At 39.9% G+C, this 65,474-nt stretch overlaps 1 pseudogene; it reads left to right on the top strand.

Annotated features, from left to right (window-relative positions):
• The first annotated feature begins 8,171 nt into the window (after positions 1-8,171).
• LOC139043622 (sodium/hydrogen exchanger 9B2-like) lies at positions 8,172-50,265 on the top strand (annotated as a pseudogene).
• The last annotated feature ends 15,209 nt before the right edge of the window (positions 50,266-65,474 follow it).

The raw sequence follows: 65,474 nt of genomic DNA, 5'->3' as shown, positions 1-65,474 counted from the left end.
TTGTAAGTTAAATGTTGAATGACTGATAGAATTTTACCAAGTAGAGAGAGCAAAAAGGAAGTGCAGGCAGGGATGGTAGTGGTGTTGTGTTACTGTTTTGTTTGTTTCATGGGTAGAAATTTAGAAAACAATCACATGTTTATAAGCCCAATTTTTTTTAATTCGATATTCAAATATTACAAATGAACTTCAGGGATGGGGAGGGAAAATATACAACTTTACAATGTATATGATCTCTATTGACTAAAAGGGTGGTCCTAAAAACCTTGGTATTGGTCTTTAGCTACTAAAATTGTTATTTTCGGTTTATTTGTTGAGATATATCAATACAAAGGCAGTGTTCTGGTTGTGTGTCCTCTGAAGATTTTGCACCATGTCAAGAAGCTAGGGAGATAGATATGTGTGAGCCAAAGGTCCCTCATCACTGCTCCTCATCAGAACTTCTCAGAGCTGGCTCTGCGTCAGAATCACCTGTTGGATTGGTTAGGGTGCTTTTGGCTGCAAGTAACAGGATATTTGGCCAAAATTACTTTCAAAAATACAGGTTTAATTTTTCCCACACAACAAGATGTCTGAAGGTAAGCGCGTCCAGGGTTTGTTCAGTCCCCAGTGATATCAGGCTCTAGGTCACTTTCTATGAGCCAATCTTGCCTTTTTCTTCATGGGTGAATGATGGCTGCTAGAGTTCCAAGAAACATAGTGCCCCTCCACAGCTCCATTTCCACACACACACACACACACACACAATTTAAAGGCACAAAGAGGAGAGGGTTCTCTTGCTTCCCTGTCTTTTTATTAGGAGTCTTACCCAGTGGCCTCCAATAGCCTTGCTCACAAACTTCATTGGACAGAGTGAATTACGCTCAGCTCTGAACCACCAGCCGGCAGAGAGGAATGGTGTTAGAGAGATTGATTTAGCCCAGTTGTGATTTACCCCTTGGGGTGGAGGAGGGCCCCACCGGCATGCCTGAGCAGTGGTTTTAGGTAGTTAGTAAGTCCTGTCTGCCACACTTGGGGGGTTCAGTCTCTGGAGATTCTGATTGTAGTAGGCCTAGAAATAATATTTTAAACTTTCAATTAAATGCTTTTTTCCTAGGTGAGGAGAGAGATTACAAAGGAGAAAAGCAAGTACTGGGTCCTTTCTTACCTAGGGATAATTTCCTTTCATTCATATCTCATTATACAGTGTTTTACTTTACGTGTCTGTATCAGTTAACCAAACAGCAGAGCAGTTGTTTTTCTCTGATAACTTGGTCCCATGTGGTTGGCACGCTAACACTTTCAGATGAGGTCGTTCTTGTTCAGGAAAACATTCTCAGTCGTTTCAGTACTTATTTATCAAGGACATTTTAAGCCCTACTCTTCACTTGATCTGAATTCGTCACGGCTGGGCAGTGCTCCTTTTGGAAAAATGAGCCTTAGATCAGAGTTGGTTAGCAGGACCCAGGAACTGGAAGGTTTCTGTATGTTCTATATAGAAGTACTGCGTGAGACTGAGAACCCCCCCTTTCAACACGTGAATGGATAAACCCCGAAGGTAGGTGATGTTTATCATTGTAATCATTATAGAAGGCTTCATGAACAGTCCTGGAGATGCTCCTTCAAATGTACGAATACAGCACATATTGTACTCCAACAATATATGTAAATTCTCAATAAGAACATCCCAGTAAATGTTGGACAGTCCATATCACAGACAACAAACAACAGGAATAATCAGCCTTTATCCATGTAATGATCTTTTAGCAGTAATTCAGTCGATAGCAGTAAGCCTTTGGACATTTGCAAATCATAGTTCTTTTATTTCCTCTGAAATATTACTGAAAGCACTTTTTTTTTTTTAAGGAAGATCAGCCCTGAGCTAACATCTGCCTCCAGTCCTCCTCTTTTTGCTGAGGAAGGCTGGCCCTGAGCTAACATCCATGCCCATCTTCCTCTACTTTATATGTGGGACGCCTGCCACAGCATGGCTTGACAAGTGGCATGTCGGTCCGCACCTGGGATCCGAACTGGGGAACTTTAGGCCACCGAAGTGGAACGTGTGAACTTAACCACTGTGCCACCAGGCCAGCCCGCAGAAAGCACCTTTAAACATTTAGATTAATAAGATAACCCGAAAAAGAGAAGGCTGATTTAACAAACATCTCCTCTATGTGAAAGCGTGTTTACAAAAGGGTTTTAATTGTGCTTCACTTGCCAGAAGGAGCAGGGCAAGTGATAGGCTCCTTCAGCTCCACCTTTTCTCTGTCCCATTTGTTGGGTTTCAGGAAAAGGTTTCATTTGGTGAAAGATTTTTGGCTTAAGAAATATTTGAAAACTGCTGTAGAAGATTCTAGGCAGTTCTCCATTTTCTTAACCACAAAAACAAAAATGACCTTAAATTGTAGCGGGTGGGATTAAGTTACCTAAAGTCAAATGACGAGATTCTATCTCTGAAAAATAGTGTTACCAAGGAAAGCTGTATTCCTTTTCTCTAAAGCTTTAAGAATTGCATAAATTTTTTCAATGTATTTTAAATTGCGTAAGAAAGTCTTCTTGTAAAAATCCTAACAGTACAGAAATATAGAGAATGAAAATGAAATTTCAACCTCTTCAATTCCATTTTCCACCCCAAAGGCAACTACTATTAACAGACCTTTTTTCTCTATTTACATCCATACTCATATACAGAACTGCTCATCTTCTTGATGTGCAGTTTTCTCTCAGGTTTGGAGGAAAGACTAAGGAAACTGTTCAGGTCCACAGCTCTATGATTTTGGTGGCATATATCCATAATACTGGAAAGCAAAGCTCAAATTGAGCCAAGATTGTTTCTAAGTGTTTGGGTCAGTCCTGTAGGAAATTCTGTATATTAAGAATGCTAGAGAGTCAGCAGCCGTTGGCGTGTGTATGCAGGTGACACCTGACCTACTGACCTACATGCAAGTGGACAGGCAGATGGTCTTAGCAGCCACGTCCCTGGGCTCAGGTCAAACCTCCTTCTTCTATTGAAATCTGTATTTGAGTCACAGAATTTGATTAAATTCATGTTATTTACTGAATTTATGAAATCTATAAAATTTCACCATTTGACGCAGGATAGGTTTTTTTTCCTAATATAGTGTACAGGTTGTGATATCAGTCTGAATAAGGCACTACCTTGATGGAGAAGCAGAAAAAAACTTGTTTCTGTGTATAGGCGCTTTTATCTAAAATATCTTCCGAGTTCTCAGTGTAATTTTCTGATAAACAAAAATCTCTCAAAGCCTCTCAGCTTAACTGGATTTTTTTAAAAGAAAACCTCCTTAATTCTTAGAATCTTAAGACATGGTTAAGTGGCAAGGTGTCAGCCAGTTAACTATTAATTGAGAATATGTAAATAATATTTGTCATGAGAATAGGACAAAAGTTCTTGTTCCATTCATTTTGTCACCAATGTTGTACAACCATTTAGGTTAGTACAATTTTTTATTCATAATAAACTCTATTAACATTTCTAACAATGGGAAAGAGTAAAGCTGAACATAATACAAGGTAGAAAATAAAAATATTTGTATTTGCTTGTAGAAGATGTTTTCAAACTTCTTGTGGAATGTGTTTTCAAACTTAGAATTAACTATGAGTATATATGAGTGGGATTTTAAATAAAATATTATAGCAAAAATGTAAAAATATAATATAGTGATTTGGTAGCGATGCATGAAGTCAATGATACAGATTAAAGAACCAACTCATTTCACAAGTTTTTACACGGTTTTACTGTGAGGCTTGGCTGACATTGGCTATTAGTTGAAAAAGTTACTTAGCTTCTCTAGGCAGTAGTTTTCTCATTTGAATGTTAAAGAGATTAGACTAGGATATTTCTAAAGACCTTTCCAACTTTTTTTATTCCATTACCCTGTGATTCTTAATTTCTTGGAAACCACCTAGTTTCTCTGAATTTCCCCACTTTTTCATTTTTCCATCCCAGATACTCAGCATCTCAGATGCTTAACAGCTCTTAAAACTTCCCTGGGACTGAGGACTTCAAAAGTCTTCCGTGAACACAATGAAAAAATAATTAAGGTCCATTAACTAGAGTATTTTATTTAACCAACATTGTTTAAAGAAAGAGCATTTCACTTAAATTTATTTTTTGGATAACTGACACCTATTTTATTGAATACCAGATTTTTGCTTATTTTAACATTCTCTTTAAAGAAAATCTCTAAATTGTATTATATATTTTAATGCCTTTAATAACAGAAAATATCTCCACATCATTTTCTTTTCTTTTCTTTTCTTTTTCTTGGAGATGTAGAATCACCTTTCTAAACATCTCTTATAATACTGGGGATCTTTCAGGGCAGTTCAGGTATGAAGGTTCTTATGAAGGATGCATTTGGTGGCAAGTGACAGGAACCCAGCTCGAACTGGTGAGGAATTAATTGGCTCACCTAACTGAAAGGAGCTGCTTCTAGGTGTACCAACAATATGAGTATTAATCTGGAGCTCTCTCTCTCTCTCTCTCTTTGCATATTCAGAATCTGCTTTGCTCTATGATCATTCTTTGGAAGGCTTTTCTTATATGTCACAAAGATTGTCAACAGCAAGTCTGGGCTTAGCAACTCTAAAAGAAAGCAAGCTCTTTCCCAGTGATTCCAGGAAACACCATAAAGCTGACTCTCATTAGCCAGGTATGAGTCACTTGCTCATGCCTAGAACAGTCAGTGTGACCAGGGAAGGAGCTCCTCATTGTCTAGGCCTGTCCCCCTCTCTGGAACATTGGTGCAGTAGGGGGTTGGGGAGGTGAGGATGACGTGAGCCTCACATGAACCATGGATGGAGACTAGGGGAGCTGTGGATTCCACAAGAGAAAATTAGTGTGCTGTTGCCAAAAAAGGAGGGGAAGAGACACTTGGCAGGACAAAACTGTAAATACTCCTGTGGAAAAGACATTTATCCCCACGTTTTGTACACCTAGATTGCTCTTTTCCATCTCTTTCACTGTCAGCTGTCACTCGTGCTGTTGTCAGTTTGCTTCTTTACAATCTCTTCATTCGTTTGTTTTAATTTATAACGTCTTATCTTCTGAGGGTTTGGAAACCAGATGAGCAGAGTCATTAGAGTTGTTTTCAAAATAAGAGTTAATGGGCTCTGAATGAGGACTGGAGAGCCTCTCTCTGAGTAAGGGGTATAAACTTTCTACTTTTTAATGGATTTCATCACATTTCTTTTGGCCCTTCAAAAGTCATTTCTGGGGGCCAGCCCTGTGGCCAAGTGGTTAAGTTCACACGCTCTGCTTCGGCGGCCCAGGGTTTCGCTGGTTCAGATCCTGGGTGCAGACATGGCACCGCTCATCAGGCCACGCTGAGGCAGCGTCCCACATGCTGCAACTAGAAGGACCCACAACTAAAATATACAACTGTATACTGGGGGGAATCTGGGGAGTTAAAAAGCAGAAAAAAAAAAAAAGATTGGCAACAGTTGGTAGCTCAGGTGCCAGTCTTTAAAAAAAAGTCATTTCTGCATATTTTCTGATTTCTTTGCCAAAACTGCTTTCTTAATAGGTGATATACTATTGTAATTTTAAGATCCAATGACTATGAACAGTAAATGCCATGAACACAGTTGCTTTAAGTAAAAGTTACATTTTTGTGATTTTTCTAAATTTAAGTGGGTTTCTGACGATAGCTTACGTGTTCTTTTGGAAATGAAAACAGCAGAGAATAAACAAAGCTGAGCAGCTGTAAGTTGCTTTACTGGACTTACTAAAAGACTGGCATTTTATTTTACCTTTCCTCTTTGTAATACTGCTCTGATTGCAGATAAGTAGTTTAGCATTCATGGTGGAGTTTAGGGGAGAATAGGGAAATTTTTTTGAAACACAAAACTATGTATTTCCACAAATATCATATACTGTGCAACACACCAAGTTTTGATCATTTATGTTAAAAAGGACCAGAATAACATTAATAAAATAAATTCTCAAAGGCTTCATTTTAGTTAATAGTTTATCTCTACTAGAAATAATCAGTTGTACTTGTTGGCTGTTTAAAAATACTCTTCGTAAGTAGCATAATTGGCTGATTTTGAGAATTTGGTGGAGGTAGTTCTAGTGGCGCTGCCCAAGAGTTTCTATGTAATTCTACTAAAGAAAAAGGTGAAGAAATGACAGTGGTGAGTGTTACATCCACCTAATCAAGAAGCTGGCCTTGACAGAAAGAAGTAAAAAATATGGTCAAAGAAAATCAATGGGCTTAAGTAATAAATTCTTCAAGGTTAATAGGAAAAGCAGAAGGATTCTTAGAGATTTATGATAATTAGAGAGAAGGAATATGAGTGGCTTATAACCAACACTGTTGGATGCTTATCGTGTGCATGGTTGGAACTACTCGTCTCCATTTTGTAGATAAGGAATTAGTTAGAAAGAGGCTAAGCGATTTGGTATATGATGGAGCTGAACTTCAGACCCAGGTTTGTCCAACTCCAGAGCCAGCAGACCTGGTCACTTACTCTGAGATGAAGGGTCATTCTCTACAGAGGGTAAAGGCCAAGCCCCATGGTTTTGGACGTGATATTCCAAATCTCTACCCTCCTCCCCCGTTACTCTCAGCCTCCTCCTACATGCAAAGTGGGAGCAGCAAAGTTTCCCTCACACCCCACTGGCTTTCATGCTTCTATGCCCTTAAGACAAGGGTTTTCTGAGCCCAACATTTTCCTGTCAAAATGCTGTTCTTTCTCATTATGAGTCTAAATTTTGGAGTAAGTTTTTTAATTCAAAAAATTATATATACATATATATAATATGTCATCATATATGCATATGTTTATTATACATAATAAAAATCAAGCTGAAGGTTCTTTGAGATGCCTTTCTGGCTAACACTGTGTTTTGTAAGGAAGAAAAATGGTGGTGGTGATGGTGGTCGTGGTGGAAAGGATATAATTTTCTTTGAAATTTTAAATTCAAACATCTTGGCACTTTGTTAAACAGAAAATGATTCCTTGAGGCAGGAGTCCTGTCTAATTAATCTTTGTCTTTATGGCCTAGCATAGTGCCTGGCACATATTAGGCACTTAAATATGTGTTGAATTAGATTTTCCCTTATCTTACATAATTTTTCCTTTGGTCCTACCTAGGTTTGTAGTTTGTACCTCTACTATAATATTCATCATACATGTTGCATTAGGAATAACTTTGGTTACTAGTAAAAAGAAAACTTGACTAATAGTGGTTTAAACCATTACCTCAAAGCTTGGCAGCCCAAGACTGATGCAGCAACTCAAGGATGTCATCAGGGAACCCACTCCACTTCTGTACTCTCTTTGGTATAAGGCTTTTTATTCTCTTGGTGGAAAGAGGGCTGCTGTCCCCCAGGTAGTGTATCTACATCCAAGGAAGGAGAAAGGGAAATGTTAGAGGTGAAAAGTAAACAGTATGATTCTCAAAAGTCCTTCCCTTATTATTTGGGAATGAAAGCCCTTCCCAGGGACTCCCACTTATGTCTCATTACATAGAGCTGGGACACATGGCTACCTCTAGCTGCAAACATGGCTAAGAATTGGATTATGTGGCTTTTCAGCCTCTATAGCCTGGGCAGCCAGGGGAGAAAAGGTTGAAGTGGGTGTTTACGAAGCCAACCTTGTAGGTCTGCCCTACAAGTTTTTAGTTACTTGGTATAAGTTTATGTTTCCTGGCATACCATAAGCCTATGGAAAACAAAGAATGTGTTTTGGCAATCTTTGAGTTACCCATAATAACCAGCAGGAGACTACCATAGCACTTATAGTGTCTAAGACATTGTGGCTACTCAATCAATGTTGTATTTTTTTACTTTAATTCAGAAGTAAGAGCCAGGCAGGAATTAGTGACTCTGGTTTCTCTGAAAATGATGGAGTCCATAGATTTCTCTTTGGTGACTCATTTCCTCTATCAACATTGGAAAATTACCTGGAGCTTTCCTGCTTCATCAAGTTGGCCCATTACAGAGGACAATTTAACAGTAATATTGCCTGGAATGTGTAAAGTATAACTCAAAAAACAGGATGGGAGAGAAATCATGAACATATGATGGTCAACAAGGGCTTTTTTAAGAGAGATAAAAAGGTAGATAAGCAATAGGATAATATATTGTAATCAAAGAAAAGATTAGCAATTGAAAGTTAAGAATAATCTAAAATATCTTAGCCATTCAGAGTTCTAAGGGGAAAAATAAGTACAATTCATTCCTTTAAATGGCTCAAATTGCTGTCTGATTCATTTATTTAAATCCCAAATTGCTATTCTATATCTATACTGTTTCTCCTTCAGAACAGATCTTGTTCCTTTTCCCTCTATCATCTTACTCTTAATTATCAATCATGGAGAATGAAGATAAGACAATTGAACATGAAGATTTGGCACCATCCACAGAGATGAATAACATAGCCTCTACGGATCAAGAAACCCAGGTAAATCTGTGATCAAGTGTAGACCGTCTCAACCATTTCCTTAAGGAAGGGACTTCCAAATCTATGATAGCAACGTGTCCTCTTCGTTCTCTGTCACTCAGTTAACAATTCTCCCATTCTTAATCCCCAAGCTTGTACAGTAGGTGTGACTACCAATTTTCCCAGTCATTTTAGCAGCTAGCCCTACATAAAACTGCAGAAATAGAGAGCCTGTGAAATGCTTTGTGTTCGCAGCCTAAACCCTAGAATGCTTCTGGTTTCTTCCCTCTCTGTTTTTATTGCTTAAATTTAAGTAGATGAATGAATGTGAATTGTTTTTCATCACAGATAGTTATTTTTTTTCTGAACCACTTTGATATATTTACCAACTATTGCTTTGAATCATATCTTAAATAGGCTAATTTTTAAACAGTATTGCAAATGTAATGACATTGTATGTGACTCAGGCATTTATAATGCTACAATAGTGACTCAGTGGTAAACACCCCTAAGAGAGTTCTTGTTCCAAGCAGTAGCTGATTAGCTAGAAATGAAGCTGTATATTTCCCCTATGAACTGTTACCCTTAATTCTAATAATGGAAATTTTATTCGTGATGTGGTGGCTCAGTGAGTATAAAAATGGACAGCAAATGTACAGTTTTAAGTATTTTTTTAATTGCTTTAAACACAGGAGGAGACAGTTATGAACCTCAAAGGTACAGAGGGAAATGAACCAACAGAAGGAAGTAACCTATTGAGTAGCAGTGAAAAAAGGCTGCAGGAAACACCAACTGAATCAACTCATTTGCAAAGACTGAGACAAACATTTGCTTGCCTCCACATGGTTTACTGGATAGAGTGATAACAAATGGTATGTAAATGGTACGGGTGAATTCAGAAAGATGGTAAAAGATGAAGTTGTCATATAATGAAAGATTTCAAATAATATGGTTTAAAGGACAAAAAGAAGTTTATTTCTCTCACACATAAAAACTACTAGGTGGGGTCAGCCAGGTGGTGTACTGGTTAAGTTCACATGCTCCCTTTCAGCAGCCCAGGGTTTCACCATTCGGATCGTGGGTGCAGACGTAGCACCCCTCATCCAGCCATGCTGAGGCAGCGTCCCACACAGCAGAACTAGAAAGATCTTCAACTAGGATATACAACTACGTACTGGGGCTTTGAGGAGGAAAAAAACAAGAAAAAAGAGGAAGATTGGCAACAGATGGTAGCTCAGGGCCAATCTTTCTCACCAAAAAAAGGATACCTTAAAACCATATTTAAAAAAAAAAGAGGGGTCGGCCCCATGGCCGAGAGGTTAAGTTGGCAAGCCCCACTTTGGTGGCCCAGGGTTTCACCAGTTCAGATCCTGGGCGCAGACATGGCACCACTCATCAAGCCACACTGAGCGGCGTCCCACATGCCACAATTAGAAGGACCTACAACTAAAAATACACAACTATGTACCAGGAGGCTTTGGGGAGAAAAAGGAAAAATAAAATCTTAAAGAAAAAAAGGGGAGAGTAGAAACGGGTGGGCTTCCCTTCTGAAAAGAAAAAAAAAAGTTACTGGGTGAACAATTCACAATGGTATGTGTCTTTATTCCACACAGTCACTAGGGGCCCAGGCTGAAAAGCTCCACCATCTTCAACATGGAGGGCTTCCAAGAGCACTGTGGTCACCACCATTCCAGCTGTCAGAAAGAGGAAAAGAGCAGAGATCAAGGACCTTTTCCTCTTCTGCGTCAGAGTAATCTCACAGGATTATGTTAGACCTCCAATGAGAAAAGTGATTGAGAAATCAGTTGTAAACAGAAAAGCATTACATAAATGTTGGTTGTTATTACTGTTAAGTAATGCAACTAAGGTTTAAGCCAACACAGCTACACTTCCAAATGTCACATCATTTTATAAGGAAGAATCCTCGTTTGCAATTCAATTTATTCCCATAGAGCTGCTATTACTTAAAACATTTGGGAGGAGTGACGTCAGCAATATGGCTGAGTGAGCTAGTCCCTTCCTCGCTCTCCCTTTTGAGTTATAACTAAATGGACACTTACTGACCAACAGAGGAAACCCACACAGCACAACAGGATGCCTGAGAGACACACGCAGCTATAAATCTGAGGGTGGGTGGACTGGCCCCCCAGGAAGTGATGGAGACAGGTGAGCACACCCTGTTCTCCCCGCTAACCCTGTGCATGCAACACGAACACTCCAACCTGGTGCAAGCACCTGGAAAGTGGGAACACGCAGCAGGGCAACCATAAGAGGAGGCGGCGGTAACCCTTAGCCTGCACTCGTGGTTGATCTCCCAGTGGAGAGAGGGAGCCCACCACACCCCTGTGCGGTAAAGGAGCAGCCATAGCCCAGGTCCCAGCAGGGAAGCCCTGACCACCAAGCTCAGCAGCCCCACGGACTGCAGATCGTAAACAGGGACCTCAGCAGATTTCCAAGCTGGGGCAAATACTTCGCAGGTGTGCATGAATGCTCACAGTGCAGCTGTGCTCCCAAAGAGGTAACCAGTCCAGGCAACTGTGGGAATAGGTGTGGCAGCTTTGAACCCACATGCACTTACTTTCCTGGCGGGGAGGGGGAGCCCACCATGCCCCAGGGCTGTCAAGGAGCAGCCATAGCTCAGGTCTCTGCCTGGAAGCCCTGCCCACCAAGCTCAGTAGCACCACGGACTGTGGATCATAAGGGACCTCAGCAGATTTTTGTGCTGGGACAAACACTTCCAGGCACACATGAGTGCTCCCAAAGAGGGAACATGTCCCAGGCAGCTGTGGGAATAGGTGAGGTAGCTTTGAGCCCACTGGTGATCACTTTCCGGTGGAGAGGGGGAGCTCAGAGTGCCCCTGAGGCACCAAAGAGTGGCCCTAGCCTAGTGAGGAAGCCCCGCCTGACAAGGACAGTCCACACAAGTGCCTGAATGCATCCCAGGCTGGGGCAAGCACCCATAATACCCCCACAGCTTCCAGCAGATGGGGTACGGCCAGAAACACTACTCCTGCTCCCCGCTAGCGGTAACAGGGGGAATCTGCATCCTAAGAATACCACAAATGCCACAACAAAAGATTAGTTCATCAAACACCATGAGAAACTGCAGCAACAATTCAGACCAGGAGGAAAATGACAATTCTCCAGAAACCAACATGGAAGATACAGAAATATACAAGCTAAATGACCGAGAATTCAAAATAGCCATCATAAGGAAACTCAACGATTTACAAGAAAACACAGAAAGACAGTTCAAGGAGCCCAGCAACAAAATGGATCTCTTCACCAAAGAGATTAAAACTATAAAAAAAATCAAGCAGAAATTCTGGATATGAAAAACACAAATAATAATCTAGAATCATTAAGAAATAGAATTGATCTTATGGAGGAAAGAATTAGTCTTCTTGAGGATAAAAATGTAAAAATTCTACAGGTGGAGGAGGAGACAGAACTAAGATTTTTTCAAAATGAAGGAATTCTTCAAGAAATATCTGACTCAATTAGGAAAAGCAACATAAGGATTATAGGTATCCCAGAGGGAGAAGGGAGGGAGAAAGAAGCAGAGAGCTTATTCAAAGAAATAATTGCTGAGAACTTCCCAAACATGGGGATGGTTTCAGATTTACAGATAAATGAAGTTAATCGTATGCGCAACTTTATCAATGTGAAAAGACCCTCTCCAAGGCATATAATAGTAAAAACGGCAAAAGTTTGGGATAAACAAAGAATATTAGGAGCAGCAAGGTACAAGAAGATAACCTACAGAGGAAGCCCCGTCAGGCTTTCAGCAGATTTCTCAGCAGAAACCTCACAGGCTAGGAGAGAATGGAATAATATATTCAAAATACTGAAAGACAAAAACTTTCAGCCAAGAATACTCTATCCAGCAAAACTTTTCCTCAGATACAATAGAGAAGTGAAAGCTTTCCTGGATGAACAAAAGCTGAGGGAGTTCACTGCCACCAGACCTCCCCTACAAGAAATAATTAAAGATGCCCTCACACTGGCAACAAAAAGGCAAAGGTCTACAAAGCTCTGAGCAAGAAGGTAAATAGACAGACATGATCAGAAACCTGCAGCTCTCTACCAGAATAGGAAGGTAAAGACTCAATTACAACTTAAAAGAGAAAGGGAAAGAAAGCATCAGAAGCAATGATAAACACTTCAACTTAGCCACAAACTCAGGAAATTAAAAACAGAACATTGTGTAACAGCAATTACCCAGAAGGGGAGAGGAAATGGAAGGAACTTGCTTAGGTTAATGGCGATAAGAGGCTATGAGAAAATGGACTGTCTCATCTCCAATATCTTTCATACAATCCTCACGGTAACCACTAAACAAAAAAATCAGAGCAAAACCACAATTCACAAAGAGAGAGAACTGAGAAATCCCTCTTGGAAAACCAACAAAATGAAATGGCAGTCAGAAATGGAAAGGAAGAGAAACAGTGGAATCATAGAACAACTAGAAAACGAGATAAAATGGCAGCATTAAGCCCTCATATAACAATAATCTCTCTAAATGTAAATAGACTGAACTCTCCAATCAAAAGACATAGAGTAGCTGGATGGATTAAAAAACAAGACCCAACAATATGCTGCCTCCAGGAAACGCACCTCAGCTACAAAGACAAACATAGGCTTAGAGTGAAGGGATGGAAGACAATACTTCAAGCTAATGGCCAACAAAAGAAAGCAGGGGTTGCCATACTTTTTATCAGACAAGGCAGACTTCAAGTTAAAAAAGACAATGAGAGACAAGGAGGGGCAGTATTTAACGATAAAAGGGAAATTCCATCGAGAGGACATAACACTTATTAATATATATGCACCTAGCACAGGGTCACCAAAGTACATAAAGCGATTATTAACAGACCTACAGGGAGAAATTAAGAGCAACACAATCACAGTAGGGGACCGCAGCACCACACTTACTTCAAGGGACAGATCATCCAGACAGAAATTCAACAAGGAAATTGCAGATTTAAATGAAACACTTGACCAGATGGAGTTAATGGACATATATAGAGCATTCCATCCAAAAACAGCGGAATATACGTTCTTCTCAAGTGCCCATGGAACATTCTCAAAGATAGACCATATGTTGGATAGCAAGGCAGCCTCAATAAATTCAAGAAGATTGAAATCATCCCAACCATCTTTTCTGACCACAATGCTAGGAAGCTAGAAATCAACCACAAGAACAAAACTGGGAAAGTCGGAAATATGTGGACATGCTATTGAACAACCATTGGATCATTGAAGAAATCAAAGAGGAAATTAAAAAATAACTGGAGACAAATGAAAATGAAAATACAACATACCAATTCTTATGGGATGCAGCAAAAGCAGTCATGAGAGGGAAATTCATAGCAACACAGGCCCACTTCAACAAGCAAGAAAAATCTCAAATAAGTAATCTTAACATACAGCTAACAGAGCTAGAAAAAGAAGAACAGATAAAGCCCAAAGTCGGCAGAAGGAGGGAAATAATAAACATCAAAGCAGAAATAAATGAAATATAGACTAAAAAAGCAGTAAAAAGGATTGATGAATCTAACAGCTGGTTCTTTGAGCAGATAAACAAAATTGACAGAACCTTAGCCAGACTCAACAAGAAAAAAAGAGAGAAGGCTCAAATAAATAAAATTAGAAATGAAAGAGACATTACAACAGATACGGAAGAAATACAAAGGATTATAAGAGACTATTGTGAAAAACTGTATGCCCACAAATTTGATAACCTAGAAGAAATGGATGGATTCCTATACTCATATAACCTCCCAAAACTGAATCAATAAGAAACAGAATCTGAACAGACCAATCACAAGTACAGAGCTTGAAAGAGTAATCATAAACTTCCCAAAAAACAAAAGTCCAAGACCAGATGGCTTCTCTGGAGAATTGTACCAAACATTCAAAGAAGATTTAGTACCTATTCTCCTCAAACTATTCTGAAAAATTGAAGAAGAGGGAACATTTCCTAACACATTCTGTGAGGCCAACATTACCCTGATACCAAAACCAGACAAAGACAACACGAAGAAGGAAAACTACATGCCAATATCACTGATGAACTTAGATGCAAAAATCCTCAACAAAATATTGGCAAACTGAATACAGCAATACATTAAAAGAATCATACACCATGATCAAGTGGGATTCATTCCAGGGACACAGGGATGCTTCAACATCCATGAATCAATCAGTGTGATACACCACATTAACAAAATGAGGAATAAAAATCACATGATCATCTCAATAGATGCAGAGAAAGCATTTCACAAGAGCCAACATCCATTTATGATAAAAACTCTCAATAAAATGGGTATTAAAGGAAAGTACCTCAACATAATAAAGGCCATATATGACAAACCCACAGCCAACATCATACTCAATGGGGAAAAACTGAAAGACATTCCTCTGAGAACAGGAACGAGACAATGGTGCCCACTCTCACCACTCTTATTCCACATATTACTGGAGGTTTTGGCCAGAGCAGTTAGGCAAGAAAAAGAAAAGGAATCCAAATTGGAAAGGAAGAAGTGAAACTTTCACTATTTGTAGATGATGTGATTCTATATATAGAAAACCCTAAAGAATCCACCAGAAAACTCCTAGAAATAATCAACAACTACAGCAAAGTTGCAGGGTACAAAATCAATTTTAAAAAATCAGTTGCATTCCTATACGCTAACAATGAACTAGCAGGAAAAGAAATCAAGAATACAATCCCATTTACAGCTGCAAGAAAAAGAATAAAATACCTAGAAATAAACTTAACCAAGTAGGTGAAAGATGTGTACACTGAAAACTATAAGTCATTACTGAAAGAAATTGAGGAAGATGTAAAGAAATGGAAAGATTTTCCATGCACATGGGTTGGAAGAAGAAACATAGTCAAAATGTCCATACTACCTAAAGCAATCTACAGATTCAGTGGAATCCCAATCAGAATCCCAATGACATTCTTCACAAAAATAGAACAAAGAATTCAAAAATTTATATGAAACAACAAAAGACCCCAAATAGCCAAAGCAATCCTGAGAAAAAAGAACAAAGCTGGAGGTATCACAACCCTGACTTTAAAACATACTACAAAGCTACAGTAATCAAAACAGCGTGGTAGTGGCACCAAAACAAACAGATCAATGGATCAAAATTGAAAGCCCAGAAATAAAACCACACATCTATGGACAGTTAATCTTTGACAAAGGAGCAAAGAATGGAGAAAGGAAAGTCTCTTCAATAAATGGTGTTGGGAAAACTGGACAGCTACATGCAAGAGAATGAAAGTAGACCATTATCTTTCACCACACACAAAAATTAACTCCAAATGGATTAAAGATTTGAATGTAAGAACTGAAACCGTAAAACCCCTACAAGAAAAAACAGGCAGTACACTCTTTGACTTTGGTCTTAGCCACATCTTTTTGAATACCGTGTCTACTCGGGTAAGGGGAACAAAAGAAAAAGGTAACAAATGGGACTACATCAGACTAAAAAGCTTCTACAAAGCAAAGGAAACCATCAACAAAATGAAAAGACAACCCACCAACTAGGAGAAAATATTTGCAAATCATTTATCAAACAAGGGGTTGATATCCAAAGTACATAAAGAACTCACACACCTCAACAAAAACAAACAACCCGATCAAAAAGTGGGCAGAGGATATGAACAGACATTTTCAAAGGTAGATATACAGATGGCCAACAGGCACGTGAAAAGACGCTCAACATCACTAATTGTTAGGGAAATACAAATCAAAACTACAATGAGATATCTCCTTACACCAGTCAGAATGGCTGTAATTGCCAAGACCAAAAACAACAAATGTTGGACAGGATGTAGAGAAAAGGGAACCCTCATCCACTGCTGGCGGGAATGCAAACTGGTGCAGCCACTATGCAAGACAGTATGGAGATTCCTCAAAAAACTAAAAATAGAACTACCATGTGACCCAGCTATGCCACTACTGGGTATCTACCCAAACAACTTGAAATCAACAATCCAAAGTAACATATGCACCCCTGTGTTCATTGCAGCGCTATGCACAATAGCCAAACATGGAAACAATCCAAGTGCCCAACGACCAATGACTGGATAAAGAAGATGTGGTACATATATACAATGGAATACTACTAAGCCATAAAAAGACAAAATCTTCCCATTTGCAACAACATGGATGGACCTGCAGGGTATTATTTGCTAAGCGAAATAAGCCAGACTAAGAAAGACAAACACCATATGATTTCACTTATATGCAGAACATAAACAAACACACGGACAAAGAAAATAGTTCAGTGGTTACCAGGGGAAGGGGGCTGGAGGGTGGGCACGAGATGAAGGGAAGCACTTATGTGGTGACAGACAAGAAATAATGTACAACTGAAATTTCACAATGATGCAAACTATTATGAATCTCAATTTTAAAAAAACAAAATATTTGGAAGATTTTTCCTTGAGAATTTATCTCAGCACAATTTTGGATATTGTTAGAGTTGGGGTATATTTGTCTTTTAGGAATGGATTTGGTCTTTGGAGGCAGCCAAACATTAAGCTGATATCAATTTGATTAATAAATGGATGTTCAGATTCAGTAATGCTGTTTTTTGTTCAAAAAAGAAGTGTGTGAATGTACCTGTGTGTGTATGTACGCTCTGAAGCTCACGAAATGAAAATGAAAGACATTTTACCATTCTCAACTGGAACAATGGTATGTTATACTTTAGACTCTGAATATGTTTTTACTGAAATTAGTTAATTTTCTAAACTAGCATGAGAAAAAAATCTCAAACTTTATTTAAAACACATGGAGAAAACCAGGTTCCAAAATGTACACTAGTTCATAAGGCAACAGATAATTTAATACCTTTTCTGTCCTTTTTATTATTTTTTTAAACTTTTACCCTTCAAATTATGGCACATTTCTAGTTAAAACATTTACAGGAAAACTGATACAGATTGACATAGGAAAGGTGTAAATGAACGATGTGGTCTGGAGACTCACTGTTTTGAGTTCTGTAATCGTTGTCCATCAGCTGCCTGAGAAGTGGACTCACGTGTGTGAGCGCCTCTTCTCTTGTTTTCTGTACTTCTGTTCCTGAGGCTCACAAGAGGGCTTTCTCCTGTACTCCTTCCTGTGCCCATTTAGAATACATAAGTATTTGTCTTAAGAAGTCAATCTTACATGTGAAAAAATGATTTTCCAAAATCATAAATGAGAAGTAAATTATTAACTAAATTAAAGATGATTTAGAGAAACCTTATACACATATATTTACTGTGTATTTAGAACTGAATTTTGAGTATGGGAGAGGAAAGGAAAATTAGAGATTTTTTTTAAAAGTGGTCTTGAAGTAGAAAACTACCTTGCTGAATTTAGTATAAAATCAGGTTCATGCTGTGATACAGTAAAATTTAGTAGCTGGTAATTCCTACTTTCCCATTATACCTTCAATACTGTATAGAAATTTCAGCCCCTATAGCCAACTGGAAAATACTGAAGGCCTTAAGTTATTTATTTCATTATAACATCATCATAAGCCTAGAAAATCAGGAAGAATTCTGTGAGGATGTAAAAACTGGGGCATTAGATTCAGTCTCTAGCAGTATGGTAGACAAGATTCAGTGAACAATTCTCTCACTTATGCCAAGATGAAAACAGTATTTTAAGTCTTTTTAAATGTACCTTTTTTCTGTGAAGAAAACAGGAAGTCATTGGACACCAAAACCAAACTGAGCAGAGGAGATAAATATGCACTCAAGCTGGCCTTCACCCTGGAGGCTTCTGCAAAACACCTGTGAGCTTGAGAGTCATTCTGAGGCCCTGAGAGCATAGGGGGCTGCGCTGGAGCTGGTCCAGGTGGGCAGAAGTCTCAGGAGCATTCATCCTCCCTCACCCACACAAAGCTGGAGCCCAGCGTGGCAGCTGCAGATGGGGCCTGCACCCACACCTATCTCAACTATGGTGCTGGCTGGGGGAGAGGAGCGTCCCACTAAAAATGTGTAACTCCATGCTGATCTGTGCTCCAAATTCACATAAAAAACACAAGCTGAAAATATATCTAAAAGTGATCCCAGATTGGAAGCTTCTAAGCACATGGTAGAAGCAAATGCAGATCCGATCCAGGAAAACTCACATTCAACCTAAGGTTCCAACAATCCCCAAAGGTAAAGTTCCAAGGAAGAGGTCACTGTCACAACAAATTTTAAAAGATCACAACATGCACAAGGAAACAGAGATTTCAAAAATTTGCATTATCAGAAAATAGAATAGAAAATATTTTTGGTATCTGTAAAGAAATTAAAGAGGAGATAGCAAATATAAGTACAAAACAAGGAACTATTTTTAAAAAATAAACATTTTGCTAACGACCAAGTCGAATTTCTAGAAATGAAAGATATAGTACAGTAATTGAAATGTAAAACTCAGTGGATAGATGAAGCAGTGGGTTAAGTGACAAGAGAATTGGTGAACTAGTAAGAGATCTGAAGAGATTATCTAGAATGCAGTTCACACAAAGATGGAAAATGTGAAAATGAGGGATAGCAACATGGAGAAGAGTATGACGGTCTGATCTTAGTTCCAGAAAAAGAGAATAGAGAATGGAGAAGAGGAAATATTTGAAGAAATGAAGACTGAGAATTTTCCAGAATTAGTGAAAAACTTAAATCCCAAGCAAACCGAAAGGAAGTCATACCTAAATACATCAAACTGAAATTGCAGAAAACCAAAGAAAAGGAAAAAATCTTAAAAACAGCCAAAGAAAAAGAATTCCCTAAAAAAGCAGAAATTAGACGTAAAAGCAGCAATGAAAGCCAGAAAGCCAAAGAGTAATATTTTCAAGGACCTGAGAGAAAGTAACTCTCAACCTAGAATTGTATATGCAGAAAAACTCTGTCTTAAGAATGAAAATGAAGATAATTTCAGACAAAACTAAGACTTTACTACCAACAGAGCCTTATGAGAAACATAACATGCTTTGCTACAGAGAGTTTCTGTACCATCAATTAGCTCTTATGCGATGGTAAATAGGGAATTGTGTGAGTGCCAGATGGAATTTGCATTTTTGTACATAATTTTTCCTGTCACCTTAGTATTTTTCATCATCAAGCAATAGCAAGTGAATACAAAGTGAATTGAAAACAAAAATCAGATAGATGTTTTCTTACAATTAAAGATAAAGCCTTATCAACTTGAGGACCTTTTAAAAAGCTGAAATCTCTGTGAAAGTGCGTTCTTTTTGGGCAGTTAGTTGCTGGTTTAGGGGCTTCAAAGACTTTTTAAACTTCCCACAATGTTAAGCTATCTAATGAAACCACACGTGGATGAAGAAGCTGACAGTACAGGTGAAGAAGCTGCCAACACTTTTCCCTCAGTTAAAAACAAACAAACCTTTGTTTGATGAATAAGCTACAATCTGCATAAGATTTTGATGGAGCTGCTCTCTATTTAAAGCAAATGCCCTCAAGATTCTACATCTCGGGAAAAAGGAAGTGTGGTTCCAGGGTTTAAGTCTGCAAAGAAGAGACTGACTTTAGATGCGATGTCAGTAGAGATTTAACTGTGCTGATACTGTATTAGAATTGTTACTGTTTTTTAGTGCTTTGGTCACAAGTTTTGAGTTTTGAGTTTTGGGTCGTCTGCTCCAACTCTGTTTTTCCCATAAGTCTTTTTGTTTTCAGTGTCTGATTTTGTAGAACACAAGGTTTTTGAAACAGGGAAACATATTTTGCATTCTAACAGAAATGCCTCTACTAAAGCAAATACTTCAGGTAACCAGATGATTGTCCCAGAGGAAAGGTTTGAGGTGCCACAATGAATGATGGCCCCCCCAAAAAGGTAAGTATCTGAGTAATTCTAAACAAACGTCAACATAGAAGAGAAACAATGATAATGTTTAATTCAAGGCAGAGCTAAAATAGGGGAGTGTGGTTGTTCAAGTATTCTCATGCTCCTGTGAAGAGGTTAAAGATAGTGATTGTTTCTCTTTTTATTAACTACTGATATATTTATAGTAAAATTAAAAAGAATAATAAGGGAATGGTAAAAAGAAAAAAGTTCAAGGTAGTAGTTGTAGCAGTGTGGAAGGCGATGGGGGATGGGATTAAGAGGAACACAGAGGTGCCTTCAAGGCACTGGTAGTATCCTATTTCTTCAGATGGTTGGTAATTACCCAGTTGTTCATATCACTGGTGTTCTTCAAAACTTACACATGGTTGTAAATATTTGTATGTGTATTCAGTATTTATTTTTAAAAACTTTTAGATTATATCAAAACCGACATATGACAACTTATTGATAGAAGTTTTCCTGGTTTATTTCAGTTACCATCCTTGTTCTTCTGTGGGCTGTAGTGTGGTCAATTACTGGCAGTGAATGTCTTCCTGGAGGAAACCTATTTGGAATTATAATCCTGTTCTATTGTGCCATCTTTGGAGGGAAACTTTTGGGGCTCATTAAGTTACCTACGTTGCCTCCACTGCCTCCTCTTCTTGGTAAGTACCAAACACTTCCTGTGTCCTTCAGAGTAAATCATATTTTTAAAATAGTAGTTTGGGAAATAAAGGAATAAACTATTTCTGTATTTGCTGTGCTGGCCCTTAAAGCTGATTGTTAAATTGTGATGAGTTTTATGAGCCAGTTGGTAAACAGCAATTTGAAAATTAAATTATATATACTTACAATTAAATAACTTGCATTAAACACAAGAGCAATACTCAAAACCAATCACTTCTTAATTATTTTACTACATTTTCCTCTTATCTCTCCTCTTGAGATTATGGAAATACTATATCACGGTGTGTCACTGCCCATCTGTTCCCAGCTCCACGTTCAATGACGTCAGGTTGGTAGGTTAACATCAGCCCTGGTAGAAGTATCTGTAATACAGAAATCAGCAAATGCTGCAGCCCAGGGCTTAATATGTTGTCAGTCACTCACATCATTGACAAACGAGTGAAGTTCCAACATGTATTACAAAACTATTCTTCCAGAGGCCATGAGAACTGTGCAGATACGACACGTAAAAATTAGTCTTAAAACTAGGTATTATATCTTTAATGTTTCTTTTAAAAATTCCATATTACAAAATTTCAGTGTACTACTTTCAGTATACCACAAAAGACATTTTGTGTCCCTTTCTCACAGATTTATAAATCATTAAGTTTTATTTAAAAACCATGTACCTTTTACACATGCATATTTGCACACATCTCCTTTTTTTATTTCAAAAGATTGGCCCTCGGCTAACATCTGTTGCCAATCTTCTTTTTTTTTTTATTTCTTCTTCTCCTCAAGGCCCCCCAGTACATAGTTGTATATTCCAGTTGTCGGTTCTTCCAGTTCCTCTATGTGGGACACCACCTCAGCATGGCCTGATGAGCGGTGCTAGGTCAGTGCACAGGATGCAAACCAGTGAGACCCTGGGCTGCCAAAGCAGAGTGCATGAACTTAACCACTCAGCCACAGGGCCAGACCCCCCCCCACACACACATTTCCTAAGTAAAAATTTTTTTCTATTAGTGAGGACCTCAGGATTGGTTAACATAGACCAAAATTATTTTCTTGTGAATTTGTGGTGAGCAATTGAAACTAAATGTAAAAAGAAGTAGAATTATTTACATCTTACTCTACACTGTTTCTCAATATATTTTTCAATTTAGGTAAAATTCAAGTTATTTCACTTAATTCATATTGTTTATCATGGGTGCTTTTTGTTAAAGTTTTTAATTGAATTATTATGACAATGGGTTGTTTCTAGGCCAGCCTGGTGGTGTAGTGGTTGAGTTCCGTGCACTCTGCTTCAGTGGCCCAGGTTCGTGGGTTCCGGTCCTGGCTGTGGACTACACCCTTGTCAGCTATGCTGTGGTGGCGTCCCACATACAAAATAGGGGAAGCTTGGCACAGATGTTAGCTCAGGGCAAATCTTCCTCACCAAAAAACAAAAGGGGGGCTGTTTCTAAATATGCCTGTGTGCTATGATAAAGGGTTGGCAAACCATCTCTTCTTGTAAATAAGATCTTATTGGAGCACACTCATGCTCATTCATTTACATATTGTCTGTGGCTGCTTTTATACTACAGTGGCAGGGCTGAGAACTTATAACAGACACCATGTGGCCCACAAAGCCTGCAGTGTTTCTTGTATGGCCCTTTACAGAAAATGTTTACTAACCCCTGCATCTAAGTCAGAGCTTCTCACACTTTATTATCCAGAGAATGACCTTGGATCTTGTTAAAATGCAGACTCTAATTCAGTAGGTCTGGGGTGAGGCCTGAGATTCTGCCTTTCTAATAAGCTCAAAGACCACACTTTCCACAGAAAAATCATAAGTTTTCAAACCTGGCTGCACGTAGGAATCATCTGGGAAATTTTTTAAAAAGCTGATGCCTGGGACCCACCCCAGAGATTCTGAACTAATTGAATGGAGTAGCCCTGGGTATCAGAATTTTTAAAAGCTCCCCAGGTGATTCTAATATGCAACCTAAGTTGAGGACTACTGTTCTAGACGCCATGAAAAGGCCCTTTACACCTCATCCTTCTCTTTTCCACTCCATGCCTGTTATTGCAACAAGCAAAATACACATGTTGCAAAATGATAAATCCTTGGGCTTTGTGATTACATGAAATCTCCTGAGGTCACTGAAATCATTCTTAAAAGTCACGTACGTAATGTGTCTTACCATCCCTTTCTATAGTGGTACGTTTGTGACAGAAGTTTACTGGCTCTTAGCGTATTAGGGCCAGTATCTAAAACTGAAACATTATCTGAATCCATAAAGAAGACTTGTTAAGGCAGACATGTGTGGTGATTGCCTATTCCATATTTTTAAAAATTCATTGAAATAATTGCCAGAGATGGAGGATGAAGGAGCATTTTTTATTCCAAAAATGAATGTGAAAACAACTTTCCTAGGACACTGTTTCCTTTGCTGATGGTCTGGGTTGCTGGAAATTTTTTTCAATAATGATTTGCTTCAAAATAACTTGAGAGTAGATGAAATAAGATTGGCCATGTATTGATAATTTTTGCATGTTTTAAAAAATTTCCGTAATAGAAATTAAGGAGGAAAGAAGAATACTCCTTATCAAAGAAGGTATTCTTTTCTCCACACCCAAGGGAAAGGCCCCCCCAGGGGCTCAGAGGCCAGAGGGGGCGCCTTCCTAATCACAGTCAGGTGGCCACATCAACGGAGGCCATCGGCAAACAGAACTGTCTCAGGGAAATTGTTTGTACATTCATCTCAGAAATGAAAAATGCTCCTTCATCCCCTCCAAAACTCCAAAAGAAACTCCTACATATTTGTGAGTTCTTATTAGACTATTATTCCTTTTGATTTCAGGTAGTTGTATGCTATAATCAATTTAGGGCTGGTTTAGATTCACATTTTAAGTTTCAGTAAAGAACTGTTGACAAATTAATGAAATGTAAGGTTAGTGCAGCATTTTTGGCTGGTAATTCATTAATATCTATAAAAATGATATACACTGTACCCTGGAGCCTAACATTTCCACTGCTAAGAATTATCCTATGGATATACTTGCACAAACCTACAAATATGTAAGCTCTATGTGGACAAGGCCCATGTTGGTGTAGCTCGCCTCTGCATTACCAGGGTAGAGTAAGGGTCTGGCATGCAGTTAATAAATACTGTGCTCATTTCAGCACTGTTTGTAATGAAAAGTCTGGAAAGTTCCTTCAAGTCCCTTACTTAGTCCAAAAATTATGGTACTTCCACACAACGAGAAACTATTCCAACTATTAAAAAAAACAAGGCAAATATATATGTGCATCATTGGGAATATGTCCACGATATATTGTTAAGTGGAAAAGAAACAGATTATACAATGGTATTTAAACATGCTCTCATTTGTGTCCAGTGCAAAAGAGCACACGTACACACACACAGAGAAGCATGCTTTAATAGGTAGAGAAACTTTCTGGAAGGGCACAGAAAACTCTGGACAGTGGAAACCTTTGGGGAATGAAGCTGGAAAGTTGCACTTGGGGTAGGACATGTACTGGTCACTTTACATTGTCTGTCATGGTTTAATTTTATCATGAGCAAATATATTATTATTCTTTTAAAAACAGCTATTGTAGGCTGGTTCTTACTTTCAAAAATTCTAGAAAGATCATGACTGCAGAATTCATAACTTCTTCTAGATTAAATGGCAGCAATGAGAAATGCCTGGAAGAGATGCTTCCTTGCCTAATGGTGTCTGGAACAAGTCACAAAAAGCTATACTTGTAATTCATCTCTATTCTCATAAGCTTACATATAAAACAACCCAAAGTTAGTAAATTTATTTAGTCCTTTGAAGTGTGGTCCATATAAGGACGTGGTAAGAAAAGAGTCCTGCTGGAGAAGAACAGAGTGTGGACGGCTTGCAGTCTCTGAGGAGAAATCCTTCCCCTATCTGGGCATGTGGTATCAGGGAGGGCAGGATTCTCTGACAAACTACCCGGCTTCCTCAGGCACACTCAACTACTTGCAGTTCCCAGAATGTGTCACACTTTCCCTTCATACCTTGGAAGAAACTGTTATTTCTCCCAGAAACTTCTCAACTTCTCCAGCCCCTTCTTCATTCCCCTTCCCCTTCTTTGGCCCCTGCTGACTCACCCTTCCTTGTCTCAGCTTGTATAAGGCCTCCTCATGCTTCCATAAAATTGAGGTTGCCCCCATAGACTGAAAGCTTGTTGAGGGATAGTACTGAGCCTTTGTTCATTGCAATATCTCTAATACCTACTATAGTGTCGAAAGTACCGAAGGCATTTGATAAATGTTGAATGGCTGAAGGAAAGAAGAGCCACCAGCTGACATGACAGAACAATGTCTATTTCATGATAACTCACTTCTAAGCCTTTGCAAAGCAGGTTATATGTTTTTTATTAAATTATCTGGTTTGAAAATAGGTAAAATAGAGCCCATATAGGTATTGATATTTCAAGTAATCTGGCATGGTAAATAATTTTAGAATCTTTCTGCTGTTTGCATACAAAGAGATGACTGAATTGGGCCTTGTATTAAAACATTTTATATTCAGAATTTGATCATACTTTCTACCCAAATACTACATCCTGTTTCTCTCTTTCAGGTTCAATTATTAATGAATTATTAATTATTCTAATCTTTCATTTTTATCTGCATATTAAAGCCTTTTCTTAGCTCCTGTAATTTTTTTTTTCATTAAAAGTTTGACATAATTTCATCTAAGGACTAAGCATAAAAGAAGTGGTTCCTGGGATTATAATCCTGGGATAGTCTCTTCTACATCTAAAGTACTGAAAATATTTTCTGTATTTGAAAACTAAAGATTTGTTTGATTTCTCCATCCCAGGCATGCTGCTTGCTGGGTTTCTCATCAGAAATATCCCTGTCATCAATGATAACGTACAGATCAAGCAGAAGTGGTCTTCCGCTTTGAGAAGCATAGCACTATCTGTCATATTGGTTCGTGCTGGCCTTGGGCTTGATCCACAGGTATTGAAGTATAAATTTCTAATTATTGACTTGGAATTTTGTTCTTCCAATATTGCAAGTATTTAGAATGACTGAGCTTTAGGAAATGGATGTGGACACTTTGCACAGCATTCAGAACGACAGAATGAAATTTATTTCATACAGGACTGTCCCCAAAAGATGTTCCCATACTCTCTCTTGGAGAAAGGTGGAGTTACTGTCTATCTAGGGACAGCACCAAGAATAAAGGCTCCCCTTTTCTCTGACAGAGATACAGGCCGTAGTTATAAATAAGGGTTGTGAGAGAGAAGACATCATATTTTTGGTGTGGAAAGCCCTATACGAGTGTTTAGGACTAACTATGCTGGCTCAGAAAACTGCCTAGCATACAGAATGAGTCTCAAAGTGTGCTTTTTTCGTGTTTGCTTTTGAAAGCAGGAATGAATGTTCTTGAGGATTGCCTTTACATCCGGTTCATTCTGGGGCCACAAATTATACATATGGCCAACACCGAGACGGTTAGATCAGCTAGTGTGGAGGTTATGAGCACAGACTCTGAAAGCAGCCTGGCCGAGCTCAAACCAAGCTCCACCACTCACTAATTTCATGATCTTGGAGAACAGCTTTAACTTGTGCCTTTTTGGATGAGAAAATCTAAACAATGATGATAATATTATCCCCTGTGTCATAGGTTGCTATGAGGACTAATAAGCCAACTCTAAAACACTTAGAACACTGAAATGTTTGTTAAATAAAACTCATTACCTGGAAAATTCATGATGGATGATCCAGACAGTCTGAACACTGAAGAAAAAGCATTTAATGTCATTCTCTCTGTGTGTCTTTAGAGGGTTATTTCGTATGTCTATTTTTATATTTCAGGCCCTGAGGAAGCTGAAGGGTGTCTGTGTAAGATTAGCCATGGGTCCCTGTCTTGTGGAGGCATGCTCATCTGCTCTTCTTGCCCACTTCCTAATGGGTTTGCCGTGGCAATGGGGATTTATACTGGGGTAATGATTTTTCTTTGTCGTATGAAAATACACACGGACATTTAGGACTTTCTCTGACGCTATACAAGTGAATGCATAATATTTTCGTAAGGACATCAGAAAATACAATACAGATATTCCAGCATAATATTATGACTATTAATATACCAGCATATAAACATTATAACTTCAAAATATAGTGTATGTCTTTGTAGGTGCTAACTTTGACAGTTTTATAATAATTTAAACTATTGAGGAAGTAATAGACTTTTATTATGCCTGATTCCATGCCAGTGAGAGATGCCAGATCTCTCCTCAAAGTCCATACAAAGGATAACGAATGCTCAACGGTGATCCACACCTAGCACAGGCCTCCTCCTCCTTTCACCAGGCTCTTATGATTATCTGTTCTGCTGTATTTTCCTCCTGCTGTTAGTTCTTTCTTCTTCTTCTTCTTCTTCTTCTTTTTTTTTTTGGTGAGGAAGATTGGCCCTGAGCTAACATCTGTTCCCAAGCTTCCTCTTTTCTTTTTTTTTCTCCCCAAAGGCCCAGTATATAGTTGTATATCCTAGTTGTAAATCCTTCTAGTTCTTCTATGTGGGATGCCACCACAGCATGGCTTGATGAGCAGTATATAGGTCCACACCAGGATCTGAACCAGCAAACTCTGGGCCGCCGAAGCAGAGCACATGAACTTAACCACTATGCCACTGGGACAGCCCCCGGTTCCTACTTCTAAGATTTAAGAGCCATAAGAAGTAAATAAATATGAAAGTACTTGGTAAGAATTTGGTGTTGGGGCCAGCCCCACGGCTCATGTTGAGGTGGCATTGGCGTCCCATATAGCACAGCCTGAGGCACTCACAACTACAGTCTACAACTATGTACTGGGGGGCTTTGGGGAGAAAAAAGAAAAGATTGGCAACAGATGTTAGCACAGGTGCCAATCTTTAAAAAAAATAATAATAATTTGGTGCTGATAAGTAGGCAAGAAGTAAGAACTACTTACTTCTCACGGTTAACACTCTCGAGCTATACTGCCTAGATTCAAATCTCGGCTCTGACTTTCCAGTATGTGATCTTCGGCAAATTACCTAATCTCTTTGTGCCTCCATTTCCTCATTTGCAAAACAAAGATAATGATTGTAGCTACCTCATAGGGTGGTTGTGAGGATTAAATTAGTTAATATATGTGAAGTGCTTAAAATGGTGTTAGGTACATAGTGAGCTTCATAAATGCTTTCTGCTATCCTACTGCTGCCGTTATCAGTGTCACTGTTACTGTCACTATGGCCTTCCTCTTCTAATCTGTTGTCTGATTTTTACATGCCAGGTCCTGATAGAAGGCCTCGCATCACTGGATTCCAATCCAAAAAGTCCATGGCCGTGTTTTTCAAACCTCATGCCGTGGATGTTTTGTTTAGATAGAAGGCAGATTCCTGGGGCCTCACCCCATTAGGTCTTCCAGACCAGCCGTAAATACAGATTTCAGACAGGCTGCGTAGTCCCAACGCAAGTTGTCCATGGCCACGCTCAGAAGAAGTGTTCTGTAGAACTTGTAGCTGTGCGTGTGTTTCTGTTTGGGACTTCACTGCCTTTGAAAGACTGTAATTGTCTAAAGTGTAACCTCTGAAAGAGTGGAGGTTATTATAATTTCACTAATAATAGTAATAATGAAGAAGATGCTATCATAAATATTTAAAGTGCTGCCTGCTTAGTTTTGTCTTAGGTGCTGTGTCTCCAGTTGTGGTGGTGCCTTCAATGCTCCTTTTGCAGGAAGGGGGCTATGGTGTTGAAAAAGGTGTCCCGACCTTACTCATGGCTGCTGGCAGCTTTGATGACATTCTGGCCATCACTGGCTTCAACACGTGCTTGGGCATGGCCTTTTCCACAGGTAAACTGATCAGTTCATGTGTGCTGTTCTCTTATGCTCTAGCGACATAGATATGATGTTGTGAGTGTGGCATATTTCCTTGATAATTGATTAAGGCAAATTAAAATAGAAAAAGCAACTCCAAGAGTTAGTTCTATACCTAAGGAGAAACCAGTGGCTTCTTGTCTTTACTCCCTTCACCCTCTAAATATAAAATGCTCAAGTACTGTGGTAGGTGCGTGAGGGGGCTTCAAAAGAGCAAAGTCGAAAGAAGGAGAACAGCTTCTGCATGCAGCCACCCGGGAGGGTCAGCCTTCGAGACTGCGCACAGAGGGTGAGCAGGTGTTTCAGTGAGCACAAAGGACAAAGTAGTCCAAGTGGGAGGGACAGTTTCTGTTCTCTCGTCTTTAACATTTTAGGGGAAATAATTATTTTAATGTGTATCTTATTAATACTTAATAACTGTCTGATACAGACATATTTTGTTTTAAGTAGTAATAAAACAGGAACTTAAGGCATTTTTTCCCTACTGTTATTCAACACCTTTATTATCCTTTGGGACAGCACACATTTAAGTTCACTTTTTAATCTGTTTCCAAGACTGGAAGATAAGATTTGCAATTTCATATTATTGACAAAATGTAATTGTGGGCTAAGTTTAGCTTCAGATTATTTAGTGGGAACACACCTTAGAAAGTCTTGTGTTCTCAGTCTCTCTGCCCCATGGTTATCCTCCCATTTTATGACTATATTTGACGTATGCCAATTACCTAGTACTTCACCTCTTCCCACACCCTGAAGTTGCCTTACGTCTAGTCCCCACCGTGTATCACTGGTGAATTAATCTTCTCAAAGCATTGTTTTGATAGTCTTACTTTCTTGTTCAAGCACCAGCAAGGATTCTCTATTACCAATTAGGTCGAATCTACACCCTTGTCTCTATTTTAACTCTACTGTACCTGTCCAATCGTACATTCTCCCTGCTTCCTGGTATACACCTTTAAAACAATAGTTCTCAGCCTCAGCTGCACACTATAATTACCTGGGAACTTTTTAAAAATACTCATATGTGGGCCCTACCTTAGGCCACTTAAATCATAATCTTTGGGAATGGAAACCACAGCTTTAGAGCAACAGAGTTTGCATTAAAATCACACAGGAGCAGGGTAGGGAGGGCCGTGGGGAGCGGCTGCTGGGGTTTTCATAATCTGAGGGGTGGGGGTGGGGGTGGGGCTAGCCTGAAGAACCTTCCTACTTGACAATACTCTGTACCCTCTGCCCTGCCCTACTAAATGCAGTCCTTAGACCATCTGGATAGGAGCTACCTGGAGCCTCTTTAAAATGTGGATCCCAGGCCCGGCCAGACTTACTGCATCAGAATTTTCAGAGGTGGGGCCCAAGAAGTCTTTTTTTCTTTTAAACAATCTTACTATACGGGAGACTGAAAGTGGTTAGTTACTTTCTACACATTTATAGTAAATTATTTACTGTAATATCTTGCAACGTATACTATTATCACAGATAAATGTTTTTGACAGTCACACTATTACCTAATAGAGAGCTGTCCTAGCTAAATAAAACTACTACAGAGGTAATCATTTTTTTAAATACAAGAGATAATTGAAACTGTAGGGGAGGAAAAACCGTTTCCCACACCAGGTTCGTTGACTGGGGCCCTGTAATCAGACTGACAAGAGACAGACTAACAAGAGAAAAACAGTTTATTAACGTGTGCATTGTGCTTACACAAGACCTCAAAGATGAGTAAGTCAAAGGAGCGGTCAGAATTTGGGCTTGTTCAGCATTTTAGCAAAGAACAATAATTATGTGGAGAAGCACAAGATAAAGGAGCTTTGAGCTTCTAGAGGCAGCAAATTGTGGGAAAAGAAACATATGGGGACCTAACGGTAGATAAGGGCTTGTTTTAGCAAAGTTTGTGATGTGAATTCCTCTGGTGCTGTCTTGGGGCTGATAAGGGCCCATAAGTGTCCCAAGTTGTCTCAGTGATTAACTTCTGTCCTTCCTGGTAAAAAGGAGAGGGGACACCTTTATGAATGTATGTCCTGCTTTTGGGCAAATAGTGAGAGGGCAGAGAGCTTTTCTTATATCTGCTTCTTCTCAATTGCCTTCAACTCAGAATAATCCTTATGCCCCAGTGGCATATTTGGGGTGACATATTGCGTACTCTAAACCACAATGACAAAAACCCACAATAACTAGTTAGTACATTTTTTCTTAGAATAGTGTGTGAAGAAGGGCTTTATGTGTTGAACAACTTTTTTTTTTTTTTTGAGGAAGATTAGCCCTGAGCTAACATCTGCTGCCAATCCCCTTTTTTGCTGAGGAAGGCTGGCCCTGAGCTAACATCCTTGCCCATCTTCCTCTACTTTATATGTGGGACGCCTACCACAGCATGGCTTGCCAAGTGGTGCCATGTCTGCACCCGGGATCCAAACTGCCAAACCCTAGCCGCCAAAGCGTAATGTGTGAACTTAACCATTGCACCACTGGGCCGGCCCCTTTGAGCAACTTTAATATAATTTTCTGCACAATGTGTTCACAAAGTTTTTTTAATTAAAGTTTCCTAAGTTCTGTATGATATGGGGGAAAATATTGGTTCTACTTACCTCTCTATTATTTCAAAGAAGCTGAGTAAGAAATAAAGATTCTTCTAAGAGCAATTTCAAAAATAATTTGTTTTCAGTTTGCTTTTAGAATAAACATTCAAGAAGGAATGAGTCCTTTACACTCATCATAGTAAGAAAAGATTCTTGATTTTAATTTTCAAATTAAGTTCCTGTATTCTATACATATCAAACCTACTAAAATCAGTGTACATTTGTTATTTTAAAATCAGGCTCGTAGGGCCAGCCCTGTGGGGTAATGGTTTAAGTTCGTGTGCTCTGCCTTAGTGGCCCAGGATTCGTGGGTTCAGATCCCAGGCACGGACATAGCGCTGCTCTTCAAGCCATGCTGTGGCGGTGTCCCACATAAAATAGAGGAAGACTGGCACAGATGTTAGCTCGGTGACAATCTTCCTCAAGTAAAAAGAGGAAGATTGGCAACGGATGTTAGGTCAGGGTCAACCTTCCTCACACAAAAAAAAATCAGGCTATTAAATGGCTGTTTGAAAACTAGATCAGTCTACTCACCCAGCCTATGCATATCATACCAATTAGCTCTGAATCATGAATTTTATCTTTCATATTTTCTTAGGCCCTTTAGGTAAAGTTTTTTGAAGTAAATGTACAAAAAAGTGCACAAATCATAGTTTATGCCTATTTTGAAGTTTATCTCTAATAATGCATACCTTTCTTATAAGATAGGCCCATTTTATTAGACACTTTAAGTCACATATATTTAAGACTGTGGAGAGCAGGAAATATCTGTAAACTTTTCCTTCTGTGTAATCAGATGCTTTGTGTGATGATTGAAGTAAAGTCTTTGTATTTATGGATTTAGAGTTCTGACTGAAGATTTTTTTTATGTGTGTCTAAGGTTCCACGGTTTTTAATGTCCTCAGAGGCATTTTGGAGGTAGTAATTGGTGTGGCGGCTGGGGCTCTTCTTGGATTTTTTATTCAGTACTTCCCAAGCAGTGACCAGGTAAAGGAAACCATCTGTGGGAAAGTCGTGCTCTAAAATGTCACGGGAAAACATTCTGGAACACTCCCTCAGAGCCATGTGAAGGACGTGATTTAGCAAATGACCCCCATTTTAAAACTGCTTGCTGCTCTGTCAGTGCTGTCTGTGAGGCTTAGGAAGACAGCTAAACCTTGAAGATGTTAATGCAGTCCTGGGATTTTCTTCTCCTATTTATATTCTGTACACTTCAGCTTGCACTGTAAAACAAATAACATGAATTCCAAACTAATAGGATATGCAAGTCTTATTTTTATTTTCATTTTTTTGAGGAAAGATTAGCCCTGAGCTAACATCTGCTGCCAATCCTCCTCTTTTTGCTGAGGAACACTGGCCCTGAGCTAACATCCGTACCCATCTTCCTCTACTTTATATGTGGGACGCCTGCCACAGCATGGCTGGACAAGCAGTGCATAGGTTGCACCTGGGATCCGAACTGGCCAACCATGGGCCGCCGAAGTGGAACGTGCGAGCTTAACCACTGCGCCACCCAGCCAGCCCCGCAAGTCTTATTTTTTTAATTAATTTATTTTTTATTTTTATTATTATTCATAATACTCAACTAAATCAAGATATAAAATGGTTCTTTGGGCCCACGGTTTTAGTGTCAAAATACCTTAGATTCTAATACTATCAAATAGATAGACCTTAACATTTCATTAAAATATAGTCTCTTTCTCACCAAGTAGATTGAAGTTCTTTACTGTACATAGTGATTCTTAATGAGAAACAAAGGCTTGTTTGTTTTCCTTTACCCTCTTTAGTCTCTTCTGATAGGTAAACATATAAAAATCTTTTCTTTTCTAAAAGAATTGGTGTTATTTTGAGATTTCAGAGCATTTTGAATGGAATTCAAATCTTAACTGAAGTAAAACTTTAATTAAGAAAATTAATGTTTGCATTATCAGAATGTATGTTGATTTGAATTTTTATTGTGCTGCAAAAAAACTCCAAGTAAAATAGTCTGTAAAAGATTTTATGAATGCATAAAAGAAAATTCAAGGATTTTCTAATTATGCAACAAAGTACAAAGAAAAATGATGGCTTACATTTTGTTGCTTACTGTGTATAAAATGACAGGTGAGTTGAGTAAAGTCCCGCTGTGCTCATCAGGGCAGCGACTATCTACATGCAGCTCCAGCAGACACAGGACATTTCCAGAGACAGTACAGACATAGAAATTTCCAGCATCACTGATCGTTCTGTTGGGAAGCGCTGATCTAGTGCAATCCACACAATAACCCATGAAGAGAATACCTTTAATATGACCATTTCACTGCTGAGGCTCAGGGAGAGATGACTTAAACAAGGTCACGTAGCTAGAACGCCGTAGAGCTGGGTATGAACTCAGTTCATCCACTGCCAGGGCCTGTGCGCTTCCAGTCGAACCCTTCTAAGGACCTGCTGCCTTCTAAAGCAATCAAGAAGTTTAAAGGCTGAACAGGGACAAGTAACGAAAGAGAGGAGCACATTGCTTAGATTTTAAAAATCAACACCACAGACTCCTCTCAGTCTACAGCCACCTAGAGTTTCTTGGTATTCAAAGATTTAGAAAGAAGAACTGGAGAGCATCACATTAAAGAGTAAATAGAGAACCTAAAAATAATAGAGATATCATATCTTTAAGCTTCACAAAAACCCCATGATGTAACTGCTTTCAAGGAGGAGGAAACAAAGCTTGGAGAGGCTAAGTAATATGGCCACTGCATAGCCAATGGTGGGAAAGAGCTTGCATTTTAACCCTAATTTGTCCACTTCCAAAGCCCACACACTCTTTTCTGCTGCTCCGTTCAGCCCTGCGGACTTCTGCGTCAATGACTTCAGAGGAGGCTCACTGAGGTTCCTGAACGGGGAAGCTGCGTTTGTACACATGCTAACTCTACTTTTGTTAAGGAAAAGAAAGTAAATGTTATGTCATGCATTTATGTGCACAGATACAGACATTTTTATTTTCTACTAAGTCCTGAATATGGAAAAATCAATAATTAAAAATCAGTTCTATGAAATAATTGAGCTAATCCACGTTTTTTCTCCTCAAGGACAAACTTGTATGGAAGCGGGCGTGCCTTGTTTTGGGGCTGTCTGTGCTGTCGGTGTTCAGCAGTGTGTATCTTGGTTTCCCTGGGTCAGGAGGACTGTGTACGTTGCTCATGGCTTTCCTTGCAGGCATGGGATGGAGCAGTGAAAAGGTGAATTTCATTTTAAGTTCTTCTTCTCATGACTACTTTCTGATTAGATTAGTTTTTTTCCAGATACTTTCATAATATCAAGTTAATAAAATTAATCATAAGAGCTATTTTCTGTACATATACAAACGTATGCCCAAATGCACACATACACTTCCTTTTTTCCTGTTACATACCAATCTATAACTTGATGTTTTTACTTAAAATGTATCATGGTCATATTTCCATGATGCCTCCCTTATTCTTTGTAAGGGTTGCAGAGTATTGCATTGTATAGCTGTACTGTACTTTATTTAACCAGTTTCCTGCCTAAATTTAATTTAACAGACATTTAAATTGTTTCTAATTTTCTGCCAAGACAAAAAGTGCATCAATAAAATATCCTTGCATATACCACTAAGACACTATCAAGTCTAAGAAGCACCATTATTTTACATGCCACCAAGAGAGAAAAAGAATGCTGCCAATTAAACTATGACATCACTTCCTAATTTCAGAAATGAAAAAGTGTGTTTCTTAAAATCAACAAAATATAGCATATCTTTGAGTGTATCTATAGGATTAATTTCTAGAAATAGGATTTCTCTATGAAAGAGTATGCACATTGATACTTTTGATAGTATCAATTTGCCCTTTTTTTAACGTATGCTTTTTAAAAATTTTTTGGTGAGGAAGATTGGCCCTGAGCTAACAGCTATTGCCAATCTTCCTCTTTTTTTCCTCCCCAAAGCCCCAGTACGTAGTTGTATATCCTAGTTGTAGGTCATTCTAGTTCTTCTATGTGGGACGCCGCCACAACATGGCCTGACAAGCGGTGTGTAGTAGGTCTGTGCCCAGGATCCAAACTGGTGAACCCAGGCCACCAAAGCAGAGTGCACGAACTTAACCACTCAGCCATGCAGCCAGCCCCTTGAGTTGCCCTCTTAAACAGCAGTACCAATTTATATTCCCACCAACAGTTTGTGAAAGGATCTGTTTTTCTGATCTGTGTACTTTCAATCTTTAGATATTTTGCTAATCTGACAGGTGAAAAATGTTTCTCATTATTGATCTGATTTGTATTTCTTTACAAGTGGAGCTAATCATCTTGTCATATATTTACTAGCCAGTTTATTCAAAAGCCTGTGCCCATTTTTTATGATTGTCTGTTTTTCTTACTGACTTTCAAGATCATTAAAATTATTCATTTCCTTTATGTGTATTATGGAAATTAGCTGGTTGCCATTTATTTAATTTCAAGGTACATTTTTATGGATTTGAACTTGAGAGGATCATATACTATTCTGCTTCATGAAGAAATTAGATGTGGGTGACCTAAACTAAATACACATATATCATTTGGGAAAACCAAAGACAACTGTTGAAAATAATTCAGCTTAAAATAATACTACATGAAAAATATATGTTGATTATCAGTCCTGAGGTTGGGTGTGCAGTGCCCTGCAGGTGAGCGGTCTCTGCAGAGGTCTGTAGAGGCAGGGCTTCACTGTGGGCACATGGCACTCCGTTGGAGGCTTTCACTCTCGGGAGGCAAGACATGTGCAGTTGGGCATCCCTTTGCTGTAGAGGAGGGTGGATTGGTGGGGCTGCCTGGAGCCTTGTGTAGATAAGGGACTGAGGCCCCAGGAAAGCAGGCCGCAGTGGATTGGGCTTTGCAGGCAAGGAGCAAGGCTCTGCAGAGCCCTGCTGCAGGCACTGCATGGGCCCAGGGCTGCTGCGTCCTCCTGGGGAGGCTTGGCTGTAAGGCTTATTTCAGGTCTACTTTTTTTTCCTTAGCAGCACCCGTATTATTAAATTCTCCTTTGTGATTTCACGTAACTTAACATCTGACAAGAGGAAAGCTAAAACATAAACTTCCCAGTATAAATTGGGTCCTCTTATCATCCCTCATCTCTTGTAAACATTTGCTCTTGTCAAAATTTGCTTTTCCGTGGCTTCACTTTCCTTGCAGGCCGAGGCAGGTGATCACACATTGCTGTTCAGTCTCGGGTCTGATCTCGGCTCCCTGGCTCCTCGCTGAGCGCTCACTGCTGAGTGCCTTCCATCCTGCCTGGGCTGCTGACCAGCGCACTGCTCTTGGAGCACTCTGGCCCCCTTGTCCGGGACAGAGCTCGCAGTCTTCACTCCGTGAAGGCATGCCACTGTGTGTGCACTGTGACCCTTGTCGAGCATCTGGGAGCTTGCCTGACATTAGCATTTTACAAACTGTCCCTTCACTTTTGAATGGTAACCTTTTTTAGCATTTAAAAAAATAAATTACCAAAGAGAATATTGTTTAGAATAAAGTTTATTTGATTTCTGAGTATGAAAGCGGTATATGCTTATTGTAGAACTTTGAAAAATTTTTTAAAAGTCAGATAAAAGGAAAGAAAAAATGATTTGTAATTTCTCCACCTAAAGCCAACAGCTCTGTAAACTATTTTGGTTTATTTCCTTTCATTTATTCAACAGGAAAATTCTCAAATATGCTTGTAGTAAGTTTCTTCAAATTGAATTTTATAGGTAAATGCTTTCTGTTGTCACTTGTTTAAAAGTCTTCAAAAATTACAACCAACTCATTATATTATACTGTCATGGGTGAAAAGAGGGAAGAGAATTAATCAATTTTTATTGCCACTCCGTATGGCCCTGTGCTAGCCAGTGAGGGGATATTCTCATTTATTCTCATCAAAAAAACCTTTGAAAAAATATTACCATTTACATTTTATAGAGACTGTAAGTCAGAAGGACTTAAATAACATGTCCAAGGTCACAAAATTAGAAAGTGGCACTGGGATTTAACTCAGGTTTATCGACTCCAAAGTGACCAGAATATACCATCATTGTGCAGGGCACGTTTTTATGTTTCGACATCTATTCGAATAACATATAGCAAGTGTATTAAAAACATTATACTTCCAAACTTTGCAATTTCAGATTGTTTGTAAATTAATAAATGATAGGATAAAAAATAAACAGTGAAAAGGAACCATATCATTTGGAATAGAACATAAAAGAGTAGTTTTAGCAACAGACGTCGAGGGGAAGACGGGTGCCCACCGCAAGTGGACGTGAGCCACTCGCGCAGAAGACAAGGGAGGGGGCCCGGCCAGTTCCGGTTACACGATTCTTCAGAAAACGAGGATGTGAGTCATGTAGAAAAGACCGTTATAAACCAAACAAATCATCTGTTTTTCTGCATTTGCCATAACTTTGCCTGAATTGCCAGCAGCCTGGCTGATTACATAGAAGATCAATGTAATCCCAAAACCCGGAGAGAGAACTGACAGCTTTTTTTTTCATATTTACCTCTGGTTAATCTCCTATGTATGTCTCTTTACACACACACACACACACACACACACACACGTGGATGCACCATAAGCTTTTTAAAACCAGTCTCTGCTATTTTAAATTATGCTGAAATCCAATATCGTTTCCTTAGGGCAGATTCTTAATGCTAAATTTTTTGGGTCAAATAACATGAACATTTTTAGGTTTTTGACACGTATTACCAAACTGGTTGCTTTCTAGAGTTGTATCCATTTACTTTTCCACCAGTAATATGTGAGGTACCTATATCATTACATCGTCATCAGCTTAGAATAATGTTTATCCAACTTTAGCACCACCTGGAAGTCTTGTTAAATTGGACTTGTGGACCCCACTCCCGAATTTCTGATTTAGTTAGACTACGGTGGGGCCTGAGAATGTGTACTTCTGATCAGTTACCAGGTGATGCTGATGCTGCTTCCCTGGGGACCACACTTTGTGAAACACTGCCTTAGAATATTATTGTTTTTAATTTTTATCCTTACTGATAGTCAAAAGTGGTATCTTTTTTTGTTTTATGCCTCCTTGCTTAACAATAAAATTGAATGCTTTTTCATATATTTAGCTATTTGTATTTTTTCTTTTTCTTTGATAGGTTTTTTGTCCATTATCTCCTAAAGTTGAATGTACTGATTATATATACGATATTAGCCCTTTGTGCCTTTTTTTATTGTTCATTTTTAACACACAAATATCTTATAGTTTCACGTGGTCCGATCTATCAATCTCTTATTATGACCTTTCCTCAGTTTATTTTTTCTTAAAGATTCCTTTCCTAGTGAAATCTTACCTATGTTATCTCATTTATTCTTTGCAATAACCTTGAGAGGTAGATATGAGACCCATTTTACAAATGAGGATACCAAGGCCTAGAGATAGTAGATAGAGTGCCTAAGGTCACCAAGCTAATAAGTGGCAGAGCCAGGATGAAAACACACTGTTTGAGTATATGAAAATGATTTCCTAAAGACAGGGTAAAAAAACCTTCATTGAATCACTTATATGGCAGACACTCTCCATATCTTTTCTAATTTAGTACTCAGGCAAGTCCCTACTTCTGGAGGCACCAAATCAATGAGTCCAGGTTTTGGACTGCTTTTCCTCCTTGTTCCATGGTGTAGCATAGGGTCTGAGCACTCAGACTTCCTGGATTAAGCTCAGCCCTACACCTGAGTAGCTGTATGCCCATGTACAAAGTATCTGACTTCTCAGTCTTCGATTTCCATATCTCTCAAGTGGGGAATGATAATAGCAACAACTTCATAGAGTGGAGGATTAAGTGAAATAATCTATATAAGGCAAAGTGCTTAGTCAGAACACACTAATAATTTTTATGACTATCTCTGAGCAGCACAATGTAATAAAAAGAGCATAAAATTTAATCTATGGAAATTGGGATTCCAGTCCCAGAGATTCTACTGTCTAGATGTGTAATCCCAAGCAAGTCACTTACCTTCTCTAATACTCAGTTTCCTCAACTGTACACTGAAAAAAATAATAATAATCACTAAAGAATTATTGTGGCTATTATGTGGGAAAATGGAAATAAAACACTTGTAAACTCAGTGCTGTAGCTATATTGTTGTTGAATTATGCTTTGACAAGCTACAATATTTTATAAAATTTTGTTTGCGCCTGTAGTTTTCTGACATTATCTCATACTTTCCTGCTTGGTTTTCCTTATAATCTTGCCATTATTGTATTCAAATGCACTCACTTTTTTAAGGCCTTTTTCATCTATATTTTTCATCTGTTTTCAAATGCAGTGCTTCTTCTGATGACTTTAACAGCTACAGGATGTTTTTCTTGATATATTTTCAATCTTCTGAATCTTGAAATCTTCTCTCTAAGAAGAGAAGTGTCAGCTTAAGTAGATATTTAACTCATGATGAAACTTCTGTTTCTCTTAACTTTCTCTTTTTGTCCATAATGGAAAGTGATTTCCATTGTTGAAGATTCTTACTAATGGTGCATACAGATAGGTAAAGTGGCCTTAACTTTCAGTGGACACCACAGTCTTCATTCCTCTGAACTCATGTCTTCTTTTGTACTTAGCCTATTTGATGACTCCTTTTTCTTTCTTTTTTTTTTCCTGAGGAAGATTCACCCTGAGCTAATATCCATTGCCAATCTTCTTCTTTTTATTTTTGCTTGGGGAAGATTGTCACTGAGCTAACATCTGCACCAGTCTTCCTCTACTTTGTATGTGGGTCACCACCACAGCATGGCTGATGAATGGTGTAGGTCCACGCCTGGGATCTGAACCTGCAAACCTGGGCCACCAAAGTGGAGTGTGCCAAACTTAACTACCACACCACGGGGCCAGCCCCTCTATTTTCTTTATAAACAGATTCATTTTAGTTTTGAAGTTACAAAAAAACCCACAAGAAGGTACATTGTGGCTCCTCTCTCATCTTTAAGTTTTACAATATATAGGGCCATGTCTGATATTAAATTAGTCTACAGTATTACAATCAAAAACCAAATCGTGGGGCCAGCCCTGGTGGTCTAGTGATTAAGTTCAGCATGCTCCGCTTTGGTGGTCTGGGTTCAGTTCCCAGGCACAGATGTACACCACTTGTCTATCAGTGGCCATGCTGTGACAGCAGCTCACATACAAAATAGAGGAAGACTGGCAACTGATGTTGGCTCAGGGCGAATCTTCCTCAGCGAGAAAAAAAAAAAAAACCAAATTGTGGCCTTTGTCCAAGTTTAGAAATAAAAACAATTTGATAGAGAAAACTCAATATGCCTCTGCCTTCATTGGAGTTCTCAGTACATGAAATACTTTCGAGGACTTCTGTTAAGCCATTAGTCATGGCAACAGAAGGCTAAGTAACCTAAAATTAATAGAGTTGATTTTTGTTCTTTACAACTATGGATATCAGCTAAAGTCTGAACTTTAGCTATGATATACTCTAAAAACTAAATTAAAAAGTAAAATTTAAAGATATGTAGAAGGGTGGCATCTGGACCTTAGTTTGGCAGACGATTCACTGTCATTAAGTGATAAAGGATCTTGGACGTTATCTAATGTAAACCTCTCATTTTACAAATGAGGAAAATTAGGTGCTGAGAGGCGAGTGGCTTGCAGTTGGTGTGTGGCAGAATTTGAACCTCAGTCATGATCTGATTCCTTACGATGTGAAAACATAACTTTATAATGATATAGGAATAGAACTATATAAATAAATCAACCAACCCCTCATATACGGTGTCTTTAAACATTTATAAACTAAGAGGAAATAGAATCTTCACCTTAATAAACATACCAGAAATAACAAAAATTAAGAAAATAGGGAAACGAGGTAATCCTCCTTTGTCAAACTGCTGAGTACGTAAATGAAAGTATAGATCCTTAGATGTGTAAAAATGGTAAAAAAATGTTAAAATGTCGTTCAAAAACATAGATTCTTATTAGTTGATTGAAAAAATCTGTTAAATGTAAATTCTTAGACACTGTTAAGGGTACTGCTAAATTGCCCTACAAAAAAAGCATTATCAATTTGCTCTCCTACCAATTGCTTAGTTTCCTTACAGTCTTATAAATACTAGACATTATTAAAACTTTTTAGTGTTTTTTTCCAATATGATGGCTCCCCCCCCAAAAAAATATATGGTATATCATTTTAATTTGTGTTTCTCTGATTACTGAGTTTTAGTATCTCATGTTTTTTGGCCCTTGTGTTTCTTCTGGTACAAATTACTTGTGTGTATGCCTTGCCCATTTTTCGATTAGGTTCTATGTCTTTTTCTTATTGATTGGATATTGCTCCTTATTCTGTTACACATGGTACAGATATTTTCCCCTGGTTTGTCACCTATCCTTTTTTATGGTTTCTTTTGCCACAAAATATTTTCGTTTTATTCTAGTCAATTATGTCAATCTTTTCCAAGGGTTTTTGTATTGTGTGTCATAAAGTTAGTACTTATATCAATTAGGGTCTTAGAAGGAATGAGAAACCATATAGTAACTGGAATAGGGAAAGCTTATTATTAACCATACTAGGGATTGTCTTGTAAGATGTAAAGAGGCCCCTAAAGAATATAGGAATAGCAGCTATAAACCCCTAGGGCTGAGATGCAGCATCCGCTTCCACCTCCCCACCCCACCCCACCTACTTCGGCACCCAGGGCTGAGAATCCAAGCCTTGTTAGAGCCTTGGTTCACTGGATGGCAGAGAAGTCACCATGGTACCCTGCCTGCAGAAGTTGCTGGAAATCTACCCTCTAAAGGTGTATGGGGTGGTATGTTGCCCAGGGCAGTTGGCTATGAAATCACCCGAGGAGGAGGCTGGGGGCAGCTGCTGACCGCTGAGTGCTGCTGGCCGCCATACACCCTAGGAGCCTGGCTCTGGAGAAGCCACCCGGGCTGCAGGACCCGGTGCGGAAGCATCCTGCTAGGAGGAGCCACCGAACCAGACGAGCGCCTTCCTCTTGGAGTAGCTCTTGGGCGCCCTCTAGTGGCAAAATTTAATATGGTCCAGCTAGCAAAGGGGAAAGACTTAAAAGGGTCCAGCTCCATCTTCTTTTTTTTTTTTTTTTGAGATTTTATTTTTCCCAAGCCCCCCGGTACATAGTTGTGTGTTTTTAGTTGTGGGTCCTTCCAGTTGTGGCATGCGGGATGCCACCCCAGCATGGCTTGTTGAGCAGCGCCACGTCCACATCCAGAAATCGAACTGGCGAAACCCGCGGCCGCCAAAGCAGAGCGCGCGAACTTAACTACTCGGCCACTGGGCCAGCCCCTGGCTCCATCTTCTGCAGAGCAACAATTGAAAGGAGGATTTGGAGCCGAGGGGCAGTAAGTTAATAACTGGCACAGCACTTCACTATACCGGAATTTTATTTTTGTGCATGATTTGAGATAGTCATAAACAGTATTCTTTTATAATAAAATAAAATTGGAAACAACTTAAAGGTCTATTAATAAAGAAATGGTTGAATAAACTATGGTACTTCCATATCATACATTATTATGCAGCAATAAGGTGCATTTCTAGATATATGTATAAATATTACAAGATCTTTTAATCATATTGTTGAGTGAAAATTAACTATAAAGTAATACTAAGTATTATGGACACACACATCATGTATTCAGAAGTCGAAGTCCTCCTGAGATGACTTGATGAGATTCTTTATAGTTAACATCCTTTTGCAAACCAACACCAACGCACCTTATGTAATACCTTAACTGTTAGAAGTATCTTTATGCAATTTTTTGCTGTATTCTAGCTACCTTCTTATTTATAGATGCCACATAGATAAAGCCTATCTCAGGTCAAATTGACTCAGATTTCAAATTAGTAAAATTCTTAGATCTTCTAACTTCACATAATAAAAATCCCTGTATGTGTATGTGTGTTTCTTTTAGGCAGAGGTTGAAAAGATTATTGCAGTGGCCTGGGATATCTTCCAGCCCCTTCTCTTTGGACTGATTGGAGCAGAGGTATCTATTGCATCTCTCAGACCAGAAACTGTGGGTGAGAATTTCAAAGTAGTGTTTTTGCTAAAATCAACTTTTTATATTCAGTTGTAGTATCTGTAGTAGGTTTATATTTGGTGGTTCCCATTGTCACAATTATATAAAAAGTTAATACTGATCTTTTAAGCAGTTGGTTAGAAAAGAATGTTTGTCAATCTAAGACAGTAAATTTTATGCCTTAAATATTGTTGCTTGTAAAGAAAAGTGTCGCTCTTAACTACTATCAAGAAAATGCAGGCCTTAAAATTTTTTTCCAACGATAAGAATGTTCATCTAGGCTTGTCCTGATCAAGGGCCAGAATTTTAAAGATAATTAGGCAGTTCTATAATATGTATCCATGGGATAGAAATGTTTGTTCATTCATTCTTTTATTCATTCATACATTCAAAAGCCATCATATTAAAACTGTTGACTTTTAGTACCATACTCAAAAATTAATTTGTACACGTATACAGATGGTCCCCGACTGACGATGGTTTGACTTAGGATTTTTTGACTTTACCATGGTATGAAAGTGATATGCAGTCATTAGAAACCATACTTCGAATTTTGAATTTTGATCTTTTCCCCGGCTAGCGATATGCCATATGATCCTTTCTCGAGATGCTGGGCAGCCGCCAGTGAGCTGCAGCTCTAGTCACCACAGGATCATGAGGGCAAACGACCCATACACTTCTACCCTATCTGTTTCTCAGTTTCAGTAAGTATTCAAGAAATTACATAAGATAGTGAACATTTTATTATCAAATAGGCTTTGTATTGGATGATTGCCTAACTGTAGGCTAATGTAAGTGTTCCTAGTACATTTAAGGTAGGCTAGGCTAAGGTATGATATTTGGTAGGTTAGGTGTATTAAATGCATTTTTTTCTTTTTCTTTCTTTCTTTCTTTCTTTTGGTGAGGAAGATTGGCCCTGAGCTAACATCTGTTGCCAATCTTCCTCTTTTTGCTTGAGGAAGATTGTCGCTGAGCTAACACCTGTGCCAGTCTTCTTCTAATTTGTATGTGGGATACCGCCACGGCATGACTTGAGAGCGGTGCTAGGTCCACACCTGGGATCCAAGCCTGGGAACCCTGGGCTGCTGAAGCGGCAGGTGCGAACTTAACCACTATGCCACCAGGCCAGCCCAAAGTGTATTTTTGACTTACAATATTTTGACTTAAAGTTGACTTTCAACTTATGATTGGTTTATCAGGATGTAACCCCATCGTACATCAAGAAAGACCTGTACTCATTATTTCCTTCTTTTCTTGCATCACAGTATTATTCCGTCCATACTAGGGATCCCATCCCTGCCACCTCCTTCTAGATCTCACACAGAGTCTCCCCTTTTTCTGACACATCTTCAGATATCCTTGTCACAGCTTTCTCTTCTGCAGAATTGAAACAGATTTTAATCTCTCCTATCTTAAAATAGTATCTTTCTATTCTGACGCATGTGACAACATAGATGAACCTGAGGACATTACACTGGGTAAGATAAGCCAGTTACAGAAAGACAAATCCCGCATGATCCCACTCCTGTGAGGCATCCAGAGGAGTCAAATTCATAAGGACAGAAAGGAGAGCGGTGGCTGCCAGGGTTTAGGCGGGGAAATGGGGACTTGCTGTTTAATGGGTGTAGAGTTTCAGCTTTGCAAGATGAAAATGTTCTGGAGATTGGTTGCACAAAAATGTGAGTGTTTAACTTAATGCTGCTGAACTGTACACTTAAAAATTGTTAAGATGGTAAATTTTACGTGTATTTTACCACAGTCAAAATTTGAATAAATATATATACATATATATATATATATCCCTTCTTCATTTCACTTCCCCCCTCACCTACCACTCTCTCTCTCTCTTCCTCTTTTCAAACTTTTCTAAAGAGGTAACTGTGTCCCCCTTTTCCATTTCAACTCTCATGCCCTCCCTCAGAACATTTCAGCCCAGCTTCTGCCCCATTCCACAACCAGCCCCGCCCTCACCACGGTCGTATTGCTGGATACACGAAATACGTGTTAGTCTTGACTTGACTTGATCTCTCAGCAGCATTGGACGCTATTGACCTCTTTACAACACTTTTTACGTTGAATTTTTACATTTTCCAGTGCCCTCTGAGTCTTCCTTTACACTATATATGGCTTAAGTGCTGCTCTTCCTCCAAGTTCTTTCAAAAGATTTCTACACTTCACGCTGGGTATCATTTCTCTGAGCTCAGCTACACTCAGTGGCTTCGATTATAAACTATGTAATTGCAAAATCTTTATCTCGAATTCAACATAGCCAGTTGCTGCTTGGACATCACCACTTGTAAATCCCACAAAACTTGAGGCTCAGTGTGTCCAAGGCTTCCTCATCATCCTCCCCAGACTGCTCCCTCCTGGGAATGGGATCGTCCCTTTTGTATCTTGTACTTAAGGCAACAAATACTTTTGAAAATCTACCACGCTGGGAAAAATACCCTCCAATAAAGAGCCACAGAACCTTTTCATAAAGAAACCATGTTGCAGATTCACAATAGAGCATCAAGCAATGTCTGTCTGGTGTTTTACCAGCCTCTTGAACTTGAGAAAGTTATTTATCCTTTCTGATCTTCATTTTTTTTCAACTGTAAAGTGAGAATAATTACTCCACAGGTTGTAAAGACTAAGTAAAGAGATGCATTTAAAGCTTAATACAGAACCTAGCACAGAGCAAGCACTCAACAAATGTTACTTTTTCAAAAACCACCCTATTACCTAGTACTCACCTTAGCTTTGCCTTTCTCAGGTCCGGTAGCTTGCCTTGCCCTAGTCACAATCTCTTATTTTGCAAATCAGAATGAACTTACCTTTATCAGCAAAGGATTCTGAAGGACTGAACGAAGTAGCTGTACACATCAGCCAGGGTGATGGGCAGTCAGTGCACACACCAGTATGGGGAAACAGGTGTAGAAGCCAGTGTCTATTCTGACTGGTCAGTGCCCAGCCAGCTCTCTTCTGACTGCCTGATTGCCTCCATACTTGCTGATAAATATTTTGAATATCACCTCTGGTCTTATCCTCTGTAAAGAATTCTCAACCACTTTGATGAAAATATTAAGTTTTTTCTCTTCTGCGCCCTCTTACCGGTATATTTACACTGCACTCACCTTTTGGTTCTTTATGTTTCTGTCTTCCTCTGACTTTGGAGTTCATGGAGGCAAAGTCTGTACGTTATGCGTGTTTGGGTATCAGAACCTAGTCCAAATTCTGTTATGCGTAGTTATAGTTTAATAAATTCTTGTTAAATAAACACATGGGAAAAAGTGTGGTTCTTGCTATAAAGCATAAGATAAATAACATTCAAATCTCCTTTGTGGAAATTCAAATATATTTAGTTAATTTCTGGCTTTAATTTAGGGCAAATACCTTCTTTTAAACAAATGGTCTGATTGATCCTTAATATTGATGTTTTGACAAATTATGCCTAATCATTTTTGTCTTTTTAATTTTTTAATGTTTTTAGATTATTTCTGTTGATAGAATTTTGAATCAATAATCAGGAGATTCCATTTCTTCCCCAGTATTTCGTTATGTCTAAAAATTGAGTATTTCTTACAGGCCTTTGTGTTGCCACCCTGGGTATTGCAGTACTGATACGAATTTTGACTACATTTCTGATGGTGTGTTTTGCTGGTTTTAACATAAAGGAAAAGATATTTATTTCATTTGCATGGCTTCCAAAGGCCACAGTCCAGGTAATGATGGATCTTAACTCCTATTTCAATATGATCCCTTAAAATTTTGAATAAGAGGGCTTGTCCAAATTTGGTGAACAAAAGTAACTAAAGTTTGATTTATGAAAAGAATTTTTACTAATCTACTCTAAAAGTTTTATTTTTGGTATGCTGATTCCTTTAATATGATGGCTCATTTAAATTTCTTTAGATCTCCAGGGTACAACTGAAAATCCAATAAATCCCTATGTTACTAGAAAGCAGTAGTAGAGGGAGGGAAGAGTTTGAATTTTCATCAGTCAGAGCTCTCTGAATCACCTAGAGATTTTTCGTTTTGATGTCTTCTAAGAAGAGAGTGAAACAGAAATAGCGCGGCCCATGTTAGTGTTTGGAAATACTTCACTGTCAATATGATTGATGATCAGTTATGCTCAACCTCGGTCTTTATATATAATGGAGAAAGATTTATTGAGAAACAACTCAGAAAATGCTTTATTGATTTCCTAGATTATTAGTTAATATTAAATTTTTCAAACTAGCTGTACTTCCTGTCAGTTGTCTCAATCACATGACCCAAAATTTGTGCACTCTAACAAGGCACTAACAGGTGCTTGAAATTATTGACCATGCATTTGGTAGAATACCTATAATTGCTAATTAAATTAGAACTGTATAGATTATCATTTGTTGCAAATAGCCCTGATTGTATTGTATATTTTCAGACTAATTATAGCAAACAAGATCTAACTGTTGCATCCTTGATTATTTTGCAATTATTTAAATATGTAAATTTCTATTTCATGAGATGAAAATCAGATATTTTTAATTTAGGAAACTTTGAGGGTTGTGTATGCTCTGTAACTATATGCCAGATTTGGTGTGGCTATAGGTTTGGGCATTATCCCAGAGAAGTTTTTTTTTCATCAGACTTTGAAAGATGTCTGGGACATAATGGCTAAGAATACTGTGAGGTTTATATGGTACAATAAGTGGAATAGTTTCTCCCTCAGTGTCTCCAGCTTCTACACTACTTCTGGTAACTTTATTAGGTAACTATCAAAATAATTACTCTAGTAGCTTTGGTTTGAAAGATTTGTTTCTAAAGGTTAAAATTTGAAAGACAGCACTTTCCTGCTGTCAAAGCAAATTTATAATAAGGAGAAATTATCTTGGATGTGGTGAATAATGTATGTACTGTGAAGCAAGTATTGTATGGAATTTTCTTTTTTCTTCTTTTGCCACTGCCTAAGAAACAAGACTTTCTTGTATGTTTTTTTCCATATTAGTGTTCTTCAAACTTTTTGGTCCATGACCTGCTGTAAGAAATATATTTTAAATCACAATATATTTTAAATCAGCATACCTACAAACCTCAAAACATACACACACAACGGAGAACTGAAAGAGAAATATACATTGTAATGAGTGCAGTTCTTGCCAAGAATTCTTGAAATGTTGAATTAGTTATGGTACAAGGAACCTGAAATAACAAAGAGCCCTCACATACAGGGACTAAGTGAGATAGATTTTTCCTTCTCTCCCACCAGCAGTCCAGCATGGACACTCCAGAGCTGGCAGGGTGACACTGTCCTCAGCATGTGCCTTCCATCAGTTCACCATTTCTCATCAGGGGGAAGGGGAAAAAGAATGATGTGCAAGTGTCCATTTCTCTTCAGGGAACAATCCAAAAGTAGCATTTATCACTTCTGCTCACCTCTCAGTGGCCAGAACTTAGATATATAGCTTCATCTAGTTGCAAAGAAGGATGAAAAAAAGTCTTGGTTTGGACAGCAATGTGACCAGCTAACACTCAGGAGTTCTAGTTTAGAAGGGAAAAGGGGCATTCAGATATTTGTGGGCAATTAGTAGTCTCTGCCATTGTGTCTCATCCACACCAGCATTCTCTCTTCTGATTCATTGTCCTAGAGGACAACATTGTTGTGTTTTGTGGAATAAGGGAATAACCAGATTGATTAATATATTATTTTCCCAAGTGCACTAATATGGCATTTTGCCTCTAAAAGAAAATGAAGGTTTTCATAATACTTCCCAGTAGACAAATTTTAAATAAAACATTTCACCAAGACCTAAGGCAAAGAGTTCACCAAATACCTAATAAGATTACCTTCAAGTTTTGACAGTGCCTACCACTTTCAGGTTTCTTTATGTTTAACAATTAGTTTAGCTCTATAGCAATACATATTCTTATGTTTTTTCATTTAAAACTTTGCCATCTTCCAGTAAGTATCACTAAACTTTTTTTAAAAGATTGGTATCTGAGCTAACATCTGCTGCCAATCTTCTTTTTTCTTCTTCTTCTTCTCCCCAAAGCCCCTCAGTACACAGTTGTGCATTCTAGTTGTGAGTGCCTCTGGTTGCGCTATGTGGGACGCCGCCTCAGCATGGCCTGATGAGCGGTACCATGTCCACCCCCAAACTAGCAAAACTCTCAGCCGCTGAAGTGGAATATGCAAACTTAACCACTCGGCCACAGGGCTCACTGCACTTTTTCATCTTGTTCTTTTTTAATTCCAGATTCCTGAAGATAAAAGAGTGAGATGACCAGTGACTTTCTTTACTCATAAGGAATTTAGTATACAGAATCGTCTTATAGTCAATTATATCATGAGGCTGTATTTACCTTGTGTTTTGAAATATATTTGCCTGATATTTTTGTAACCCTGCCTTCTGCAACTAAGTACATATGAATCACCATCCCTTCCCCATGCCAGGGCAGGAGAATTTTCAGAATACCAAAACCAATTGCAGTACACTTTGAAAGAAAGAACTTTCTTAGTTGAACAAAAGAACAAGCAGTTTGTTTTTGCAAATGATAAAATAATTCACCTTTTTTCTATGTGCCTGTCTTATATGCCTGTGTCCAACTTTACCATTAAACTTTTACAGGCTGCAATAGGATCCGTGGCCTTGGACACAGCAAGGTCACATGGAGAGAAACAATTAGAAGAATATGGAATGGATGTGTTGACAGTGGCATTTTTGTCCATCCTCATCACAGCCCCAATTGGAAGTCTCCTCATTGGTTTGCTGGGTCCCAGGCTTCTCCAGAAAGCTGCACATCAAAATAATGATGGAGAAGTTCGAGGAGAGCCCTCTGAAGAAGTTTAGAGGTGAAAAGAGAGAATGCTAAATATATGATTAGAAAGCTGTACCAGAGGCTGCTTTTATCAAGATAGATATTGAAATATATAATATTTAAGCTTAAAATGTAACAGAACTTAAAGTGTGGTTATTTCTTTAAACAGCATTTTCAGCCATTACCCTTTCCATGTAGGTGGTAATGTTCTACATTTCTAGCCTGATTTCTCTATCTTCTTCTTTTTGCTTCAAACACTCCATCATTATCTTAATCTGTGTGGGGAGAAATACTCTTTAATGTACTACCACGATATCAGATTAACAGGGGAAAGACCGAGTTCGGTGTGGCGTTCTGCTGGCCAACAGCTCGCTCTGAGTGACTGTTGCCGCCACAGTTTTATGATGCGTGGCCACCTAGCCTCTCATGCCTTGAGTTGTTTTTGGATCCTCTTTTCTTTTTAAATACATTGTAATCTCTCATCAGTTTCTCCCCTCGCTTTCCCTGTTAATCTGCCTCTTCTCCATTTCTGCCCCTCTTACTACCTTTCTGTGAAGTATTGTAACTGATTGGCCCCACCAAAATTTTTATGTACACAAAGTATCTTCATTGGCTCTTCCTCTTGCACCTATTTGGATGACAAAAGCCCTCATTCAACTTCCTGCCTGGCTCCACAGAGTCCCCCACTTCAGTGGCCCCTCTGAGTTTGCCTCCCGCTAAGACGTGCCCTGGTCTAGCCCTTTCTTAGTTGTTTCTTGTGACCCACGTCTTCAGGCTCTTCCTGTTCTCTAGGTGACAGAGAGCCAATTTTCAAATCTATGCCACTCTCAAGAATATCATATTAATCAGGGTAAGTTAAGCTGCTATAATGAAGAAACAAGAAATACAGTACTTAAAAGAAAATGGAAATTTATTTACCTCTCATGAAACTGGCTGCCTGGTCGATGCTGACAGGGTTACTCTGCTCATGAGGTCTACTGAGATTTGTGTCCTTTTTTTTTTCGGAGGAAGATTAGCTAACATCTGCTGCCAATCCTACTCTTTTTGCTGAGGAAGGCTGGCCCTGAGCTAACATCTGTGCCCATCTTCCTCTACTTTATATGTGGGACGCCTGCCACAGCATGGCTTGCCAAGTGGTGCCATGTCCGCACCCAGGATCCGAACCAGCGAACCCTGGGGCCGCCAAAGTGGAATGTGCGAACTTAACCGCTGCGTCACCAGGCCAGCCCCGATTTGTGTCCTTCTGTCTTGATGTTCCGCCACGCCCTAGCTTAGGACACAGGTTGGAAGTAGATCTCTCCCATGTCTCCTTTCTAGCCTTCAGGAAGAAGGAAAAAAGAAAGTCCAAGGCAAGCAATTTATTTTTAAGAAAGTTGTGAGGAAGTTAGACACATCTCTTCTCTTACCTTCTATTGGTGATAACCACACCCAGCTATGAGGAAGCTGAGAAGTGTCTGTCAATAAACATTCACATTCCTATGAAGATGGAAAGATCAGATTTGGGAGTCAGAGGTACCATTGTATTGGGTGTTACCATCACTTAGTAGCATGTTCTTGCATGTTAACAAGGGCTTTCTAAAGATAGTACCTTTGACCAAAAAACTGACTTCTGTGGCAGGAATTTCAGACGTTGTGACATGACAACAGAGATGATATTAGAAGAAAGGCTTATCTGCATAGGTCATATTTTATCCCACTTATTCAACAGACCATCTTGGCTTTTGTGTATCACCCGTAAGTTTCTCTTTAGTCTAGGTCAACTCCTGCCTAGTTGCTAGAATAATCATGTTTAAATACAGTTTACACCTTTTATCATGCTGTATACCTGAAGCGTTTATTACTTATCACTTCCCATCTAAACTCTTTAATCTAGAATTTGAAGTTGAAGCTAATCTTGAAGGAGATATTAAATACGTATTAAATGAATGAATTAGAATCTTCTGATCCCACCAAGCTGATCTGCATATAGCCTGTCCACTCCTCTCGTCATTAGACTACCATTCCAGCCACTGCCACCATGACTTTCACCCCTGTCCAAAACTAGCTTAATTCTTATTAAGCTAACACAATATGAAGCCTTAACAGGCTTAATTTTTATGTCAGCCTGACACTAGTTACTCCATGGTAATATATTCCCTTAGTGTTTGTGCTGTCAGTTTGGACTGGGTTAATTCATGCCAAAGTTCAGACAGATGTTTCAAACTGCACTTCGTTGGTTAGGTGCCCCTTGGTGGTACCATAAACCGAATGCTCGTCTGGTCCTCCACTTTCACAGACTCTGAAACTAGATCCATTCAACAAATACTTACTAAAGGGCTTTGGTGACCCAGGCACATTATTAAGACTAATATTGTTCGTGTCCTTAAGGATCTGACAGTCTGATAGAAGAGAGAGACAATTAAACAAGAGATTGAAGAATGGTGTGATAAGTGCTGTGAGGCAAGAAGTACAGGAGTGCTAGGGAGCTCGCAGCAGGAGCCCCCAGCTAATCCAGGGGGTGGCCTCGGCTGGGACATGGGGGACGATGAGGACCTGGACAGCAAAGGGCACGTGAGACCGAAGGGCGCAGCAGTTAGCGCTCGTTCCCACCTTCACCAGTAGTTTAAGTACCAGGCTTTGAATACTTACTAACTTATACAAAGTACAGTTAGTATAAGTAAATGAGAATGTTATTATAAATATCCAAGTCCCCAAAGAAGTATCAGAAATGGAACTTCAGTGTGAAGAAATAGTTGAAGAGCCCACTAAGCCCCTGCCGATAGCGTGTTCCATTTTGCACAGCAGGCAGCAAGCTCTTTCCTCCCTCTCCTCGGTGGATGGCCACTGTCTAAATCTCTGTGACTCTGTCCAGTACTGGCCTCTGCAGGGCTCACCGTGTGAAGTCTCAGGTTCATCACCACATCCTAAGTCACAGCTCTTGACTTGGTTGGTGAACTCAGAGTTAACTTGATACAGAGTGTTGACTCCCACCAAGCTAATTTACTCCACCCCAACCACAGATAGAAAGGGTTACTTTAACCTCTGGGTGCCTGAAAGAAGGCTGTATGTACCCTACACACACTTCTGTCAGAGGACTTAGAACCTTTTTTCAGTTTTTTTTTTTTTTTACAGGTTTGTCTCCTATTAAATCAGCCCCTTAGGGGTGGGAGCCTTGCCTTGGTCATCTTTGAATCCTCAGCACTTTGCACAGGGCATGGAACACAGTAGGCATTTAATAAATGTTTGTTGACCAAATCAGGAGATCCTCTTCCAGTATCAGAAAACTCCTTGCCACTTAAGAGTTCAGATCTTAGACTGCTTCATCTGTCTCAGTCAGCGCGGGCTACTACAGCAAAACACCATAGACGGAGGGGCTTAAACAGCAGACGTTGACTTTCTCACAGTTCTAGACACTTGAAGTCCAACAGGAGGGTGCCAGCACGATTAAGCTCTGATGAGGGCTCTCTTCCTGGCTTGCCGATAGCCTCCTCTCCCTGTGTCCTCACATGGTGGGGAAATAGAGGGGTTTGGGGCAGAGTGTGCAGCCTCTCTGGTCTCTTCTTATAAGACACTAATCCCATCATGAGAGCCCCACCCTCAAGACTCGTCTAAACCTAGTCACCTCCCAAAGGCCCTACCTCTAAATACCATCACACTGGAGGTTAGAATTTGCTGCGACACAATTCAGTCCACAGCAGGGGTGTCAGAGTTCCAAGGATGGTGCTAGATAAACAGAATAAATTCTTGTTCTTCAGTGCCCTTTTCTCCTAGGGCTGGTGTCATCCATCTTCCCTCTGAGAAGCTCTTTTTTTTTTTAAGCAGACTAAGTTTCAGCTCTTTAAGTATTAACTCCAAATAACCCTGATGAGATTTGAGTGTCCTCAAAATTTCCTCAGCCATAGATTTGCAAATGATCTCATCCATTACATTCTTTAAAAATAATATTATTTTTTTCTGATTACAAAATAATATATTTCCATTGCAGAAAATTTAGAACACAGAAAAGTGCAAAGAAGAAAACTGAAACTACTCTTAATGTAAACACCCATTTTATGATTCTTTTAAATTTTGCTCTTACAGTTTTGGGAGGTGTCTTATTTTCAGAAAGATATATCATCCACTGAATTAGTTGGGTGAAAGGTAACATAAATACTTTATATTTGAGTTCCGTGAAGATATATAGATTGAAGAATTTTTGTTGTCTATAATGAATGCTAAGCTTTCCAAAAAAATCATTTATTCACCTGGTAATATTCAAATATTCACTTTGCAATGAATAAAACAGACAAATCCCTGCCTTCATGGAGCTTATGTTTTAAAATCCATTCATTCACTCACTCGAAATATTCTCATAACATGCCTACTATGTGCCAGGCATTATGGTTGCTGGGGAATACAGTGATGAACATGATAGTCAAGGGCTCTGTTTGGTGGAACTTGTATTCTAGTTGGGAGATTGACCCTGTGGGGAATACAAATATGAATGAGACATGATACTTGCCTCCAAGAACCTTACAAGAAAATAAAATATGTACAAATAGCTGTAATCCAAAGGAAGGATTCAGAGTCTGAGTGAGGGGAACTTCTTAAAGGAGATGACACTTGAATTGGACCTTCAAGGGTGGCTATGGTTTGCATTGGTGGGTTAATATTAGGGAGTAAGGTGAAGAAAGGGTTAAGTAGGTGGAGGGCCAGTATATTAGCAAAGTTTAAAAACAGTAAAGCTTAGGATATAGTAAATGATTGACACTTAAGGTTGATAGAATTAGTGAGAGGTAAGACTGGAAGAGAAGATTGGCACTTAATTCATACCAAATATATCATTAGCCAAATTTCTATTTTTATTGAAGTGCTTTCAGAAGTACAGAACCATTTATATAGAAGATATTTTAAAAACTATTTTTGGGGCCGGCCCCGTGGCTGAGTGGTTAAGTTTGCGTGCTCTGCTGCGGTGGCCCAGGGTTTCGCTGGTTTGGATCCTGGGCGCAGACATGGCACTGCTCGTCAGGCCACATTGAGGCGGCGTCTCAAACTCCACAACTAGAAGGACCTGCAACTAAGATATACACCTATGTACCAGGGGGGATTTGGGGAGATAAAGCAGGGGAAAAAAAAAAAAGATCGGCAACAGTTGTTAGCTCAGGTGCCAATCTTTAAAAAAAAAAACTATTTTCATCATATTAAATTTATTGAAAACTGCTGTCATGAATAAGGTTCTCCTTGTTCCTCAGAAGTTTTTTGCTTTCAATGGCATTGATGCTAATATAAACAATTTAATTATTTTTAAGTTGCTGTTAATTTTTTACGAGAAAAAATATCAGATGTTTCTTTAGATGTTGTTTAATCCATTATTAGATGTTCATCACATTGTCCTTAAATAAATGAAGGACATTATTTTTTAAACATTTCTGAACGTATTTCTATATGAATAATTTCTGTAGTTCTCCGTAGCAGGTGGGAATTGCTTCATGCCATTTTGGGAGCAAGTAACATCACAAGTGTTAGTTGACTAACTCAAATCTGGCCTGAGCCCTCTGACCTGGTGAGAATTCCAAAACGCCATTTGTTGATGTGCCCTTCACTTCTTTAGATGGACCCGGAAGCACTTCACCTCCAGCAGTCCACTGCATCTGAGGCACAGAGCCGTGCCCTGGAGGTCATCGGACTTCTCTCAAAGGTCCTTCCTCCCAGTATCCTTGGGGATCTACCTGCTTTCCCTTTCCCTACCATGAGAACAAAGCGTTTAACCCTATAAGCACAAAAGACTTTGTCTACTCTTCTAAAACAAGGAGGAAAATAACTTTCCATCTTTGCTGAGATGTCTACACCATGCTGAAGGTGGGAGGGGGTTACAATGAAAAGAGAATTTCTCATTGTCACCCAAGAAAGAGTTGTAATCTGAATCAGATCTTAAGTGATAAATAGGAAAAGGAGAAAGAGAACACTGCCGATAGACAAACTAGAAAAAACACAGAGGCAAAAAGGAGTACTGTCTGCAGGAGGAAAAGTTCGGATTATCACAAGAAAAATTAGATACAAAAGAGCAGTTTGTCCTTCTAAGAAGTTTGGATATTCTCCCATAATAGTTGTTTTTGTCTATATTTTAGGAAGCTTGGAGATTCCATTAGAGGAACCTTATAGACAACCTTTGGGATTGAGAAATCAAGGCTTCTGGGCCCACCTTCAACCAGAGCAGTTCTGCTTTCATTTGTTTCCTATGAAGGTTATTTTGTGAGGGGGAAAAGCCAAAGGTTCTATACTGATAACAGGATATTGTGTTTACTTTGTACCAAGCCCTATTCCAGACACTTGCCAGGTATCAATTCATTTATTCTCACCACCACATCCTTTACAGTGAGAAAACCGAAGCTCAAAGAGATCATGTAATTGCCGGTGGTCCCATAGCTAAAAAGTGGCAGCGCTGAACTTTGAACCCTGACGGTCATGACCCCACAGACTATGCCCTTTTACGATTGCACTATACTTAAGCTGATTTAAGGGGAAATACGATCTGAGTTTTGATAAATTACTTCTGGCACGTGCAGCCCCTGGCGCTGTTTTTTGGCTAACGGGCTCTGTGACGTCAACTCTGTCCCTGGACTTGTATAACCCAGTAGGTCAATAGTCAGAAAAGACTGAAAACACATCAGGCGGTCCCAGGTGATCCTGGAACCCAGGCCTCCGCAAGCCGAGGCGGCCGCCAAGCCACTGGAAGGCGCCGCCGCCGCCAGCCCCGCCCCGCCCCCACTGGCCTGCACCCTCAGGCCCCGCCCCCGACCCCCGACCCCCGACCCCCGCCCCCTGCCCCGCCGGCCGGCCCGCCCGCTCAGGCCCCGCCCCCGCCCCGCCGCCGCCACCCGCCCCGCCCCGCCCCGCCGCCCCCGCCGCGCCCGCGGCCTTCAGCCTGGCCCCGTGACCCTCGCAGAGGTCCGCTCCTGGCGGCTTCTGCCAGAGCGGCGCGCGGTCTCCGCGGCGGTTGCTGGGTGCCAGGGCCGCTCCTGGGGCGGCGGGGGATGCTAAAGGAATTGTAGGTAGGGTCCATTTTTCTCGACACTGCCCCTTTCCAGGCCCCGGGGCACCAGCGCCTCGTCCCCCGCGCTGGTCCCTTCCGGCGGCCGCGGGAACGCCGCTCCCCCTCCATTCGAGGGAGCGCCCGTCTTCTCCCCACGACGCGGGGCACAGCCGCGGACCCCTCCTCTCCCCCGACTCGGTCCTTCACGCCCTCGCGTCCCTCGCATCGCTGCTCCTGTTCGCTGCCTCCTCTCTCTCGTCTTACAGGTACTCACAAGTAAGAAAAAAGCGGGTCTGTCAGTCCAGACCGCACAATCCATTTTATTCAGCGCAGCCTGTTGTACAAATAGTGAATACCTGCACAGGAGCCTTCACGCGCGCCTGTGACTGGAGACGTGGCCCAGGATTGGCTGCTGATGCAGGGAGAGCGCTCCTCCGTGCTCCTTCACCCTGCCCCGCTCCCGGTGTTGGCTTTCTCACAGTGGACCGCGCTGTAGCTCAGTGCGTTTAGAGGATGGGACAGCTGTTGCACATGCACCGTGTGTCAGGCGCATCATTTAGGAGGCCGCCCAAGAGCTCTGCAGGCCCACGCCAGGCCCCTGACGCCCTCCAAGTGTGCCCTGTAGTCTGTGACAGATCAGACGCAGTGATGGAGAGGGCGATTGGCCCGGTGGCACTGAGGGAGGCCACACCCTACTCCCTGGTTTTTCGCAGGGAGGTAAATAGAACTGTTATTTGTGCAATACAAATGCAGAAAATTAACAGATTACTATCACATCTAAAACATTAATGCGCCAAACGTCTTAGTCGTTTGGCACATTATGAAAACCTATGAAATGCTATTCATATTTGTTACTTTCTATGAGTACCAGAATTTATACTTGTGTTTCTGTCAGTTGATTCTCTCTTGTCATAAGCTCCTGCCCATTACCAGACAAAAAGAAAGAGGCAGGTGCAGGGATAGTAATATATAAGGTAACATTTTGATAGCAGTCCTCTTTTTGTGCATAATTTTCATACTCATCCTGTTTATACACTCTGTGAGATAGAGTTAGTTAACAAAACTCCATTTTACTGAAGAGGGAACTACATAATGACATTGAACAGGACCTGGAACATAGTAAAATATGCATTCAGTATATATTTGTTGAAGAGATAAATGGATAAGATTCTCAAGGAGCCATGCCTTATTCACCTTTGTAATCCCGACACCCAGAGCTAAGTCTAGCAATAGTAGCCCCACAAATATGAGTCAGAGAAGTTGAGTGACTTGCTCAGAGATGGGCATATGTCACATCTTTTTAAGGAATCTACTGCTTTGCCAAGCGTTGTGAATACAACGGTAAGGAAGACTGGTAAGATTCCTGTTCTCATGGAGGTTAAATTCTGGTGAACAAAGATAGAAAATAAACAGGTAATATATGAACAAGGAAGTGTTGATAATGGTGAGTGCAGTGAAGAAGTAAAACCGTGTGAAGTGAGAAAGACTAGGGGAGGGGTTACTTTAGATTGATTGGTTAGGGAAGGCCTCTCTGAGGAGCTGACATTTGTGCTGGCCTCAGTGATATAAAAAAGCCAGCCACAGGGGCTGGCCCCGTGGCCGAGTGGTTAAGTTCGCGCACTCCGCAGCAGGCGGCCCAGTGTTTCGTTAGTTCGAATCCTGGGCGTGGACATGGCACTGCTCATCAGACCACGCTGAGGCAGCGTCCCACATGCCACAACTAGAAGAACCCACAACGAAGAATACACAACTATGTACCGGGGGGCTTTGGGGAGAAAAAGGAAAAAATTAAAAAATCTTTAAAAAAAGCCAGCCACAGAAATATTTGGGGCCAGAGGATTTCAGGTAAAGGGAACTTCAATTGCAAAAGCCGTAAGGTATGAAAGAGCTTGACTCTTTCAAGGAACATCATAAAGACCGCTGTAGCTGGAATGTAGAGACAGCGGTACAGGATAAGCATGAAGAGATAGGGAGGGGCGAAATCAGGTAGTGCTCTGAATCAGCCATGGCAATATACCCATGGTATACATTTGGAATGTATGTAAAGTGTGATGAGAAACTAGTACAGAGTGTTTCGGAAGGGAGTAATCTGATTACTTTATGAAAAGGTTTGTTCCACCTGTCATGTGAATGGGTCATAGGGATGGGGAGCAGATTAGTAGCAGAAGACACTTGCAGTAATCCAGGAGGGAAGGAAGGACAGTAGCTTGGGCTAAAGTGGTAGGAAGTAGATGGCTGTGAGATAGATTTGGAGGCAGAGCCTACAGACTTGATGATGTTTTAAATATAGAGGTGAGAAAAAAAAGGGGAGCTCCTGATTTTCATCTTGAGCTTGAGTGGATGGTTGTGCCCTTTACCAAATGGAAAAGACTAGGGAAGAAATAGTGTGTGTGTGTGTGTGTGTGGGGGGGTATATTCTTGTTTTGCTCACCTTAAGTTTGATGTGCTTATTAGAAATCTAAAGTAATTTGGGAGTCGAGTTCTGTGTAAGGGACGAAAGATAAAAGTTGAGAGTCATCAGCATGTAGGAAAAACTACCTAGAGAAAGTGTGTTTGTAGAGTATTCCAATGATCAGAGGTAACGCCGAGGAAAAGAAGCAACCAAAGGAGATGGAGAAGGAGTATCTGGTGAAGAAAACCTGAAGAGTATGATGACTTAAAAGCCAAGACAACAAAGCATGGCCAATGGTATTGAAACATGCTGAAGAGTCACGTAAATAAAGAGATCTGACCATTGGATTTTGGCAACATATGGTGATGTGCTCTGACAAGCACAATGAAGACGAAACGTGACGTGAAGAAATGGACATAGCACAGACTTCTCAAGATACTTTACTATGAAGAGTTGAGAAACGGAGGTAACAGAGGAATATGTGGGGTCAAATTAGGGTCTTAAAGATGGGGATAAAAAGGCTGATGGGAACGATCCAGTAGAGAGGGGGAAAAATTATAGTATAACAGAGAATGTGTATATTAGAGGAGTAAAGTCTTTGAGGAAACAAGAAGGAATAGGATCCAAAGAACTTGTATGAAGTATTGGCTTAGAAATATGAACATAAAATTTACAGTAATAGGAAGAAAGGTAATGAGTATAAGTAGAGATGCAGGTGGATGGGTAGATTCAGTGATTAGAAGGTGAGAGAGTTTCTGCCTGATATTGATTCACTTTTTCTCAATGAATTATGAGCATGATCAGTAAGAGGAGACTAGGGATGTTTGGGTAGGCAGTTTAAGGGGCAAAGGGAAAGTAGAAAATAATCATTGGGAGGACAGAAGGCAATCATACTTGTCTTAGTCTGGGACGCTGTTATAAAAATACCATAGGCTTATAAAACAACAGAAATTTAAGAATTTTTTTTTCTCTAAGTATACTTTTTTGGTGAGGAAGATTGGTCCTGAGCTAACATCTGTTGCCAGTCTTCCTCCTTTTATCTTTTTTCCTCCCCACAGCCCCAGGACATAGTTGTATATGCTAGTCGTAGGTCATTCTAGTTCTTCTATGTGGGATGCTGCCACAGCACGGCCTGATCATAGGTCCACACCCCGGATCCAAACTGGCAAACCCCAGGCCACTGAAGTGGAGCACACGAACCGAACCACTCAACCCTGGGGCTGGCCCCTAAACAACAGAAATTTATTTCTCACAGTTCTAAAGGCTAGGAAGTCCAAGATCAAGGTGCCAGCCTATTTGCTGTCTGCTGAGGGCCCAATTCCTGGTCCATGGATGGCCAAAAGGGGCAAGGGAGCTCTCAGGGTCTCTTTTAATAAGAGCCTTAATCCCATTCGTGAGGGCTCTGCCCTCATCACATAATCACCTCCCAAAGGCCCCACCTTCTAACACCATCACGTTGGGGGTTAGGATTTCAGCCTAAGGATTTTGAGAAGACACAAACATTCAGTATATAGTAATACTAGAGGAGCATGGTAGCATCGCTGGGCTCGATGGAGTGGCCATTTGATATTTGTGGCCTTCTGAGTGTGTGGCTGAGATAGGGTGGAAAAAAAGATGATAGGAGCCAAGGAGATCAGGAGCTGAAAGACCAGAGTGTGGGGTGGGTAGACTGCCTGGGGATTACTGGTTAGGTTCGTAGCTAAACTAGTTCTTGAACCCAATCTCCTGACTTTGCAGCTCAGTGGGTTACCATTTTACTGAGAAGTGATTCAGATCATTACTCTTTTGTGCCACTTACCCTTCTAGTTAATATAAAAATAAAAAAGTAATTGTGGCCTGATTTTTTTTGGTCCATATATCCAAATTCTAGACTTCATAGGCTGGTGCTTCTGTCTCTCTTGTCCCTTTAATATTTACTTGTTAAATTTTTTGGCTTGGTTTTCCTGGTGTTGTGGGGTGTTTTTTTTTTAACCATTTCCATCAATATGTGTTTATTAAAGTACAGAAGCCTACCTCTTAAATGATAAAGGGAAGGTGAAGGATGAGATTTGGAAATCTCGTTGCCTGTAGAGCTGGGATGACCAGTGACAGGGAGGCCTGATCTGTGTTCACTCTAATAACAATCGTAATAATGGCATTTGGATAGCCCTTTACATTTTGTGCTATGCTTTTATTTTCTCATATCTCATTTGACTTTGTAACTAACTTTTTCAGATGAGGAAACTGAGGCTCAGAGGGGTTAAGGCTCTTGGCCATGGGCACAGCCTAGTAAGCGGCAGCATTATTACACTGTTCTGATACTGAGGCTCACGTTTTTCACTGCAGAAGTTTGCCTAAGTGTTTACACTCCATTATATCCAAAGTGATATCAAAGAAAAACTCTGCTAGGTAGAAAGTAATGGCTGGGTGCAGTCCTCTTACAATGCAAAAATTGTTTGTATATGTTTAAAATCCAACAGTTAATGAGATTAGATATTTATCTACCATCCACTGTGTTAGGTAATTCAAAGAACTCGGAAATGATTATGAAATTTAAACTGGTAGGGAAATAGATGGAAATGCAAGTCATTAAGAGACATTTCTTGGACCGTCTCCCACATACCTTATGTGCTTACACAATACCCTGAATTGACTAAATTCTATATGCAGAGGAGAATGCAGTACCAGTGACATAGCGGACTCTCAGTGAATATTTGTCAAATAAAAGAATGATAATAGTTAAACAAGCAATTACAGTAGTAAGGTGGATGCTGTGAGAAGGGGTAGATGCTATGATAAGGATGCATCCTGGGGGCCGGCCAGGTGGCATAATGCTTAAGTTTGCACACTCCCCTTCGGTGGCCTGGGGTTCACAAGTTCGGATCCCAGGCATGGACCTATACACTGCTCATCAAACCATGGTGTGGCAGCATCCCAGATACAAAATACAGGAAGACTGGCACAGATGTTAGCTCAGTGGCAATCTTCTTCAAGCAAAAAGAGGAAGATTGGCAACAGATATTGGCTCAGGGCCAATCTTCCTCACCCCCCCAAAAAAAAAAAAAAAAAAGAATGCAAAGTGAAGAGAGCTTCCACAAGAAGGACTTCTTACACTGACATAGAGTTTGCTGAGCAAAAAGCAGGGGTGTGGGGTTAGAAGGCAGCATACAGAATGTAAAGTCTCAGAGATGTGATGCATGGCAAGTTTGAAGAACTGAAATTTCATATGCCTGAAGTTTAGAATGTCAAGTGAAGAATGAAGAGATAGGCAGGGACAAGGTTAGCCCTTATTACAGAGGGCTCTGTAAGCTATGTTTAAGGAATTTGGACATTTTTCTTCTATGGGAAGCCATTGATGAATATTAAGCAGGAAGTTCTCATAATTGCCCTACATTTTAGAAGATTACTCTGGATTGTGGAAATTCCACTGGGGAGGACCAAGACTGGAGGCCCTTATGGTGTTTTGGGGGAAAGGTGCTTATGGCCTGGACTGAAATAACGGCAATTTATATGGAGAGAGATGGACAAAGTTTTTAAATATTTAGGAGCCTGATTTAACATGATCGAGTAACTCAGTGGATGTCAGCAAGGAGGGGTAGTCCATAGAAGGAATGACTCCTCGGTTTCTAGTTTGAGCAACTAGGTAGATGGTGGCTCCAATCTCTAAGACAGGAAATTCTCTGAAGAAGGAATAGGTTTGGTGGGGAAAGGTCTTGAATTCAGTTGTGCGTATGTTGAGCTTAAGATACTTGTAAAGACAATCAGGTAGAGATATCCAATGAATAGTTAAATATGCTAGTCAGAATCTCAAGAGAGCTTCTCTAGGCCAGGCTCATTAGCATACTGGTCACCATTAGAGCCACAGGAGTGAAATACATTGCTTAAGAAATGTATGGAGAGCAAGAAGAGAAGACGGCATAGGGCAGAATGCCGAGGAAGTCTAACATTTCAGTGCGCATTGAGGAATGGACAGAGGAAAAGAAGCCTGTAAAGAAGACCAAGAAGGGACAAGCAGAGGGAGAAGGAAGACAGAGCAAGTGACAAAATGATATAAGAATTCCAAAGGGGAAGACGACTGCCAGTTTGGTGGTACACCTGCAGGAAGCTTTCCTTGGAGTGACCCTCAAGCGATAGACAGATATCATTTACAAAGAAGAGATGCGGTGGGAAGGTATTCTGAGCAAATAAAAGAAAACAAATAATGCGTGGGAGAACATGTAACAGTTTAATTGACTGAAATGCAGGGTCCAGAGAACTCAAGAGAAAGCTGACAAGATAGTTTGTGCCATGTTGTGGAAAACAGATTCTGGGTAAGTTGTTGGCAACTGTTCTATAGGTGAGAAAAACCAATGTGTTTGGTGCTAAGGGAAAGAGAATAATATAAAGCATACTCTGAACCGTGGAATGCCATTTTATTGTGGAAACAAGATCTAGGCACTTGAAAAGAATATAAATTCAAGATAATATCTGATTATTGAAAACAAACACCAAATACTATAGGAATTTTAACAGTAGCAAAGTCTATTTGAATTGGAATAGTAGTTTTGCCCAGAGTTGTATTTTTCTGATTGAACAATAATGCCAGCTAGTCATTATCTTAAAAAAGAAAAAATAGATCTAGTTTGAATGCTCTTTATAAAGAATATTCTGTTTGTGGGTATGACTCTCAAATTCATTTGTTAAAAGATTTATACTGTAGTTGTTTTTAGTTGATGACCTTTGATGTAAACTCAGACTTGTCTGAAAGACAGCAACAGTTCCAAAGACTTCAAAGGAATACAGCCTCACAAACACAGAATTGATGCACATTGATTTGATTTTGGAATGCTGATACAACCTTGCATACCTGAATAAATTTCCTCTTTGTCCTGGTGTATGATTGTTTTACATTGTTGGCTTCAGTTTTCTAATATTTGTAGAAGACAGTAATTGCTCATTTCTGAGACTTGCTGTTCTCAAGTTTTCCCTACTTTTAAACTCTAGTTTTGCTTTTAGGGTACTGCTGGGCTCATAAGATGAGTTGGAAAGTGTTGTCTCTGGTTATATTTTCTGGAACAGATTGTTGGGAGCACTAGGTTTCTGGAGGGAGACCTGGCTGAGGCCCTAAAAGCTGCATCCCACAGCTTTCCCCTTGGATAGGCAACAAGCAGGAAATGGTATTCGGAGTCAGGGACCAGAAGCCCAGGGGGATCCAGTCTAGGTCAGAGGTGAACAGGGAGCCCCTAGTGGGCCCGAGAAGGAAGAGTCCTGCCTGCCCATGGTCCATGTCCACAGGACCTTCCTCTGGCCTCGTCCTCCCTATGTGCACGTTTTGAGCTTTTGACGGTATTTTCCCCACTTAGAGCTGAAGCCATTGCGGAGACTGAATCAGAAAACAAGGTCCTAATCTGTGTGCAAGAGAAACCGGGAAAATGTTCCCTCTTCCGGCAGAGTGTCGAAAGGCAGCCACTGTCCTGGGCAGGACGTGTGCTAGGGACAGGCACGTGCTAGTTTGACAGACACGCCCAGCTTAGTGGTTGTGGCTCTGCCTGAGAAAACGCCTCCAACCGCTTAGTCCCAAGAGGTCGGAGGGGCCCTCTCTGCTCCTGGACAGGGTGAACCACACTGCAATGATCCTGTTCTCGGCGGGAGGGGCACTTGGGCACGTCCTTCAGTAGCCAGGGAGGGGACTGGCACTTCTCCCTTCTCCACATAAACTGAGCCGCTCACTCTGGGAGATTTCTAAATTCGAGGAGGAATGTGAGTTTCTGGATCTGGTTTCCATGAGCGCTGCGAGCGAAAGACTCACACCTCCACTCCCAGGATTAGAAAGAAGCAACAATTTAATATAATACTCAAACGGAGCATTTACCATTGACAACAAAATATGGCCCCGCCAAATAGGGAAATAGGTGCTGGGCAAAAGGGGGGAGGGGGAAGAGGGGTTGGTGCCTTCCCTCGTGGCCAACAGGGGACCCCAAGAAATGGATCACAAAGTTCTCCTCATCA

The sequence above is a fragment of the Equus asinus genome, unplaced genomic scaffold (genome assembly GCF_041296235.1).
Source record: "Equus asinus isolate D_3611 breed Donkey unplaced genomic scaffold, EquAss-T2T_v2 contig_307, whole genome shotgun sequence".
Taxonomy (NCBI): domain Eukaryota; kingdom Metazoa; phylum Chordata; class Mammalia; order Perissodactyla; family Equidae; genus Equus; species Equus asinus.
This window is presented reverse-complemented; position numbering and strand designations above follow the sequence as displayed.